Consider the following 70,389-nt stretch of genomic DNA (forward strand, 5'->3'; position numbering starts at 1 on the left):
TCATTGAGTTCGGCTCTGAAGTGACTTCGGTCATCTCGCTTGCCTCTGACTCCGGTTGCTGTGATTGCTATGCTTGATGGTGCCGAACTGATTGCTCGGCACTTTTAAGCGCAATCTGCAGACATTCTTTTGCTCTCTTTTGATCACCTCGGATGACCGCTATCCCACCTTTAGTGGGGATCTTGATGGTGAGGTGATAAGTAGAGCAAACGGCCCGAACTGTGTTGAGCCAGTCTCTCCCCAGGATGATGTTGTACGGGGACCGAGCTTTCACCACAAAGAACTCGATCATCGTATTGGAGCTTGTAGGCGCTTTTCCCACCGTGATCGGAAGGCTGATAATACCTTCAGGGCGGGTGTCCTCCTGGGCGAAACTTTTCAGAGGAAGTGGAGCCGGACTGAGCCGAGCTGGATCCACTTCCATTTTATCGAAACATTCTTTAAAAAGAACGCTGACTGACGCTCCTGTATCCACAAATACTCTGTGGATCAGTTTGTTTGCCACTCCGGCTTGAATGACAATAGCGTCTTGGTGAGGAGAGATGGCTGGGACGGGATCGGCATCTGAAAATGTAATCACTTCGTCTTTCTTCAGCCTTTTATGTGTCGGCTCCTCTTGATTGGAACCTCTGCGTTCTGCTTTTAGGGACGACTTAGTCTTCCCGGCAGGGAGAGCATCAATAGTCTGGATTACTCCATCATATTGCGGCTCGTCGTCGTCTTCGGGATCTTCATGCCTTTTCGGATCCTGAGGATTGCAGTTCGCACCTCTCTGCTTTTTGTTCTTTTTCGGCTGCTTGCTTTGGTATTTTTTAACGTTCCTGTTTTCACAAGAACATCAATACCTGCAGCCAAATTTCGGCACTCCTCGGTATCGTGACCGTGGGCTTGATGGAAGGAGCAATATTGATCCTGAGGTCGCCGCGCGGCTGATTTCGTCATCCGCTTTGGTTTTTCGAACATATCGGAATGTAGTTCGAAAATTTCCGTTCTTGACTTGTTTAATGGTACGAACTGAGCGGGCGGCTTCTCAGGATTGAGACGTGGCCCCAATCTGCCTTGTACCGGTGCCCTTTGAATTCTTTCAAAAGGAGTTCGGCGAGGAAGCACCTGGCTGCTTTGATCGGGCCTCTTTTTCTCTTCTCGGGATGAGCTGTCTAAAGACCGTTTTCGACGGTCTGCCTCATCCGCACGGGAAAACTGGTCCGCAATGTCCCACATTTCTTGAGCTGTTTGCGGACCGCACTCCACGAGCTTTCTGTAGAGAGCTCCGGGCAGGATTCCATTTTGGAATGCCGAAATGACAAGTAGATCATTGAGATTATCTACTTGTAGGCATTCCTTATGGAATCTCGTCAGGAAGTCGCTGATCTTTTCGTCGCGACCTTGACGTATAGAAAGCAGCTGAGCCGAAGTAATTCGGGCTTCCGCTTTCTGAAAGAACCTCCTATGGAAAGCATCCATTAGATCTCGGTAGGATCTAATGCTGCCTTGAGGAAGGCTGTCGAACCACCTTCTGGCGTTCCCGATGAGCAGCTCGGGGAACAGCTTGCACATATGGACCTCATTGAGACCCTGGTTCGCCATATTATATTGATAGCATCCCAAGAAGTCATGAGGATCCACTAGCCCGTCATAAGTCATTGACGGTGTCCGGTAGTTCCGCGGCAAAGGAGTTCGGGTGATATCGTCCGAGAACGGAGTCTTTAATGCTCCGTACATGGCGAACCCGACATCTCTTCGGTACGGAGGAGATGGAGTTCTCCTGTGGTTCCGGTACCGAGGAGGAACAGGAACATGTCGGGGTTGAGGATTCTTTCTCCTGGAAGACACGTCACTACTGCGGTAGTGACTTTCATGTCTGGATGAGGAGGGAGAATCCGCCGTTGTCTTCTCCGGCTGTTGGCTCTTCTGCAGGAAGGTTAAGAACTCCTCCTGCTTCTCGGCCAAGAACAGCTTGACAGCTTCATTTAAATCGGGCTGCTGGGAAGACTCGGTGCGATCTCTCCTGGAGTGGCTTGTTCCTTCTTCGTGAGAACCGGAGGCAGATTTCTCCCGAGGCTGCTTTCCAGGCCTATGGGCTGCTGGATTAGCTTCCTCATGGTTATCACGGACGGAGGCACGGGTGTTATGTGATCTGGTATGCATTTTTTTTTTTTTTTTTTAGTGGTGGAAAAAGGATCAAAAATTCGCTTTATCACAGATTTGGTTCTCTGGTTTCCCACAGACGGCGCCAGTGATGAATCCGCGAATTTCTGATGTTTGTAAATGCTGGTAGAAGATAAAGACTACGACACAAAGAATTTACGTGGTTCGATTTACTGAAGTAAATCTACGTCCACGGGAAGAAGGGAGGGCAAGATTGTATTGCTTGATCTGGGATTACAGCTTACAACACAGACTTGCTATATGATCTTTTATCTCTAGAGTTAGTAAATCCTCGTCTATCAGATCTAAGTTCTATTTATATATTGAACTGAGATCGTGGCTTGCATCACCACCCTAAGTCGTGGAGGTCATGGAGGTCATGAGATCCTGCATGGCCACTAACTAGGCAGTGGCTTACATCATCAGTAATTATGTCGTGGATGTCGTGGAGGTCATGAGAGCCTGCATGGGTCCACCACTAGATAGATCGTGTAGTGGAGGTCGTGGCTCCCAGTTCGGTATTGCCGAGCAGCTTTTGCCGATGCTGAGACCGAACTGCTGAACTATTGCCGAGCAGCTTTGTAGAGCTTGATTGGCACGTCGAGAGTGGATTTGAGGTTGTCTTCGTACTCCGAAGTGCTTTTGCTTTTGACAACTATGTCGTCGACATACACTTCAACCTGTTTTCCGATTAGGTGCCGAAAAAGCTTGTCTACCATCCTTTGATAAGTGGCTCCGGCATTCTTTAAACCGAATGGCATCTTTTTATAAGCAAAAATGCCGAAATCGGTAATGAAAGTTGTTTTCGGAGCGTCACTCTCATCCATCAACACTTGGTGATATCCTTTGTATAAATCAAGAAAACAGAAAATTTCGAAGCCGATCAAAGCTTCTACTTTTTTATCTATATTCGGAAGGGGATAGCAATCTTTAGGACAGTGCTTGTTTAGATCGGTAAAATCTATGCACATCCGCCATCCTCCTCCTTTTTTCTTGATCATCACAGGATTGGCCACCCAAGAAGGATATTTCACCTCGAATAGTACATCCGCTTTTAGTAATTGGCGGACTTCGTCATGGATGACTTGGCTTCTTTCTGCCGCAAAGAGTCTTTGCTTCTGTTTTACTGGCCGGATTGAAGGATCAATATTTAACCGATGAGTGATTACCTCGGGGGGCACTCCGGTCATGTCCAACGAAGACCATGCAAAGACATCTTTGTACTCCTTGAGGAGCTGAATGGTCTTTTCCCGGAGTAGAGGCGTTCCTGTGAAGCCGATCTTGACCGTTCTGGATGGATCATCTTCGTATAACTGAACGGTCATTGAGTTCGGCTCTGAAGTGACTTCGGTCATCTCGCTTGCCTCTGACTCCGGTTGCTGTGATTGCTATGCTTGATGGTGCCGAACTGATTGCTCGGCACTTTTAAGCGCAATCTGCAGACATTCTTTTGCTCTCTTTTGATCACCTCGGATGACCGCTATCCCACCTTTAGTGGGGATCTTGATGGTGAGGTGATAAGTAGAGCAAACGGCCCGAACTGTGTTGAGCCAGTCTCTCCCCAGGATGATGTTGTACGGGGACCGAGCTTTCACCACAAAGAACTCGATCATCGTATTGGAGCTTGTAGGCGCTTTTCCCACCGTGATCGGAAGGCTGATAATACCTTCAGGGCGGGTGTCCTCCTGGGCGAAACTTTTCAGAGGAAGTGGAGCCGGACTGAGCCGAGCTGGATCCACTTCCATTTTATCGAAACATTCTTTAAAAAGAACGCTGACTGACGCTCCTGTATCCACAAATACTCTGTGGATCAGTTTGTTTGCCACTCCGGCTTGAATGACAATAGCGTCTTGGTGAGGAGAGATGGCTGGGACGGGATCGGCATCTGAAAATGTAATCACTTCGTCTTTCTTCAGCCTTTTATGTGTCGGCTCCTCTTGATTGGAACCTCTGCGTTCTGCTTTTAGGGACGACCCAGCCTATAGCTCGGTAAAAGCCGACCAATCAAGCTCTACAAAGCTGCTCGGCAATAGTTCAGCAGTTCGGTCTCAGCATCGGCAAAAGCTGCTCGGCAATACCGAACTGGGAGCCACGACCTCCACTACACGATCTATCTAGTGGTGGACCCATGCAGGCTCTCATGACCTCCACGACATCCACGACATAATTACTGATGATGTAAGCCACTGCCTAGTTAGTGGCCATGCAGGATCTCATGACCTCCATGACCTCCACGACTTAGGGTGGTGATGCAAGCCACGATCTCAGTTCAATATATAAATAGAACTTAGATCTGATAGACGAGGATTTACTAACTCTAGAGATAAAAGATCATATAGCAAGTCTGTGTTGTAAGCTGTAATCCCAGATCAAGCAATACAATCTTGCCCTCCCTTCTTCCCGTGGACGTAGATTTACTTCAGTAAATCGAACCACGTAAATTCTTTGTGTCGTAGTCTTTATCTTCTACCAGCATTTACAAACATCAGAAATTCGCGGATTCATCACTAGGACTTCTCATCCCACTGCCACGTCACTAGGACTTCCCCTGCACAATCCGCCCTTCCCACTAGGACTTCCCGCAATAAAAAAAATCACAAATTCACAAATAAAGCAATTTACGTTTACGGAAATAAAATTTCAACACGAATATAGAGTTTAAAAAAAATTAATATCGGACGTCCGACCTGGACGTCCGCCCGCCCGTCGCCCGGACGTCCGAGGACATCCGACGTCCGAGGACATCCGACGTCCTTACGGGACGTCCGTATCCGAGTTGCTTCGTTACAATGGCGGACGTCCCGGTCGCCCGTCGCGGATGTCCGACCGGACGTCCGCCATTGGAGATGCTCTAACAACCCAAACAATACAACATCAACAAAGCAATTCAATAATAACAATATACAAAATCTAGCAAAGAAATAGTAAATACACACAACAATGATATGTCGGTCTTTTGGCTTGTCTCTTTGTAGCTCGCTGTTTTGTGGCTTGAGATGACATGTCCGCCTATCTCATTTAGGCACATCTTCTCAAATAAGACAATTGAAGAATGATTTGATAACCACAAAAGTCCGGAAAAAGAAAACCTAAACGACAGAATGAAGAATTGAAAAAAGAACCTGTTGGCAAATTATACTAGGATACAATTATTGGAAATTAAACTTATAGGAAGCAAATTATATAACAAACTAGGACACATAAACACTGCTATCATATGCTATTCAATTTTAGCCCTATATTCCGAAGCTTTCCACAATGGATTACAATGAAATAAAAGCAACACTTATACTATTTCATAACATCTATCTATAGAATATTCATATAAAAAAAAACCCTCAAACCCCAACAACAAAGAAAAAGTATCCTCACAACTGAGAATGAGGATCAAATCCTTTATCAATTCCATTTTTCTCATTATCATCATCATCCATGAACCTCTTCCACACCCTATGCTGCTTCCACACCCTCTCCGTCATCTCCTCGATGGGCACGTTCTTCGTCTCGGGCACCAAGAACAGCACGAAGAACGACATCACGAGCACCCAGCCGGAGAAGAAGAAGAAGATCCCGAACTTGAAATGGCAGAGCATCGAGAGGAAGGCTTGCGCTATCACGAACGTGAAGAGGAGGTTGACGCACACGGTCACACTCTGCCCGGCCGACCTAGTCTCCAAGGGGAACGTCTCACTCGGGATGAGCCACCCGAGCGGTCCCCAAGACCACGCGAAGGCGGACACGAACGTGCATATCAAGATCACCACAAAGATCGCGTAGCCACGGCTGAGATCCTCCGAATGATCCTTCACCTTTATCCCTAGCAACACGGCGATCACCACCTGCGATATGAACATCTGCACCCCGGCCTGCAGCAGAAGCACGCGCCGCCCCACTCTGTCCACGGAGTAGATTGAGACAACCGTGGACAGCACGTTGACCGCGCCCGTGATCACGGCCGAGTACAGAGCTGCATCATTCCCAAATCCAACAGTGTCAAACAGGACAGGAGCATAGAACATTATTGCATTGATTCCTGTGAACTGCTGGAAAACCTGCACACATAAATCCAACATATTTCCTTTAACCAATCAAACAAACACAACAAAAAACATAAACAAATCCAACAAAATTCTATAAAAAATATCAAAGAACATAAACAGAATGTTGAGCAAACCTGCAAAGCAACAGCTATGACCAACTGAGGTCTGTTCCTCCTCATGAGAAGGTTCCGGAAAGGGTGCTTAACGAGCTTGGCTACGCGGCTGGCCTCAACGAGCTCCAAGAACTCGGGCTCTACATTATCCGTGCCACGGATCCTCCTGAGCACGGCCTTTCCTTCATCTAAACGACCGCGTTCTATTAAACTGTTGGGAGTGTCGACTACCATCAACGCGCCTACGGTGAGGAGGGCGGCTGGGACGCCCGCCAGCCCGAGTGACACCCTCCAGCCCCATCCTCCTTTGATTCTGTTACATACAATGCCCAAATTTTGAAATTGCAACACTAATTTTATACCTTCTTAGTATTAAAATTTGCATAAGCTCCATTTGGTATCAGTCATCAGAAAATAAAGTTTACAAATTACAATCACAAAAATTTTAACTACATATATGTAAGAAAATATAACCATTTCAATGTCAAGAAAATTTCAAGGGGGCTAGATGGTGTAACAACAGAGTAGTAGTAGCTTTTTAAATCAAATATTCATAATATTGAAACTAGTCAATGATATGAGCAGTTCCCTTGAAAAGGGGGAAATCAGATTTTCAAACTTAGAAAATTGATATCTTCGATCTTAAATTATAGTCTTTTTAGGCCAATAGTTTACTATCCACGTTGTGGGATTGTTTTCCTTGCTATATCAATTTAAATAACTCTATTAATAGAACTATGTGGTGATTATTCGATGGGGAAATTATTAAACAGCCTTATCTTTTCTAGAGACTTTGTATTTTGTAACTTCATGAAAATAAGTGGAACATGAATAAATAGCCTAAAAAACTTTAATTATTATTGAAGAAATAGAACTTACTTGGCAGTTCCATAGTTGACGAGATTAGCAAAAAGAATTCCAATCGTAACATTAAGTTGGAACAAAATGTTGAGTCCTCCACGTATTCTGGTAGGTGCAATTTCTGATAGAAATAGAGGGACAGCCTGAAATATTCATAAAATTTTATTACTATTATTTCCAATAACAAAGTTCCAAAATATTACTCCATAAAATAAATAAAATACTGAAGGAAAATATAATGCACATGACAGAAGATTCAATTGTATCACATGGAAATTGGTGGAATTGTAATTTTGAAGGAAAAAAATCTTTAAGATAAGGTGAAGAATATTCAAGTGGTTGTAAATAATAGACTTGTGGAAAAAAAAAGACTACAAAAATTCCACACAAAAAGAAAGTTGGAAAATAAAAATGATTGATGGGTAAGACATTTGATGAATAAAGTTAGAAAAATGCAACCATGCTAAAAAGGTTTAGATTCTTTTATTTCATCTCACCCTGCGTGACAAAAGTGTCACAATCCCCATCTTCCAACTTAGTCAATGTCCAAATATTTTTAAATAAGAAAATTTAAGTTATTTTTTTCGTGCATTTGCATGCGTACGTAAGTTATACGTAGAATCAAAATTCCAGTTATAGGCCGACACGTATATTTTACTTGCGAAAAAATTGTTGAAAACAACATTTCTAAGATGAAACAAATCAATGATGTATTTTGAAATCAATTATCTCAAAAAGTAAAGAAAGGCGTCCATAACAAAAAAAAATGTGCAAAAATCTTGCAACTTTGATTTAAAATCTTCCTTAAATTAAATGTAACTACTACTAGTACATGTGAAATAATATCACGCGCAAAGGATTGGACCCCATAAATCATTAAAATCTCTATAGTTGTAACTTGTAACTTGTACGCTTCATCAAATCCCTATAATAGTAGTAATATATTTTCCTATTGAATTATAGTAAAATCATAAAAGTTATAGTAGAATATCAAGTTTGTACAGTATTAACTCAACATATTCAAAATTCCCCAAAAATGATTTTTTAAAGACTAAATAACTGAAGTAGAAAATATGACTACTACTACTACTAGATAGCACTTCTAAGTCCAAAACTACTAAACTACCAACAATAACAACTACAATAGTAGAGTATATTTTTTCTCGATGTAATTTATCCTAAGTAAACGTCGCGTCTCGAATATCTCACAACATGAAACAAACGTGTCTTGTACCTGGTTGGCGAAACCAACTCCGCAACCGAGCAAGATCCTGCCAATGATGAGCATGGCAAGATCTTGGGCTGCGGCATTGAGAACAACTCCAACAATAAAGAAAACACCAGCAATCAACATCGTCAATTTTCTCCCAAGCTTTCTTGTTGTGTAAGAAGCAAAGAAGGTGGCAGTTAAACCAGCCAAATAGAGTGATGATGTGAATAATTGCAGCCCTTGATTATCATATTTGCAGTAATTACTGTTTAATTTTGGATCTTTGGTTCTCTTAGCAACTTCAGGGAAGAATTTTTCCAGGAAAGGTGTCATTGATGTCACACCACCTGTTCATTAATTATAAAATTGATACTTTCAATCTTATAAAAATTGAAAAAAAGTAGCTGTAAAGGTTAGGATGGATCGTGAAACAATGCAATTTTTATAACAATAAAATAAATAGTTGTCAATTTAGAATAGTCATGAAACCGAAGATCACGAGTGTTGAAATTTATATTTGCCAAAAGGGCTCTTCAAATTAATTAAATTTTATCAAGATCTTGGACATGATTTCCTTCAATCATAGATATATAATTAATATTTCAATTAGTAGTATTTTCCAACTATTTAATATTTTCTATGGATAATGAAGAGTACTAAAAAAAGAGGTTTTTAAGTATCAAAATTAATGTACACAAATGAAATGTTTTCCCAAAAAAAAGTGTAAGAATGAAATGAAATGATTTAATGAATGAATAAAACTAACCCGAGACACCAACATCGTAGCCGAACATCAGGCCGCCCGTGGCTGCCATTATGCAAGAAATTATGACTATAGGTGTGATCTTCGCCTCGAACTCCGTGCCTCCACCCGAGGCTGCAAATCCGCCTACGGCCATGTTTCTTAGTTGAAGTTTGATCTATCTCTCTCTATATCTATCTTTACATTAACTCTTGAAAAAATCCTCAAATTTGAGGTAGGAAAAGAAGGATAGTAGACAAGAAAGAGGTGTGATTGATGAAAACTATAGGACTTAGTACTAATGTGCAAATGCAACACAATGAATGAAATATATATAGAGGAGTGAGAATGGGCTGTGAGGTAAGATGGGGGCAAACCAATGGTGTCATGACACGTAATTGTGAGGGTTTTAGGTTTATTACTTTTGGATAAGAATATGTATAAAAGGTGTTGTTGAAGACCAACTAATAAATTTTAGGGAACATATCATTTTTATCATAATGTTTTATCCTATTAATTAATATCGACTACTAAATCATTAATTCAGTTACAGTATGCTAAAAAAATATTGCTGAAACATAACCGAGTTGATTAGAAATGAATATCATCGAAAATCAAATTGTATCGTAATATTAGTAAATGGCAATAATGTTATTTATATAAGTGTTTGTGTGTATCTTCACATACATTTAAGAAGCATCCAGATAGAGGTGATATTTATTCATAAATATTCGGTTTATCAAAAAATTCAGTTGTGTGGTTTCTGGCTTTTACTTCATTAATTTGTGTATCGTCATAACGCATGAATTCTCTTAAAAATATTGTATAAATGTATTAGATAAGTGTAGAGTGCGTGAGCAATTCATAAGAGATAAGAACAGATACGCCACTTAGACATATTGTGTGTGAGAGTATCATAACAAATGCATACAAAATTACTAAATAAAGATAAAATGAAATAATTACTCTCCCTTTCTGAAATACTCATATAATTGTAGTACACTGATTAAGAAAAATAATTAAATATGACACTTATTTTTTTAAAAAGGGAGTAAAATGGAATTAATCTATTTATGTTACTAATATCATAGAAAATCGCTAGGAATGTTCTTTTTATGAGTTTTTATATACGAGTAATTTACCAGTAGATATGTATGGAGTATAATATAGGTGTTCAAATATACTCCTACCTAAAGTCGTTACTGTCACGTCAGCAGAGATTAAGAATTCAATAAATAAATCTCGTGGTAGACTAAATTAAAAATTAAATGATTCGATTAGTCAAAGTTTTCACCATTTTAAATTCTAAAATTTGATATATGATACGAAGGCAAACGTTGGTGCGACAAGTGTTAGTAATTTTGAAAGGATATTAGCTGTGGAATCTTCAACATGTGTGGACATGTGACCATATATTCAGTTATTCAAACATGAAGTCACCATATATTTATAACCACAGATATTAATATTGTATATGCACATCAATTTTAATTTTTTTTGGTACTTGTATATACAAACAGTATTCGTTTGTGCACACAATTAAATAAATTTGAAAGCTGTACACTGCCAGAAGAAATACAGTAGTACTACTACATTCTTATCTGTGGATACATGAGCATATAGAAATAGATGTAAATTTTTAATACTTCATTGACTAACAGAAAAAGTGTAAAGTTTTAATACATCAGTTGACAACCGAGAATATCAATAAATGGTTAAATAATTGAGACTTATAAATTATTAACTGCTATAGTTCATTATTAATATCTTATTTTGTCATTTAAAAATATCGATCATTTACATTTATTATAAAATATATATTGCATTTTATTCATTTGATCTATGAATATTTGAGTATATAAAAGATGGTATCATATCTCATATTCTCACTAACTTTTTCCATTTACAATTCTTTTATTTCTTAGAATAGTATCGATTCAAATTGGACACTTAATAGCTGATAGGGGAAATATTCCATTAAAATAATATTTAAGGGAATTAAAGCTTTACATATGCTGAGTGAAAATAAAAGGCGCCAAGGTACGTAGAGAAATAGGGGACATTTTTCAAATTATAGATAAATGTTGGGTGCAAAAATGCAATATTCTTTAAACGTAGTGACATTTTTCAAACTTTAAACAAACAAACACTTGATCATTTTGGAGTTTAGTCTGAATTTGGACAAATATTATTGAAAATGAAACAAAAAGACATCCAACAGTATGTCATATTCAAAATAATAAATAAAAAGTTATTTTCGGCTAAGTGAGGAAACACTTTTTTCATATGCCAATTGAAAATGTAGTAATACTAATTGTCCCCGCAACAAATAGATGTGGAATCGAATGTCTTACTATTCGATAGCTACCTATTCTTTCACTACTACTAATCTACAAAGCTTTGGCGTCGGTCAATGTTACGTTTGAATGAGGGAAGTGCACAAACTACAATCAAATTCAAATTTGACATTTTTTTATGCAAACGGTCAATCCAACATTTTGTAGATGCTTCTAAGAGCATCCCCATCCGTGCTCTCGCCAACGAGCACGGATATAAGCCCGGACCCGCTTTTACTCCCTGCTCTTAGGCAAGAACACAACACCCACATCCGTACTCTTCCGCAAGGACAAGCTCAAGGGTCCAACCACTCTATTATTCAATTTAAATAAAAACATTTTCACAAAATTAAAATGCATTAAAAATATCCAGAATACTATTACAAATTACAAAAAAATTAAAAATTACATAATTAAAATCCTAAAAATTAAAAAGTACATAATTAAAGCCCTAAAAATTAAAAATTACATAATTAAATTCATAAAATTAAAAAAACCCACTACTCGTGGCCGAATTTCGCTCAAATGTGTTTGATTAGGTCTTCTTGTAGCTCAATGTGGGTTCGGAAATCGCGCATTGTGTTCCTTGTTTCGATCCTCTCGCCCACCGTCGTATGCACACCTCGGCGTGGGGGAGACCTCGCATTTGTTCATAGTATTCTTGTTCTTTGCGCTCCGCTTCCGCAATGAGATTGGTGAAATCCATTTGAGAGGGTTTGAGTGAGAGAGGAAGATGTAGATAAGTTGTATGAAAAAATATGAATGAGAGATGAATGGGAGATGATTTGATGTGAAAAATGGATGATAAATGTGTGTATTTATAGATGATTTTGGGAATTAAAAAATAATAATAAAATAAAATAATCCAGAAAAACTGTAAAAAAAACGGTCATATTTTTGGGAATCTGAAAATATTTTTTAAAAATTTTTGGTATTATTTCCGATTTTAAAAATGAATTTCCAACGTAAATATTGTTGGCCAATCAGAACGCGCCACGTCAGCTGCTGGCTGGCACGGACGTGCTCGATGCATCGAGCAGCGCCGCGCTAACGGCAAGAGCGCAGCAGCGAGCAAGCGGTGTCGCGCCGCTGGCACGGACGAGTGTCCACTCACCGCTACGTATGCTCTAAATTGTGAAAAATCAATGGCAAAAGAGTTATTTGAATTAAGGATAAGATGAGTGATTAATTGCTAACTACAACTAATTTAAAACCATATGATTTTAGAAATCTAGTGGTCTAAAATTTGCCACGTATAGTTTTTGTTTTTTATTGATTAAATCGAAAAGGATAAAAAAAACTACCAAATTAGGGTTTTTGATGAAAATATTAATATAGTGTTTTGAAAATATCAACACAATGCTTTGAGAATGTCAACACATTGCTTTAAGAATGACTTTCAACATGTATTATATTGACATATTTTATATACTATGTTGACATTTGTTGTTGTACGGAAAAATTGAAAATTTTTGAATTTTTTTTCAAATTTTGACATCGGAACATATGCAAGTGAGATCTCGTTAGAATCCTTAAAAAATTATCTTTAATTTGATATATGTTGTGCGAAATAATAATTTAAATCGAGAAAGTTATATGCGTTTTAAAGTTATGAGATATTTTAGAAAAGATAGTTACAACTAATTAGTTATAAATTGACCTTAATACCCTTATTGATTTTTTTTAATCGTACTGACATTACGGGCTGATGATCCAGGCCCTTGATTTGAATATCTAATAGTTATTATTTAATTGTAATTAGCAATTATGTATTGAGTTAACAATATAACACTCTCCTTAAGGATAATCACGTGAACTTGGTAGCTACATATCATAAAGTTCGAGGATTCCAAGAGTTTTAACCCATTTAGGATGTTGAAAATAAGAAATTATTTTTGTGTTGGGCAAGTCATTTTTTCGTGTCAATTTAGATATATTGTTGAATCAGTTAAATATGATCATAGACACCCACAATAATATCATGATAGAAATCTATATATAATTTCATCTTATAATTAATTGGATACTGAAAAAATGACTTACTAATTAGCCTTAATTTGAGCTCTCTCTTTACACTAATATAAATTATAATACTCCTATCCCCCGTTCACAAAAAATAGACTAGTTTTATCATTTTGAGTCGTCCATCAAAATTAGACCAATTTCTAAATATGGAGTTTTAAACAATAAAATACTACTCCCTCCGTCCGTGAATAGGAGTCTCGTTCTTCCATTTTAGTCTGTCCCGCGAATAGGAGTCCCGGGTCACTTTTACCATAAATGGTAATAAGGTCTCACATTCCACTAACTCATTTCACTCACATTTCATTTAAAACTTATATATACAAGTGAGACCCTTATTCCACTAACTTTTTTCTACCCACTTTTCTTAAAACCCGTGCCACCAACAAATGAGACTCCTAATGGCGGACGGGGGGAGTACTAATAATGTGACTCTACAATCTACTAACACTATTTCTCTTTTACTTTTTCCTCTGCTCTCTTACTTTATCAATTGCACATTAAAATCTGTGTCATACTGTCATGCATAACTATATTTATTTTTTATGGACCGGTATGTATTTATTTTTATTTCAAGTGCCAATAATATGTGTCCAATTTTTCAACTTGTTTCACTCATTCACATCTTAACATTTTATTCCATCGAAAAATATTAATAATAACTTTTACTAGTATTACATTAATGGCAGGTTGAAAGTCATTCCTAGTAACGGATAAAAATAAACTTAGTACCGTCAAAATAAGGAAGATAAGAAGATCGATATGTCGACTATTTATCTCTATTAATTTAATTTCTTGTATAGTATTGTTTTTCGTATACTCAATTGGAAATCCAATTGTATCGGCTTAATTAAACTACTATTAAGCACAAACCCAAATTGGACAATCATATCATAATAATAAACAATAAAAATAATGGTCCATTTTTTATGCAAAACCGGGTAGTGCTAAACCATGGAAAGTGAGGTGAAAGAGGTGACAATGAGACAATTCGCAATTGGGGTCAGATTCGAGCGACGATTCGCCTATCTATATGATGTCCAAATGCTATTCAAAGACTACCATTGTCTTCATCGTCGAAAGAGCTACGCGTGAGTATCTTGCACGACTCAATCAGAGCTCGGATGAGAAAGTTATGGTCGTTTTATAAAAGTCGTGCAGTCAAGCAAATGAGGCTCCAGAGAGTTCACCCGGGCGGGTGTTTTCATGTATGAAAACACCCGACCGGGCGATGTGTGTCTGGGAAGAATTCAAAAGGCGGAATTTTGAATTATTTTAAGTGTCTTTTCATATTCTAACCCTAGTTTGAGTGACATTTCATCTCCTAACCTCCCACATCTATAAATAGGGTCTTTTGTATCATTTGTAATAGATTAAGAATAGATTGAGTTTAGAAAAAGAGTGTCTCCTTTGTGAGAGTCCCTCCCCATGTTGGGTGAGATGAATGTTTGGAAAAATCCATGGTCGGGCTATGGTTACTTGGTGGTTGGCCTGGGGTTAGCCACTTGGTAAATTCACAACTAGCACCATGTAGCTAGTGGCGGAGCTTGAGTGAGAGTATACCCTAGGGGCGGAGCTCGAAAGAGTATACCTCTAGTGTCGGAGCTTGAACGAAAGTATACCCTAGTGTCGTGTAACTAGCGAGTGAGTCGATATAAATGGTTACTTGGATGAAAGTTGCCAAGGGTTGCCATCATCTTTTTGGTGGAGGTCCTTCGGTCTTCAAGAGGTCATTTGTTCACTCCTCAACTTCTTCCATTTCGATCCCCCTCGTCCATTCTATTTTTGTTCTACCTTTTTGTGGGATGGAACACCTATCCTTTTTAGTGTAAAATTTTATTTAGTTTCAATGTAAGGTGTTTTTATGTTTTTGTTGTAGTATTTTTAGTTTGTTGTAATTTCAATTGTGTTGTTTTTTTACAAGAAGAAGTCTTGGGCTAATTTTGGAGATTCACATCAATTTTCTTAAGCACTTGTTGTATCCGGTGCACGTCACCCTCGTATGCCCCAAACTTCAAGAACATGATTAACTTCCAATGATGATTGATCTTGACTGGTGGAATAGTGATATTTTATTAAATTCTTTTTCTTACACACTTTAAAAGTGACAACTGCCACATTATATCTTAAATTTTGTAATTTAATTTTTTTGCTAGGGTGGTATATGAAGCATATACTATATTACTACATGGAACAGCGAAACACACAGTAAATTTTTTTTAGTAAAATACTCGCATTTAATACCGCCAAAGTGAGATTGTGTAGGATAATATATGTGTTTGTTTTAACTATTTTAAATTATAAAATCAGGGTATGTGGAGTATTAATTGTGGGGTCCAAAACAAGCCAACCGTTTGGAGTATTAATTGTTTGGTCAAATATCTAACTCATCATATTTTTGGCCGGTCCCTTGAATTGAGAAATTTGTATTATAAAATTTAAGATATGATAAATGATTATATTCGTATTTGTGCTCGCATAAATACATTGTACGTACTACTTTAGTCTTTATAAATATAAAAACAATAGCCATTAATATGTACTGGCACATAACTTACATTGATTTTTTTTATTTGTTTAATTTTATATATAGAGTGGAAGAACGTTGTAATTTGAATACTACAAGCCAACACTAATAAAACGTGGACTAATAAAATTCTTGAAAAGAATAAATAAGATAAAGTAAATATATTTAATTGGGAAACATAGATTTGGATAGAATTGGATATAAAGTAAAGTTAATATTAGCACACTAATCACGAATGATCCATCGGCCAATGCTCTCTTTGCCTCGGAAGAAAATTCAAAGATACAGTATTTTACTACAATTTGTAATTATAACCCTTTTTCATTTTAAGCTATGACTATTTATTTGAAAAAATTTATTGACCACTCTGCTCAGCTAATAGTGGTTGTTTTTATTCGTATTGTTTTGTATTTCCACGGTTTTTTTTATTTTTAAAAAACTATATACCTTTATTTTTAAATGACATTAGTGCTTATTTAATAGACTCATATTTTAGAAAATATAGATGCATAATTGAAAGTGCTTTACAAAAAATTTAAAAGATGAGCTTATTAGGGACAAATACCATAATACCCATTTTCCGTACCTCTTGATAAATTTATTTAGTTATTGGGCCTTGCTATTTTTATTAAGGTCGTAATTTAACTGGGCCTTTGGTTTTTCTTCAGCCTAAATCAAAAAGTGAATATTTTGCCGAAATTGTGTTAAGCAAGGTGTCAAATTTAACTAAGTGTGAATAAACACCGATTATATACCCTTATGTTTTAGACCAAAAAAAAAAATTAATATGTTAAGGATCAAATTGGGACTTTAGTCTATATAGTAACTAGGGTTATATAGTATGTTAGAAGCATGAGTCCTTAAAAATCAAAGATGGTGAGGGTGATGGTGATTATGGTAAGTAGTTTGGTTTTAATGAGTGAATCAGCAGTGATTAATGACGCCAGTAATCAGCCAATTAATTGGCCGAATGTAACACTGGACGTGAAGGAGTGCTACAAGGTTTGGGGAGATGATTGCAAATCTAAGCTGTTCGATGCGATATGTAATTAATTTGTGAAAGCAAATTTCTTTTAATCTAATACTCCCTTCGTCCCGTCCTGTGGTATAGTAGAGTCGTTTCATTTTCTGTACTCGTTTTGAATAAATAATAGTGCTAATAAATAGTTAAAGTGTGGAGAGAATAAAATAAAAGAGAATAATGATGAGAATAGTCTTATCTACATTATTCTTTTTTTACTTTACTATATATCCACTTTAACTATTTATTATCGTTTTTCTAAAATGAGTGCATAAAATGAAATGACTTTACTACTGTGGAACGGACGGAGGAGTATATTTTATTCATAACGAACATGTTAGAAAGCGTCTGATATTATTTGATAAATAAATGATTGTATATCAGCTCCATGTATGATAATAAGAAATGTGCATCCAATTGATAAAATGGCAGTAATATATGCTTACCATAAAAACATTGGATGAGTAGATTGGAGTGACAAAGTAGAGACAGAAATAACAAATTTGAAATCGTAGCCATTATACTCAAGGTTTATTAAATAGATAGAGAGAGAGGTAAGTAATCTTGTTTAGAACACAATCTCCTGATTAATCTGTCATACATATGTAGTTGTAGAATTTTGTGATGTTTAATTCGTAGAAATTATTGTTACATCGCGTTGACTTTCAAACAAAAATAATTAGCTATTGAATGCGATCCATAACATAATTTTGGCCTGGGCTTCATTGGATCAAAATGATTTGCAGTCAAAATTTAACGAACATGCAAAAGATGAAAGTTTTTATTTTAATTTTTTTTTGGTAATTATCAAGGGTATTCATCAGCGGGCTCATTAACTAATCTCCGCACTGATTTGTAGGCACTTCAATGGGTGGGACAGGTGGCCCAAAAATTTAAAGTTGTTTCATACCCAAATGCAAGGATTGATCATCTGATTATAGATAATCTCTAGTGTTGTACATTCAATATTTTGATGATTATAGATAATCTATAGTGTTGTAGATTCAGTATTGAGACGACTTAATATTATACTGTATATTTTTCTTAATTTAAATTTTTTTCACTTACCATGTAGTAGTAGAATAATACAGATTCATTGTAATAATGCATACTGAACTCAATTCATTGTTATAACATTATCTTTATTTTACATATTTAATGTTACATGTTAATTTAATTATTTATTTAAAGTTACTATAAAAAAACTGGACTTTAATTTTTTCAAAAATTACAAACTAAAAATATTATTAGTAATAAAATTTCATATATTAGAACCAAACAAAATGTATAAAATAAAACAAATATACGCTAATCGAATGTTAAACAAGAGTGTTGCTTGTGTGAGACTGTATATGTGTGGGTGTGTACCCAAATCAATAATAAAGAATAAGGGGAGTCATCAATTGCTAATTAATTAGCCATCCATGACAGACCAAATCTTAGTTATTAGATTAGGACATTTAGTGGTTGAAATAATGTAACATATATTATATTCTAAATTAAAAAATTATTAAATAAACTTAAAGGTATTGATGTCAATTCTCTCTTATCAAACTCATTTCAAAATTTAAATTTACGTAATTCTTTTGATTTAAATTATTTTTTCGCAAAAAATATATCAAATTAAAGATAATTTTATAAAGATTTCAACGAGATCTCAATTGCATATGTTCCAACGATGTTCGGGTGATGAAATTTGATAAATTATATTTCAATTTTCGTACATAAGCAGATTTTATCAACAAATGCAAAAAAATCTCAATATAGTATATTCAAAATCTCAATATAGTGTAGGTAAAATATCAATAAAACTGTGTTGATATTGTCTTGAACTTATGTTGATATTCTCGTGTCATATTGTTGATATTTGTAATACATTATGTTGATATAAAAAAACACCCATGAAAATTATCATATGATAACATAACGACGATATTACCCTTTTGTTGATATTTTATCTACTATTTATTGAAATTTGTGAGCTTTAATCTCATCCACTTATTTTAAAATTTAAGGGTGTAGATTTAGTCTTAGTTTTGGATTATGATGTTATAAGTACTAGAAGAGGAATTGAAAGACTCGTATCTAAATATCTAATCATATGATGTGTATATTAAATTCGTATATGGTGTAATTTATCCTATGCAAAATTAATAAATAATCGGATCAACAGAAGCATCTTCATATCAATTCCCCATAAATCCTGTGATATTTATTAGGTGATTTAATATTTTTCAAATTATAATGACGTCACATTTAGTAAATGTACGAAAATAAGTTATGTTCTTTTTTCCATTTTTTCAATTTCATAAAATAATGATCTGTAAAAATAAGAATGGGCTGATGTCTACCTATAAAAGGCCCATTATTATGAGAAACCTAGAATAGACTCTCCATTTAATTAATTAATCTACTTATTAAAGTACCGTATTTTTTAAATCCATCCGATGAATAAATAAATTCTCAGAAACTATAATATTTTATTGTTATTTTGTCCACAACCTTATAAGTTTGGGATCTGATGACTAAAATATGCACAATTAATTAATTAATTAATTAATTAATGTGTCTTTATCCCACCTAATTTTTTATAATAATATAGCCAGATTGTCTGGTTCCATTATCAAAGTGGAGTAATAATATTCTAAACTACTACTGCTATTTAAAATAAGTAAGATCAAAATGGCCACAGATTTCAACACAATCTATATGTAAAAAAAGCAGATAGTACACTAATATTTAAATGATACGTATATTTTAATCAATTTATGCATTCCCAGATGGAAGTGGAGATGGGACCTAGATCAGTCTAAGGCTAGTGCCTAATTTTTAATACATTGGATAAATACTGAAATATTTAAACTAAATTATGATTAAAATAGTGACGCTTGGTGTTAAAGTCGCTGTATCGCAGCCACGCTTGTCGCACTTCATGTCCATTTTTATAGTATTACATCTGTATTTTTATATTACTGTTTAATTCAATTTTTTGTGCATTGTTAAAATAGTTCAGCGAGAATATTGTTAATCAATTAAATCAAATAGTATTGCTATAGAGAATGCGAAAATTGTCAACACAAACAAAAAAATAAGAAGGTATTTGGGCCTAATAATACATTCCCTATATGTTTGGCTATTTAATCTATAAGATTGTAACTATATCTATCCACGGCCAAATACTATTGATTAATTATCATTATGTGATATAAATAAATCTTAGCATTTGATTCACTTTTTAACGGTCTCTTATTGGAGGAATTAAGTTTGATCCTAGAGAATCTGATCCATTTAAACCCATACCCATTTATATCATTCATACTCTCATATAAGAAGCTTGGAAGTTCATATATCAAAATATAATGAAATAGTAAGCCTCAATCATTTAATTGTCTTATGAAATAGTATAAATAAAATTAACAAGTCAACATACTAAATAAGATTGATTCTCTTCTATAGAAAACCCAGTTCTAGAAAAGGTATAAATTGATTGGATGGATTATGTATGAATATGATACTCAATTTGGCATTGCTCTCTTTTATCTCTAATGGGTCATACCCATTAACAAAAAAATAGTTAAAGGTCAACCTTTTCATATTTTTTTTCTGAATTTGATTATATTTTATCTAATAAATTCATCCATGATGAAACAATTAATAAAATGTAACTAATTCGAGGATGACCTATTGTGCGTGTTGATGTAAACAAACATCCTATTAAAATATTTATCAAGATGATGAGAGTGATTAAATGGTAGAAATAAAATAATATAAAGTCCAACTCCCACATAAGCTTTGCTTGCCAGCCATGTTTAATACTGCTACATGTAAAAAGGGGGCATCATCCCACTTCCACTAATTAAGAATTAATCATATTATATTACTCCCTCTCATGAATAAAGTAATTTATCATTTTCAAGATACATTCTTTAAATAGCTAAAGCAAAAGATTGCCAAGAACCCCACATATTCTTCGATATACTCAAGACAAATTGCATTAGTCTATTAAGTAAATTAACCATCACTTTTTAAGTAAAGGGTCTGCATTATTCTCATATTCCAAATAATTTTTTGAGTGTTAAATACTAAATATATATAAGTTTCAAATCTTGATTCACTTATACGATTTGTTTACATGTTTCATATATATCTAATATAGAACCATGTTATGTAATGTAGTACTAAATTAGCATACAAGAAAAAATAAATCGTCACCTCCGAAGTTCTAATTTAGAAAAGAAAATTTCCTATGAGTACAATACATTGCTAAATAAAAAAATGAATCAATTTTGATTACCTTTTGTTGAAGTATGAAGGAAAAGTTGAACTTTGATTTTTATTGCAAATGCATGCACCCACACGCGGTTAGAGCATCTCCAATGGTCGGCGTCACCACCGGAGCGCCGATTTTTCGCCCACGCCGGTTTGACGCCGAACCATTGGAACCGGCGTGGGCGAAATCGGCGTCAAAATCGGCGTCGCCATGCCGATTCCCGCGCTGACGCCGGTTCCCACGCCGATCCTCACGGGCGCCATTGTGGCTCCCGGATCGGCGCCAAACCGGCGTCGGATTTAAATATTTTTTTTTTTTTTTCGCAAAACACTATATATACGCGCGTTGAACCTCATTTTCATTCGCACCACTTGTTTTAACGAGTACTCTCTCTCTACCTTACTTTCTGTACAAGATCAATTTAAGAAATGAGTAATGCCGGTGGTAGTGGTGGGGATGCGGATGAGTACGAGCGTATGATGAACGAAGAGCTTGATGCCTATACGAGCCGTGAGGTTGATCGATGGATGCAGAGTTATATGCAGCCGGCGGCACCTCGCCCACGACCAGTTGTCCACCGTCGACAAGTGGTGCATCGTGATCATGACGCTGCACATCAGCGCCTGTTCACAGATTACTTCGCAGAGGAGCCGCGTTTTGACGCCAACCATTTCAGGCGTCGTTTTAGGATGAGGCGGGACTTATTTATGCGTATTGTTAACGAATTGGAGCAGCGATATCTGTATTTCCGCTTCAGGCACGATGCGGTTGGCAGACCCGGCCACACCCCTATTCAAAAGTGCACTGCGGCAATCAGGCAGTTGGCCTACGGCACCGCGGCAGACATGTGGGACGAATACCTCCACATCGGTGAGACGACTGCCATCGAATGTATGAAGTATTTCTGCCAGGGCGTGATCGAAGTATTCGGTGATCAGTATCTCCGAAAGCCTACCCCCGAAGATTGCCGGAATTTGCTGCGGATGCACGGGGATCAGCACGGGTTCCCGGGAATGCTAGGCAGCATAGATTGTATGCATTGGGAATGGAAGAACTGTCCCGCTGCCTGGAAGGGGTTTTACACGACCGGCTACAAGGGAAAAAATCCCACGATGATCCTCGAGGCCGTGGCTGATTACCGGTTGTGGATTTGGCATGCGTATTTTGGGATAGCCGGTTCGAACAACGACCTAAACGTCCTCAACTCGTCGCCCCTTTTCAACGAGCAGTGCCAGGGCGTCGGTCCGGCCATCAGTTTTGTCGCCAACGGAAACCAGCATGATATGGGCTACTACTTGGCGGATGGGATATACCCTAGGTGGCCCGTCTTTGTGAAGACGATCCGGTGCGCATCAGAGCCGAAGAAGGCCTACTTTGCGACGCGGCAGGAGTCGGCGCGAAAGGACGTGGAGCGCGCATTTGGTGTGCTTCAAGCTCGATGGGCTGCAGTTAAGGGACCAACGCGTTTGTGGCATGTCGACTGCATTGCTGATATAATGTATGCCTGTATTATCATGCACAACATGATCGTCGAAGATGAAGGTGTACAACTGACTGATTGGGCCACCGACGATAATGAAGCAGGTCCAAGCCACGGCGTCATCACCGCCAACGTACGAGGTGGGGTACCGCACGATGAAGAAGCCCTCCTCCAAGCACATGCCGACATGCGTCAGACGGAGGCTCATATTCGACTGCAAAATGATTTAGTTGAAGAGTTGTGGGCGCTGAGGACTGCAAGGCGGTAGTTTTTATGCAAATTTATGTAATTTTTTAAATGTAATATTTTTAATTATTGTACTTTTTTTTATATTAATGTAATAAAAAAATTTTAATATTATTATTCGAATTTTCCGTATTTGTCTCGTAATTTAAATTCCGTATGTTGATACAAGTGTAAATTAAATTATATAATTGTTATTAGTGATGTGGATAGGTAGTGTGAAGGCTATTTGATGGCTATTTGATGTCCAGTTGATGTGGCAAGCTGATGTGGCAGGAGAATTGTAGTGCTGATGATGTGGCAGTGTGAAGGCTATTTGACGGCTATTTGACGTCCGTCAGCATTGGAGATGCTCTTATAGGAGGTGCCACGTTGGAGGAGACGACGTCAATGCTGTTGGACACGTGTCGTATCGCGGGTGATTTTGAGATGATAAAAAGTTCACAAGCGACAAAATTAAAAGCAATGGTGGGCCCGACAAATCCGACGTGGCTGAAACAGTATCATAAATAATGGCATACTTATTTTAAAGCGGATTTATTAAAGTGACATGTTCCGTTGTGTATAAAATTACCTAACTAATGTATGCAGTTAACAATAGAAAATAGATATGGGTGCGGGTCCCACACACCTCGACAGAGTTGGCCCCATCTTCTCCATAAATGTAGTCTGCAATAATTTAGGATTTATAGTAGTAGTAGTAGTAGTATGATTGTTCTCTTACAAAATTCTTTAGATAAACTCAATTTATGAGATGGATAATTGAAAGTTAAATGGATTAAGTCGCATTATATAATGCGTGTATTCTCAAAAGATTATCAATTTTAAAGTTATAATGATTAAGAAAATAAAATTTCAATTAATGTACTTCACCGTCTCATTCAAGATATTCACCTTTTCTTTTTAGTTTGTCTATTTCAATATATCCATTTTCTATATTTGAAATAAATTCTTCTCTCCACTCTTCTCTATTCTTATTAAAATATTCAACTATATTTTTCTCTCTACTTATTCTACTCCATCTAACAACTCCTCATAAAATCTAATTGGAAAATATAACTGGCGACTTAGACCTCGCAAATGGTACATTAAAACCCAAAATAAAATAGTCAAATAGCTATTTAGCTCTAATGATACTCCAAACTCAATCTTATTTCGAGTTTTTTTGGATCTACACTGGAACAAATTGAAATAACTTTTTCAAATTTTGTGAGTAGAAAAAATAATGAATGTATAATATCTTTAAGGTTTAACTAAGCGTAAATGCTTGAGATAAAAATATTATTTAATGTAATATTTACACTAAAATTGATTTTCATGAATAATTTGTTATTTAAAAAAAGTTACTAGTCATTTAACATGTGTTTTTTTTTTTAATTTTGTGAAACAATGTTGGTTTAAACATCATGAAATACCCTATTTTATATATGAAAAATATAATTAAAAAATTAAAAATTCATAATTTAATATTTTAATTTCAAATCACATGGCATTTCAAAAATTAGGTTTGATGAATGCAAACTAAAAAGTATAGATGATATGCAACTTTGAAATGCCCCCTCTGAAAAATACCTACTCCACTGATAGGCCATCCCAACGTCCCATTCCACATGCTCAACAATCAAATAATTAGATATTACTTGTGTGGAGTATTTTTTTTTAAATTAGATATACAGTTGTTTAGTTAATACTCCTAGTTCCTTCTAAGTTGATTCTCACTAATAACAAATTTTTTATTCAAATAAATAATTTTCACCTCTTTTATTTTTATTTTATTTTATTTTATTTTATTTTTGATTCTACAATTTTGCCATCTCCATTTTTTTTCATCTACGCTTGTCCAGTATCTTAGTATGATTGATTTGAAAAATGAATATTTATGTATATCAACTAAACTAAAAATGGTCTTTGCACGTGTGAGCTTCAGTGTCTGTCACGTAATGGGGTGGGTAATACTATCATTACCCTCAGCAATTGTGAAGATATTTTTGAGCTAAAGATAAGAGGTGAGAGATTCACAAGAAAAGCGAAAAAAGATGTAGCTAAAAATTCAATACCCTCTTTCTTTTTGTTTATTTTAATTATAAAAAATAGTTTTTAAAAACGAAAGAATAAATAATAATTTCTTGGTAAGAGAACTGACCACTCCACGTAGGATAACACGCACTAAATGCGACATATGTGGGGCCTACTAGGTTTTGGTAAAAAAAAAATATAGCTCAGAATTTTCTGTTTCTTTTAGTTTCTTACTTTTACTTTTTTAGGTAATTTATTAATTCCTAAAAATATGCTCACAAAAATTAATTTTCCGTCTGTTTTGTGGGCCATGTTTGACTACGATTGGAAGTAGATTGAGAATTTATTTTACACAAAATAAATTATTTTCAATAGAGACATATACTTAAACTATTTCCTTTTCTTGATTAAATAATGCTATTCATCATTTTGAACTTTAAAAGATCATCAAATTGGATTTATGTTATCATAATAATGTTATCGAAAGGATTGATTTTGTAATAGTTACACCATATATTAGGAGTTGAATAACCAAGCGGTAAACCACTTAAACCTAATGTTTTATGTTTATGCCTTATGGTTTAAACAACCCTTACGGTTCTATACTCCTATTTGATTTTTTTAAGGAAAAATCGATTGTAGTTTAATTACATTCGTCTTTTTGGATACTAACTTATAGTATCAGACTATCAGTAATATATAACTTAGATATCCACGTTCATTTATACCAAATTTAAACTCAAACTAATTTTAAAATAAATATTAATGATTACTCCAATCATTTACATAAACTCAAACTTAAAATAATATTATTTATCTATTAACTTTTTATACCTAAAAAAATCAAAAAATAATTTGGGTATATTATAGATCAAACCCAAAAATAGATAATTCCCTATTTATTTGTCAAAAACCAAGATTAAAAAAAGCATTAATGACTTTTTAATAAAATCAAGCACGCTAATTTGTGTTTCTAAACAAACCACCAATGCTTTAAAAAACGTACTTACTGTTGGTGTTCCAACTAAAATTAGAGGACGTAAACGGAAGCGTCCTAAAAAATAAAAAATCAAGTTAATTTCTCTTCAATTTAGGAACACTTTCTATTGCGCCCTAAATTGTTGTTATTTTTTTATAACTTTCCAAAAAAGTGATTGCATCTCAATTTTGATGTCTCTAGAAGATAGCACTCCTTCCGTCCATGAAAAATAGACAAAATTATGAACAACACGAGTTTTAATGTATAATTGGCAAAGTAAGAGAGAGATAAGAAAAAAGTAAGAGAGAGGGTGGGAAAAGATTGTGGAGTGAGTGTTAGTGGATTTTGTCATTGTTGGTCCGCATTTAGAATAATGTATATATGGTTAGTATTAGTTGAATACTTTCCTTTTAAAACTTTGTCTATTTTTCGTGGACGGACCAAACTGACAAAACTTGTCTATTTTTCGTGGACAGAGGGAGTATGTTTTTTTGTAGTAGTAACTATTTTCTTATTCTATCTTAAATTGTTAGTATTTTCTTATTTTATCTTAAATTTTGAATAAAAATATTGATATTTATACGCGAATTATTTAACACATAGACAAGATTACGGAGTACTCCCTCCGTCCCATTAAAAATGACTCACTTTCTATTTTGGTTTGTCCCAATTAAGATGACCATTACTTAAAACGGAAACATCTTTATCTCTACTTTATTCTCTCTCTCTTACTTTACTCTATCATCTCAACACACAAAATATAACTGCATAAAAATCCCGTGCCACCTAAGAGTGTCTCCAATAGAAGAGTCGCGGCTCATGGCTCGAGTGTGGCTCGGCCGCGGCTCCCTATTACGAGAGCCACACAGGGCCGCAGGGGGGGAGAGGGGGTCGTCCATGAGAGAGCCGCGGCTCACCCATTTTCGATTTTGTTTTAATAATTTCGAAAATGATTTATAAATAACTCATTCCACACTTTTTTTATATTTATTATAGTCCGATAATTTTTATTCTACTTAAATTAAAATACCCTGAAAAATGAAAAAAAAATGATTAATTGGTGGCTTTGGCATGTCCACTATTGTGTGGACAAGTTTTTTGGTGGCCCGGCCAAGTTTCGTGGCCTAGGCCAAGTTTTGTGGCTTGGCTTAGGGCCACAAGCTTAACTATTGGAGACACCCTAAGAGTGTCTCCAATAGAGGAGCCGCAGCTCGTGGCTGGCGTGTGGCTCGGCCGCGGCTCCCAATTACGAGAGCCACACAGGGCCGCGACGGGGGGGTCGCCCATGAGAGACCCACGACGGCGGCTCGGCTGTGGCGCTTGGGCGAGAGCCACGACTCCCTATTGTGGCGGCCGAGAGTCGCAGCTCACCCATTTTTTATTTTTTTTAATAATTTAAAAAATTATTTATAAATACCTCATTCCAAACATTTTTACCTCACACACATTTTACACCATTCTCTACAATTTTTTTTTTATCAAAATGCAAGGTGGAGATGATAATTCCCCCGGCTATGGAGATTCGGGATACGACAACTTTCCACCTTCCCATCCCTGGAGATCTAGTCCAACCCCCTCTCCATCCCAGATGTGGAGTCCGCCATCCCCGGCGCCGTGGCAACAGACACCCCAAAATTGGGGTCAGTTCCCCTCTCATCAGCAGATGTACGTGGGTCGTCCCCAATTGGGGTTGGGCGACTACCGACCCAACATGGACACGATCAACTTTCCACGTTCTGACATCCCTTCTCAATTCCAATCCTCCCAATTCCATTCCACCCAATTTCATTTGGATGAATCTGATAGATTCACATGGGAAGAATTGATGGGGACACCCGAGACCCCGATGTCCGGACGTGTGGAGACGGGGAAAGGAGGCGGTGGGAGAGACGAAGGCGGCGGTGGGGGAGGCGAGGTGGCGATGGTGCGCGAGGCGCAAGGCGCGACGGAGAGCAGCAAGGCGGTGGCTTGGGCCGTGGCGGCCGCGACGGCGGCGACAGCAGCGGTGGTAGTGGTGGCGTTGGCAGTACCGCCAGTGGCGGTTGACGGGGGACTTAGTACAAAGAGGCGGAGTCCGTTGCTATTGCCAGGGCCTGGGACGCGGTCACGACGGATGCCATAGTTGGCACGGATCAGACCGATGTATGCTTCTAGAAGCGCGTCCTGGCGGTGTACAATGAATTCAAATCGCCAAGCAGCGCCAAGCGTACACACGACCAGGTCCGGAAGAAGTTCGGCAGGATCACTAGAGCCCTCAAGAGGTCTATGGGCATATACGAGAACCAAATGCGCTCTGCTGTGGGAGCGGCTGCAGCGAAGTCGACATAAAAGCGTTGTCGATGCAGTTGTTCAATACTGAAGGCTTCTCCAAGTTCTGCTACTGGGAAGAATACCTCATTTTGCGGGACTCTCCGAAATTCAGAGCCATCTGCGATGAAAAGAGTGCTCCTGGTGCGAAGCGTACAAGACTCGGCGTCTCCGGCAACTACAATAGTAGTAGCGGCACACGTACCTTCGACCTCAACGACGATGTGTTGGAGGATCCCCCCTCGTCACTCTCTCGGCGCCCACGTCCAAAGGGCCAACAGTCCTCAATCCGAGACGCTAGATCCTCCTCCTAGTTCTCTGCTGCGGGCGCGTCTGCATTGCGCCCAGCATTGGCCGCGGCGGCGATGACCAACACCCTGGAGGTGCAGATGATGAAGCAACTTCAGGATACTTTGTCCTTATATGATAAGTCGACCAACCCGCCCACCAAGCAGATGTACTTCGACCTCATACTGAGGCTAAGGTCGAGGTTGGGGTGGCAGGAAGCGGCGGGGGCGACGGCGATGGTGAAGAAGCGGCGGATTCTGATGACGCCACCGAGTAGGTGGCGGTGGTTTTTCGGTGTATTTTTAGTGTTTTCTTAGTGTTTTTTTTTAAAAAATTCGTTGTATAATTTTACCCATTTCTATAATACAACGAAGATTTGGTTTTAATTTTTTTTATTAAACTATGCATTATGTTATATTTATTATAGTCTGATAATTTTTATTCTACTTAAATTAAAATACCTCAAAAAAATGAAAAAAATATTAATTTGTGGCTTGGGCATGTCCACTATTGTGTGGACAAGTTTTTTGGTGACCCGGCCAAGTTTCGTGGCCTAGGCCAAGTTTTGTGGCTTGGCCCAAGGTCACAAGCTTAACTATTGGAGACACCCTAAGGAAATGATCATCTTCCTTGGGACGGAGGATACATTTCTTTTAATGGTCCGAATAGTGGCACCATAAATTTTCACTTTTATCATGATATGAATTTGTATACATTGGTAGTTACGGCAGAACTTGAGAAGATATTTATATAGTGATATATGAAAAAAAACATGAGATAAAGTAATGAAGTTAAGTCTAAGGGTGGCGAAACGGGTTACCCGTGGATATCTGCACTTGATTTCATCCAAATTCGTTGTCCCAATACCTGCCCAGCAACATATCAGGATTATCCGATACCCGTGTCGGGTATCCCGTACCCGACATTGCAGGTACCCGTACCCGACCCGAAATAAATATATTAGAAAATAAATTTATGGGATATAAAATATTTGTTACTACTAATTAACTAAAATAGAAAATTTAAAAACTCTAATAGCCGACAATGTTTCCTAATTAATTTACTTTATTAATTTTGATGGTAAGCTTGAATAGATTTGGAATAAAAGTGATGGGAAACTTTATAGCTAGGTCCGGTGAGTTTTCAACTTAATATTCGTTGGAATATAAAAATATTTCAAAGAGGGAACATCATTTTTTGTCCATGAACTTTGCCAAAGTATCATTTTAGGTCCGTGAACTTTGAAAATATCATTTTAGGTCCGTGAACTTTGAGTTAGTATCATTTGAGATACTTTTTACTATTTCCAAGTTTTTTTGGACGAAAATACCCTCAATACCTTAAAGTGTATATATTTTTAATAAGTTTATCATATACTCATAATTTTTTTATAAATATCTTTACAATATATTTTTGACAAACTTTCTAAATATAATTTGACCTTAAATATTATCACTTAATTTTGTGACATGCAAGTAAAATTGTTTCTTCAATTTTTTATATTATTTTTTTTAAAAATTGAATAAAGAACTTTTCTTTAATAATAAAAAATTGAATAAAGATCTCTTAAAACACTTAGATTCCATAAAGTACTAAAAGATTGTACTCCCTCTGTCCCATAAAAGTTGAGTCACTTCATTTTTTGCACTTGTTTTGAAAAAATCGTAATAAATAGCTAGAATGGATAAATAGTAAAGAAAAATCGAGAATAACGTAGATAAGAGTCTTCTCTACATTATTTTCAAATTTACTTTACTATTTATCCACTTTAACTATTTATTACGATTTTTTCAAAACGAATGCTCAGAATGAAGTGACTCAACTTTTATGGGACAGATGGAGTATATATAGCTAATACTAATAATATTGGGTATTATCGGGACTGACGGGTATACCCGCTACCCGCAAAACTCTAAAACGTACTACCCGATCCCGCCCCATTTTCCGTTATCGCTGGATAGCGGGTATCCAATACATGGCGAGTATCGGGTCGAAATGAGAATTACCCGTTACCTGCTATCCATTTTGCCACCCCTAAAGTTAACTATGTAGATTATATTATAGGTAAGGAGTAAAATGAATCTTTTATGTTAATATATTCATTGAACTACAATAATGAATAATTATTTGAGTATTAATTTACTAAACTACATTATTTATTTATCAATTAAAAATAAGATTAACTATATAATTAAATCAAGCGAAAAATGTCTAGTTAAATAAATAAGTAATTCTTATTGTAATGAATTGCTATAATTAATTTAAGCTAAATTGAGGATGAATAAATGCACGATTAGTTATCAAATTATAATAAATTAAGGAATAAGTAAAATTGAGGATTATTTACATAAATCAACATCTTTGTTTAGAGTTTTTTCCCAACGGAAAGTTGTGGCTGCTTCCCGCGTAATATTTTGCCGGGAACCATAATTGAACTTTAAGTCGAACAACCTACATTTTAAACACAAAAGTTGAAGCGGAACATATCGACAATAAAATCGAAACAAATCTTCATCGCTCTTACTAATATCGACAAACTACATTGAAACCTAGAAACCAATGAACCAAAAATATGCAAAATCGAACCCTAACATTAAAATCGACCCTGCAAACCAATTGCGACGACAACGTCGTTCGGGTTTGCCCAACCAAGCCACTGATCGTTAACAATCTTACCAAATGTGCCCTTATGTTAGATTTGTTAAGAGTGTTTATATTATGTGATGTCTTCTAATCTAGTGACATGAAAAAGAGATATTGACACTTTGTGTGTGTGTGTGTGTGGGGTAAATGGCGATATCATATACTGTTAAATTTTGTCTTGTTTATTGGATAGACATATGAAAGTGGGCAATACCCAAAGCTGAGTGTTACTCTCTAAAATGCACTAAGATGAATGTGGGTGCACCCACCACATGTAGAGCTCCATTCGCATAAAGTTTACTTTTTCATGAACTCATTGCAAACAATTACAAGCAAATTGTTTTGTGGATATTTTATAGGTGTAAATAACAAATATTTAAAAGCATTAAATTAATTGTATCCTTTCAGTGTCAGACATAATCTAAAGCTTTGCATTGTTGCTACATTATTTGTATGCCGATGGCTATTCCAATGCGTAATGTTACACCGTTGTCTACTAACAGTAACTCGATACTGACTGCTCTAATGCGTGGTAGTAGTATGTACTTATACATGAATATGTCAGCATCTTCGAACAAAAATTCGGGTGATACCGCTGAACTAAAATCATATTGCCCCAATGTTAAAAAAAAAATCGAGATCCACATATTTTTACGAGTGAAACAACTTCGAACATCGAGTTTATTGAACATTCTCAAAATTTGTCCCTTACATAGACATTTAGTTGCAACGTAGAATTGATTAATTTGATTTATAACCATATGTGCTGATACGCATTACAACCTCATTACTTTTGTAATCTTAGACATGTTTTTCATTTTGGATGCATAAATCCAACGTATCAAGTCGTCAATTGTTTGTGGAAAAAATCTTAAGGAGGAACCAAAATATGTCAATTGAAGTAAATTTTTAATACTATGAGTGCCTAAGTGATTCCTAAAATCGTCTCCAAGAGTTAATTTCAAGTATTTATATGAAGATTCAAAGGTAATGGATTAGGACAAGTCACTTTATCCGGTATAAAGTCATTAACTTTCAATGAACCATATTTATTATGTAACGTACATATATTTAAAGATTCAATCGAAAAGTTATCAGCATTCAAATATGCATAGACACAATTAACTACAGTCATAAACACAATCAAAATAGTATCTAAAGAATTGATACGCAATTCAATAGTATTTCCTATAAAGAATTTATTGTATAAGCCTACTTTTTTCTTCATACGGTAACATTTATTTATTTTTACCACATTTAAAAAACATCATCCAGACACAATATTTGAGTTGTCGTATGTAAAAGTGCCAACAATTTCTCAAATATGAAAACAATATTATTTTTTTGCATATTGAAGCGGCGGTGGCATGAAAGAGAATAATTTTTTGACTTTAGTGGGACTCATTACACTTTAAAAAGTTTTACCAATTTTTCCACCGCAACGTGACAATTAAGCATAAAGAATTAGTAAAATAAAATAAAAATTATTCCAATTAAACAAACATAAAAAAAGAAAAAGAAAAAGAAAAAGAAAAAAGACAACTCGGCGGGCCCACTCACTTCTCGGAAGTTCCGTGACCGCGACTTCAGTTTTATTTGCTCGGTCTCGATTCACCACCGTCCGATATCCGGCAAAGAAACGGACAGCCCAGATCCGTTCCAGCCCCGCCACTGCCCAACCAAATATGTCTGCATCAATATGCCAGCTAGGACATATTTAATTGCCGAACCCGCCACGTCGGCACACGATCGGACGGTCGAACTATTTCAACATCAATCCGCCAACCAAATCGCAGCCGTTGATACTGGGACCCACGTGTCACTTCTATCAAAAAAGTAAATACTAGCTAGCTGCTAACATACGCCCCGGTCCAACAACCCCAGCTAATTAATTCCACCTAAATATCGAAATCTGAGACATTACTATTATAGTGTATAAAAAAATGAGAAATGCATTATTTTATTATTTGGGCGAAGTTTTGATTTTTTTAAAATTTGTTTTCACCTATTCAGTCTGGGCCGTAATTCTTGGGACCTTCAATTTTGTTCTTTATTTAATGGAAATGAATTTTTTATTAAAATTACTATATTTTATTAATGTTAACCGAAAAATAATAAAATTTGACCAGGCTTTTGCGATATTTTCTCGGTCACACCTAGATTCCTTATGATAGTCATGTTGCTTTAAATAAGGTTAGCAACCGGATATAGCCGGTCACTCCACCCTCCCACTCAATGCATGTATTAGGGCTTTTTATTAGCTTAGACATTTTAGAAAACAGCTACTACCGTCTCGGACTACTTGCACATTTCCTTTTCGGCACGAAGATTAAAGAATGAGTGTATAGCAAAGTCAACAATTGCGGCTGTAGGTGATAATTTTTACTAAAAATGGAAAGAGTGTAAATAACTTGAGACGCCCAGAAAGGAAATAAGTGCAAGTAGTCCGGGACGGAGGGAGTATTTCATTTAAGAAGTAAGATCAGTCACAAAAATTAATCAAATTTTTTTTTTGTTAAATTTATTCTTTAACGGGATTGACTTATAGTACTTCACTAACAGTACTGTACTATAAAGATTATTTACCACGATTAGTAGTAGTCTGTTAAAGTAAGGAGAGTTACCATGCTTGATTTTTTATTTTATATAGTAAAAATACATATTTCTAGAATTTAATTTTATTATGCTAGAGACTTGAGCAAAATGGCTTTCCCATATAAATCAAAATCCGAAAAAACATGGAAGCTTGAATCCAAAGACAGAAACCGACACGTAGCGGTGGTATTCCAGATTTCATAGAGTAAATACCGCCATGCTGGCGACTGAGGAGCGTCGGATGAGACCGATCTCAACGGCTGAGATCGATTGGCGTGACAAAGCAAGCTCATCTGATTTTCCACGAGGGCTTTTGTAGATGTCAAATACTCCATTCTAACAAATAAATAGATGAAGGAGATCGTGACAGCAGGAAGAAAAAAGCTTCATTTATAGGGGTAGCCAGAGAGAGAAAGAGCTGAATTAGAGAATTTGTGGAAGAGGAGGAGGAGCCCATTTGGGGAGAGAAAAAGATATTTGGAGATAAAGATTGTTGTTTTATCCGCTGGATTCATTCTGAATCTTGATTTCCGGCGAGCCTCTTCTTCTTCTCCGGCGAGTTATGCTATAGCGACCTCTGATGAGATATCTGATTGGATTTCTTCATCTGGGTCAAGCTGAAATTCTGATTCTATTCTAGTGATGGACAGGAACAGAGAAGCCAGAAGAGCTAGTATCGTCGGCTCCAATGGCTTCAACCGCCGCCGCCACCGAACCAACAGCCTTAGAGACTCTCCAGGTTTGTTTTTCTCGTTTTTTTATCAACAGATCTGTGTCGGCTCTGCGCTTTCTCCACTGATAATTCTAGTTTTTTTTTGCAGATGAAGATGTGGAGTTGCAGGAGTCAGTGAGGTTAAGAGATAGAGTGAAGAAAGATCGGGATCGAGAGAGGGAGAGGGATAGGGAGAGAGATTTGAGAGAAAGGTCTAGCCGGAGTAAGAGGAGAAGAGGCGGAGACGAGACTTCGGAAGATAGCATCAATGATGAAGAAGACGAAGAAGATGAAGTGAACGCCGGCGGCGTGAGGTTGCTGTCGCAGGCGGTGGGTTCCGTCCCCAACCACCGCCACCACCACCATAGCAGTAGTTTTAGTCAACCGCAACCGAACAATACTGTAAGTAGCAATCACCATCTCCAGCACAGGAAAACCTTTCCTCCGATTTCTTCAACGGCGGCCAAGGTTTCTAAAGCGCCGCTGGAAATGATGAGCGCTCCCGTTCCTAGGAAGGCACGCTCCGGTAAGTGACGGTAAACTCTACCTCATTTCTCCGATTTGATTTTTAGGTCAAACTTCTGATTTCTTCTCATTTTATTGAAGCATCCACGAAGAGGTCTCACGATTGGGTTTCAATCAGCAACAACAGCGGCGGAGAGCCGATTCATGGGAGCTCTCCGGCGAGACAAGCGGCGACGCCTGTGCCGGCGGCTCCGATGTCTCCGTCATCATCCAAGGCTTCCATGAGAAAGAAGCTTGTTAGTGTCTGAAATCGGTCAAATAATTATTCAATCTCCAAAGGTCTATTCGATTCTTAATTCTGAACTTTTGCAATCTGCAGAAGCAGACTGTGAACAATTCCGGGCCGAAGCTGAAGCCGCCGAACGTCGCGGTGGCGGTAGCGGTAGCGGCAGCGGCGGCTGCGTCGAAGCCAAGCTCTTCGAATCCGGAGGAGTTGGAGATTGAAATCGCGGAGGTGTTGTATGGTTTGATGACTCAATCACAAGCCCCTTCTTCATCGAAAAAGGAGGAGTCTAGAGAAATCAAGCGTAATTCATCGCCGGTTTCTAATTCCCCTTCGGCCAATAATCCCAATTTGGGATCCAATTCTGGACCGCTATCAGCTGTCGGTAAGTCTTAAATCACGCTCTATTTAGCCTCTGCTTTCTCTGACTGAGAGTTCTAAACATCACGCTGCTATCCTTTGCAGCTCCAAAGAGAAAGAGGCCGCGGCAGATTCCGGAGAACTCGAGCCACGGCGCTCGTAGTAGCCCTGTTCCGGCGAAGCTCGACGCAGATCAGACGCCGAAGAGCGAGATTCTATCCCCGGAGAAAATCTCAGGATCCGCAGCTGAAAATGTGCACGAAATGGCTACCAATTCGGTCGATCTGCAGAGGCAGGCGGCGGTGGTGCCGGCGGGGTCAGTGTCGGAGATGAAGCCTGTAGTTGAAGAATTAAGGGAGAGCAATTCCGTCGCGAAGGAAGAGATAAAGTCGCCGAAGGAAAAAGAATCTCCTGCGTTGAGAGCGGCGGTTAACCAAAACGGAGATTCACCGGCGGCGGCACCACCTTCATCGTCTGCGGCGACTACTAAAACGTGAGTATAGAAATTTGGGTTTACTTTTTCTTTTGAGGCGGTTGGGGTGATTTTCTCATCATTTGACCTAATTTTGGTTATGATTTTCTCGAGCTTAGCAATTTTACGGAGAATCGGAAGGAAGAGAAGTTCGAAATAGATCTGATGGTGAGCGAAGATCAATTTTTTTCATGTCCGTTTTCTTGTATTTTTGTTGATGACATGGATTTCTTTTTTACCGGATTTTTATTTTATTTTTCAGGCGCCGCCGCCACAAGCAAAATCTTCTCCGGATAAAGAAGCAAGGATTGATCTGAGGGGTTTGCCGGTGGATCAAAAGCCCGTTGTTCCGGCCACCGATGTGCGTAGATAGAGAGTCTTTCTAATCAGATTATTGGATTTTGATTATTAGCAGCCTTTTGATTTTATTATCTGCTGCATTTCTGCAGAATTCGAAGGCGTCGAGAGATCAAGCCAACGAAAATGACAGAATTAGGACAGGGACTGATCAAGAAATAAAGGTGCTAGAAGAAAGGGAATCAAAGGAGAGGAATGTAGATTTGCATCTGAACTTGGAGAAGTCAGAAAGAGATGACGGTGATGGAGTTACTGCAGCAAACAAATCGCAGTCGTTGACTCCGAAAAAGCTGCAGCAGCTCACTGAGAAATCTGGTAGGTTTTATATTTTGTTGATGTTATGGTTTTGGGCCATTGGTGTGGAGATCTGTGGATTGAGATGTTGAGAAGTTTGAACGTTTCTTGAACTTAGGTCACTCAGCGAGCTCTTTGCCGTTGCCAATGTCGATGGGGAATTGGCCTGGTGGGCTTGCTCCGATGAGGTATGACTGCGTACCATTTTGCTTGAAATCTTAGATTTTTTTTTATGTTGGTTCTGTTCTGATGATGGAGTTTCGTTGGTTTCGGTCAGCAGATATATGGCTCCGTTGCAAGGAGTTGTGTCAATGGAGGGAGGAGGGGCCGTTGCGCCTGGACATATTCAGGTAAGGGATTCTTGGTTCTTGTTTTAGTACGGTGAGTAATGATGTCCTGTGGTGGTGGATCTTTGATGATGCGTTTGTTTTCGAAATTCTGCAGCCGTTGTTCTCTCAGCCCCGACCAAAACGCTGTGCTACACATTGCCACATTGCTAGGAATATACATTACCTCCAGCAGTTCATGAAGATGAACCCCTTCTGGCCTGGACCGGCTGGCTCAGCTTCCTTATTCGGGTCAAAGCCTTGCAATCTTAACTTCATACCAGGAATGGAGTTGCACGCGAATGTTGCGGTCAGAGGTGCTCAGGATAAGGCCCAAAACGCCCCCATTTCTGTCGGGAAGGAGAAGGGTTCTCAACCGGCCAGTACGTCAGATTCTGCTCAGGGGAAGCAGCAGATTCTTATCCAGCAAGCATTGCCTCCCGTTGCTCCAAGTAATTTGCTGGTATGTTTCCTTTTTCGTCGCTAACTACATATCTTGTTTTGGTGGAGTGTTTGATGAATGTTTGAATTGTTTTGAGTAGGGGCCTACTTTCATCTTCCCCTTGAGCCAGCAGCAATCAGCAGCACCACGGCCTAGTGGAACCAATTCTCCGGCTGCTGGGGTTTCGTCCAATACCTGTAGCTCTGGTGTTACGAATTCCACTTCAGCAGGTGCAGTGAGCTTCAACTATCCGAATATGCCTTCTAATGAGACACAGTATTTGGCGATCCTACAGAACAACGGGTATCCGTTTCCCATACCGGCTGCTGCTGTGGGAGGTGCCCCGAATTACAGGGCTACCCCGGGCCAGGCGCTGCCTTTGTTCAACGGTTCATTCTACTCATCTCAGATGATTCATCCTTCGCAACTTCAGCACGCGCAACCATCATCCATCCAGTCGCAGTTGCTGCAAGCTCACCAAAATGCTAGCCAATCCAGTGGTGGTTCCTCGACCTCACAGAAGCATTTGCAGGGCCAGCATCCGAGAATGCAAACTGGCGGCAGCGTCTCCAGTTGTTCTGGAACTCCTAGCTTGCAGAACATGCCATCCCAGAAATCGCAGCCATCCCAGCAGCAGTTGCAACAGAGTCATAGCCAATATGCGCACCAATCACGGGCAAGACACCTTGAGGGGGAACCAAGTAGGGAAGACAGCCCATCAATGGCTGACAGCCGGGGTTCTCGAGCCTCTATGAACATATATGGCCAGAATTTCGCAATGCCAATGCACCCGCAGAATTTCGGGTTGATGACTCATCCTGCCACTTTGGCTGGTGTTGGTGGTGGTGCTGCTAGTGCTACGAGCGCGAGTAGTAATCATGCTGAGAAGAAGGGGCAGCACGGATCCAAGCCTGGACCAGAGTCCTTGCCTGCATCACATAGGTTTGCAATGAGTTTTGGTACTGTCAATGGAACCAGTGGTGCCCCGGGCATTGATATGGCATCCATGGCTCAGAATCACGCTCTGTTTCATAGCTCCTCAGAAGCTACGAGACAGAATATGCAGATGATGGCTGCCCAGAAGAAGAATTTCCGAATTTCAGATGATGGTAAATCTGCTGGTGTCGATTCCCATGCCACAGAAGAAGAACGTAAGATCTTGACCGGAAAGGCTATGGGTGTTGGTGGAGGGCAGCAGTCCATTGCATTCACAAGGTCGGACTTGACTGATGGGCATGTTTCGTCGTCTATTCAGGCAAACAACGTGATTGAGAGCTCCACACGGTCTATACATGCCGCTGCTTCTGGTGCACCTCGCAGTTCCCGTTCCAATGCCGTGAATGTTCAGAATGCTCACAGCATTCAAGCTCAACTTCAGCAACAGCAAAATCTGCAGCTTAAGCAACGGCAGCAGCAGCAACAGCAACAACAGCACCAGCAGCAACTGAAGCAACACATGGCAGCAAACTCAGGTAGTCTGCAGCAGCAACTGAAGCAGCACATGGCAGCAAATTCAGGTAGTCTGCCGCAGCACATGACAGCAAATGCAGTTGGTCGACAGCAGCATTTCAATTCATCTTCAACCATGGGTTTGAAGTTTCCGAGTGGACTCTCTGGCTTCCCGACAAATCTTGTCAAGAGCAACAGCAGCAGCCCCTCCCATTCCCCACAATGGAAAGGCTCTGGTAGAAATCCGACACCCCAAACCTCTTCTGCAACCACTGCGACGCTAAAAAACCTTCCCCAGCAGCATTCTCAGACTCAAATATCCTTTGGAGGGAATCAGAAACCATCAACAGGTTCCCAAGGGCAAGCTCATCCAAGCAACAACCAGACTGCGTCTTCCCCTATGATGGTAGGCTCTCCCACAGCCTCTTCAGTCTCCAAAGGAGCCAGTGGGAGCCCAAGAACAGCTTCATCTGCCTCTACGAACAACAAAACAAGCCAAGCGCCATCTTTGTCAGCACAGCCAACGAAGAACGCTCCATCCGGTCCTAACCAGAAGTCTCCATCAATTCTGGGGAACCTTCATGTAGCTTCAGCCTCTTCTGGCAGCATACAGAAATCTTCTTCTGGCAGCATACAGAAATCTCAAATGCAACAGCAATCTCAGCAGCAGATGCCTAAAACAATGCAGCAGCAACTATTCTTCTCAAATCCGTATGCTCAATCCCAGTCTCCGCATTCTTCCAGTAAAAGCTCAACCACACCCGGGGTCAGTGGATATTATATGCCACGAAGACAGACAGACCAACACCAGCAGTCACTAAGTGCTCCAGTGACATCAGCTGGGGGTTTGTCTTTATTGGGTGGTGCAAACACGAATGATCCAGCTACAGCAATTGCAGCAGCCACTGCTAACGCAAAGGGCGGTGGATTGCCTTCACAGGGTATAATCCATGCACCACAGTTTACTGCGCAGGCTGCTGGTAACCTGTTGCCAGCTGGCTTTTCTTACGCACATCCCGTTCCAGCTGCTGTTCAGGTGAAGCCTACCGAGCAGAAACAACCTGCTGGTAAGTATCTAACAAAACTAGAAAATAGACTTTGCAACCCCATTGTAGGTTGAGAAATGTGACTTTGTTATACTACATTTTTTAGAATGAATGGGGGGTGTGAATTTATGATTCAATTTTTACGACTTGACCAGGAAATGACAATTTAAATCCATGGCAGCCTGAGAAAAAGTGAAAGGTGCTGATGATGCTATTAGTCTCAGGAGGGATGGAAAGTTGGGACAGGCCCTTGCTGGAAGAATGAGGAGAGGAGGTGTGAAGAAGGGAGGGGATGGATGGAGTTCCTACTGCCCATATCATTCGTCAGGTAAACAACATGCTGATGAAATGGTGAAGTGTTTTCATGCTTTGGAAAGTCGGTGGGGAAGAATGATCAATTTTTTGGTGATGGACAAGAACAAATTTTTAGATGTTAGAAGACTGAGTAGCTTCTTGTTTTGGTTAGAATAGTGGAGGTTCTTTGATCATATTTGTATCTTCCTCAACTACTCTTCTGCTTGGAAATATATTTCCCCAGAAAAAAAAGAGAGAAAGAAAAGAAATTATTCTGAAAGCCAAAAAGAAAAAGGGAAAGATTTTAGTTTTGGATATATATGTATGTAATGGAGGGCTTGCATATGTATATGTGGTAGCTGTGTAAGATTAGCCCCCACTCCTTTTCTGTTATTTCCTTCAATTAAATTTATTAATCTCTGTTCTACACTTGCTTGGATTCTTGATGGTGATGGTGATGGTGATGGTGATGGTGATGGTGATGCATTAATCTTCTCTGTACAGTTCTTGTTGGAAAATTGTAATGAGATTTGGATTAGGAAGTAGTATTTGCTTTGAATAGATAGATCTTGTTGGAAATTGTAGTGAGTTTTGCATTACTCCCTCCGTCCGCCATTAGAAGTCTCATTTATGGGCGGCACGAGTTTTAAGAAATGTTAAAAAAAGTGGGTAGAAAAAAGTTAGTGGAATAAGAGTCTCACTTGTATATATTAGTTTTAAATAAAATATGAGTGTGAACTGGAAGGTGAGTGGAAGGTGAGACCCTATTATTATTTATGATAAAAGTGAACAGGAACTTCTATTTGCGGATGGACTAAAATGGAAAAATGGGACTCTTATTTGTATTAGTACTTAGTAGTAGGTGGATTGGATGATAATTGTCATATGATTTGATCTATTGTGAATTATTTATTCTTCTATTAAGGAACTGCATTATATTACGCAGAAATTGTACAAGTTTGACAGGTTAAGATTTATTGGGCAAATGTGTTATTTGAAATTCAACTCGGAAGTATTATAAACCAAACTTAGGAGTATAAATTTTGAAGAAACACTTAAAAGGCATAATAAAAAATAAAAAAGATTCAGTGCACAATCCAAAAAGCAGTTTTTTAGCATACATTGAGGAAAGTTGTAATTGCTCTATCTCATTACAAACATATGCATCTAACCTTATCAAGTTGAGAACAATCAATAAGGAAAAAAAAATGTTTAAAAAGGGGCAAAAAGAAAAATTTGTGGGCCATGCATTATTAAATATTCAGACAGCAAAATCAATAGACTATATAGCATTTTGGTCATGAGGAAATTTTGTGGGGTTTATTTTAGATTGCATTGGTGTCAGTATGAGTCCCAAACTCCACATTTTGGTAAATAGTAGTAGTAGTAGTAAATAGTGTGTGAGAGGTTATGACACGTGTCCATTTTTTTATTTTTTAAATTTGTCAATGGTCTGCGGAAATTTATTGATAGGAAAGACAAAAGATGAGGTGGAATGAAAGTTGAAATTAAGTATACACCTTAGTCATATCGGAGTAAGGCATTTCATAATAAATAGTCATTAATTGAATTTTTAGTCTACAGTTTGCAGCACTGGAGCACTCTTAGTTGGAATATTCTTTATTAGTATAATTATTTTTCTTGACGTACATTTACAAATTATTGTTTTTTTTTGGGTAGTGGATATGAGTTGTATTCTGTTTATATAGTACTAAAATAGTATATACACATCCCACTAATAATGTTATTTCTAACTTTTTTAAGGACTATATCAACATACAAATTATTTAAATAGTAGCTAGACCTTCATTTTTCAACATCTTTTAATTCTATACTTAGGTCACTTTTAACGGATTCTAGGTTTAAAATTGAAACGAGATTATATAATAATATAGACAACATATATCTATAACATCTTTTAATTTTTTATTAAAAATTGTAACTAAAACAATCCTTTTTATTTAGGGTGGTCCAAATCACCCCAATCAGGCAATCAGGCAATCATGCTAAAATTATAAATGATGAATCGGCGAATTTTTGATGTTAGTGAATGCAGGAAAAACGCAGATCACGACACAGAGAATTTACGTGGTTCGATTTACTGAGGTAAATCTACGTCCACGGGAAGAAAAGAGGGCAGAGTTGTATTGCTTGACCTGTTTTCTACAGCTTACAATACAGACTTGCTATTTTGTATTTTATCTCTAGAAAGCGAGAGAGTCTATATAACTTAACCCTATCTATCTGATCTAGGTTCTATTTATACATTAAACCTAGATCGTGGCATGCAGCCATTTACTAGGTAGTGGATGTCGTGGAGATCGTGGCGATCTTGCATGGGTCCACTATCCTGCATGAGTTAATGACTGCTTGACACCACTAAATAGATCGTGGGTGGTGGAGGTGGAAATCCTGTATGAGTCCACTATCTCCTAGTTCGGTCGAATACTGAGACCGAACTGCTGAATTATGGCCGAGCAGCTTTTGCCGATCTGAGAGTAGAGCTTGATGCCGACTTGAGAGCAGAGTTTGATTGGTTGGCTTTTACCGAGCTGTAGGCTGGGGCCGAACTCTTTGGTTGTGCCGAACTGAACTCTTTAGTCATGCCGGACTGATACTCTTTAGTCATGCCGAACTGATACTCTTTCTTGGGCTTTAGGCTGATGGGCTTTACTGCTGTTGGGCTTGTTTAGTACGTACTCCATCACTACCCCCCCCGGAAAGCGAAGTGAATCACTTCGGCATTCTGGATAAAGGTACGGGGTAAGTTGATGTTTGTCCTCGATCTTATGAAGTGAACTCTTCTTTGACCGGACTCGTCTTTGATCTGATGAAATAAACATCTTTGACCGGACTCGTCTTGTGTCCTAATTTGGCGAGTTTTATCGCTCGGATCGGACTTTCCGTTGTCCTAATTTGGGGACCGGACTTTCCCTTGTCCTAATTCGGCGAGTTTTATCGCGTGGATCGGACTTTCCCTTGTCCTAATTCAGGCAAGTTTTATCGCGAGAATCGGACTTTTGTTGCAGTTCGTTTCAGACGAAGTGCTTGATTTTTAAGCTAAATTGTGGTCTTGTATCCTCTTTAGAAGCTTGGACTCACAATCGTTGGCTTGTTGCAGCTCGTTTCAGACGGACTGCTTGTTAAGCTGAATTGTGGTCTTGTATCTTCTGTAGAAGCTTTGACTCACAATCGTTGGCTTGTTGCAGCTCGTTTCAGACGGACTGCTTGTTAAGCTGAATTGTGGTCTTGTATCTTCTGTAGAAGCTTTGACTCACAATCGTTAGCTTATATATGTTCTAAGAAGGGGATCAGCCTTCGAAGAACAAGATACCTCAGTAACATTTGTAAGAGACGACACGCACATAGACAGACAAAACGCATATAGACAAATAAAAAGCACATAGAGACAAACAAAGACCAAGCAAACCAAATAAAGCACATTGACCGAACAGGACTCAAGACTGACTGACCGGACTGTCTCTTACAAATGGAACTTTTTGAGGTTGGAAATGTGCCATGATCGGGGTACCTGTTCTCCTGACATGTGAGCCAATTTGTAAGACCCTTTGCCGAGGACTTCTGACACCCGATACGGACCTTCCCATGTGGGTTCGAGCTTGCCCAGCTTTTCTGCTCGGCTTACTTCGTTGTTTCTCAAGACGAGATCTCCCACTTGAAATTGCAGCTTCTTCACCCTTTGGTTGTGATACCGGGCTACTTGCTCCTTGTACTTGGCTGCTTTTATGCATGCCAATTCTCTTCTTTCTTCGGCAAGATCTAGCTCGGCTCTCAGTCCGTCGTCGTTCATTTCTGAGGAGAAATTTAGAGTTCGGGGACTGGGTACGCCGATCTCCACCGGAATTACGGCTTCAGTGCCGTACACCAGACTGTACGGAGTTTCACCGTTGGAGGTTGTGGGTGTAGTTCGGTAGGACCATAGGACTTGAGGGAGATTTTCTACCCATTGTCCTTTGGCTTGTTCTAACCGAGCTTTTAACCCTTTCACCAGGATACGATTTGTTACCTCCGTTTGTCCGTTTGCTTGTGGATGAGAGACCGAAGTGAACCGCTGTTGAATATTCAGCTCTTGGCACCAATTCTTGAACGTCTTGTCGGTGAACTGAGTCCCGTTATCCGAGATGAGGATGTGGGGTATGCCAAATCGGCACACTATGTTCTTCCAGACGAAGTCCAATGCCTTTGAGCTCGTTATCGTAGCTAATGGTTCAGCTTCCACCCACTTCGTAAAGTAGTCCACGGCAACGATTAGGAATTTCATTTGCCGAGGAGCTTGAGGAAGTGGTCCCACTATGTCTATGCCCCATTGCATGAAAGGCCAAGGGCTTTGCATAGTGGATAGATCAGTCTGCGGCATCCTTGGGATATTTGCATGGATTTGGCACTTCGGGCATGTCTTGACGAGCTGCACTGCTTCTTGTACCAAGGTTGGCCAATAATATCCCCATCTTAGAACTTTTTTAGCTAAAGCTCTAGCTCCGATGTGGCTGCCGCACGATCCTTCATGAACTTCTCTGAGGATGTAGTCCGTCTCTTCTGGTCCTACGCACCGCAATAACGGCTGGAGGTAAGACTTTCTAAAGAGGACTCCTTCATGAAGTTCGTACCGAAGTGCTCGGCACATGATCTTCCGAGCTTCTCTCTTATCCTCGGGCAATTGTCCTTGATCCAGATACTGCAAGATCGGCGTCATCCAGTTCGGCGAGCTGGATACTGAATGTACCTCGGCTTCATCAATGCTTCGATGCATTAATTCTTCCGCCTTTGAGCTCGGATCTGAGGCCAACTTACTTAAGGTATCTGCTCGGCTATTTTCCGCTCTGGGAACGCGGATTATCCGAAAATAGGAGAAACTTCGGCTGATGCTTTGCGCTTTGTCCAAATACTTCTTCATTCTCTCGTCACGAGCTTCACTTGTACCCAACATGTGATTTACTATGATTTGCGAATCACAATGGACTTTGAGAGATTTGACGAGCAGACTTTGCGCTAACTGGAGTCCGGCAAGGAGGGCTTCGTACTCGGCTTCATTATTAGTAGTGGGGAATAGGAACCGAAGTGAGTAGGTTACCTCGTGTCCGTCGGGAGCGACGAGTAAAATACCAGCTCCACTTCCCATCTTGTTTGAAGCTCCATCTACGAATCCGCTCCAGCAGTCTGGCGGCTCTACTTCGGATTCCAAGGGCTGTGCTAGTTCGGCATTGGCAGAATTTTTCTGTTCGGCAATGACAGGGATTGCTTGATCGAACTTGGCCTCTGCAAGAAAATCTGCCAAGGCTTGTCCCTTGATGGCTTTCCGAGGTAGGTACTCGATTGAGTGTTCTCCCAGCTCTATGGCCCATTTGGCGATTCTGCCTGATGCTTCTGGCTTGGTCAAAACTTGCCGAAGAGGCAGATCGGTTAAGACGCATACCTTGTGAGCATAGAAGTATGGCCGCAGTCTCCTTGCTGCATTTACTAACGCCAGAGCAATTTTTTCCAGAGGTTGATACCTTGTTTCTGGACCTCTTAATGCTCGGCTTGTAAAGTAGATGGGAAACTGCTTTAGGCCTTCTTCTCGTACAAGCACCGCGCTGATGGTTTGATCTGATGCCGCTAAGTATAAGAATATTACTTCGGCTTCGGTTGGAGCAGAGAGAATAGGAAGCTCGGCTAGATAACTTTTGAGCTCGTCAAAGGCCTTTTTCTGCTCGGCTCCCCACTCGAACTTTGGTGCCTTTTTCAACACCTTGAAGAACGGCAGTTGCTTTTCGGCTGCTTGGGAAAGGAATCGATTCAGTGCGGCTAGACATCCGGTTAGCCTTTGCACGTCATGTATGGACTTCGGCATTGCCATGTTCTGAACGACTTGAACTTTTGAGGGGTTTGCCTTGAGTCCGTCCTTTGAAACCCAACAACCCAGAAACTTTCCCGAATCTACCAAAAAGGTACACTTTTGGGGATTAAGTTTGAGGTTGGCTTTCTTGAGCACGTTGAGAGTGGACTTGAGGTTGTGCTCGTACTCCGAAGTGCTTTTGCTTTTGACGACTATATCGTCAACATACACTTCGACCTCCTTTCCAATCAGGTGCCGAAAAAGCTTGTCTACCATCCTTTGATAAGTGGCTCCGGCATTCTTTAAACCGAATGGCATCTTTTTATAAGCGAAAATGCCGAAATCGGTAATGAAAGCTGTTTTCGGAGCGTCACTCTCATCCATCAATACTTGGTGATATCCTTTGTATAAATCAAGAAAACAGAAAATTTCGAAGCCGATCAAAGCTTCTACTTTTTTATCTATATTCGGAAGGGGATAGCAATCTTTAGGACAGTGCTTGTTTAGATCAGTAAAATCTATGCACATCCGCCATCCTCCTTTTTTCTTGATCATCACAGGATTGGCCACCCAAGAAGGATATTTCACCTCGAATAGTACATCCGCTTTTAGTAATTGGCGGACTTCGTCATGGATGACTTGGCTTCTTTCTGCCGCAAAGAGTCTTTGCTTCTGTTTTACTGGCCGGATTGAAGGATCAATATTTAACCGATGAGTGATTACCTCGGGGGGCACTCCGGTCATGTCCAACGGAGACCATGCAAAGACATCTTTGTACTCCTTGAGGAGCTGAATGGTCTTTTCCCGGAGTAGAGGCGTTCCTGCGAAGCCGATCTTGACCGTTCTGGATGGATCATCTTCGTATAACTGAACGGTCATTGAGTTCGGCTCTGAAGTGACTTCGGTCATCTCGCTTGCCTTCGACTCCGGTTGCTGTGATTGCTATGCTTGATGGTGCCGAACTGATTGCTCGGCACTTTTAAGCGCAATCTGCAGACATTCTTTTGCTCTCTTTTGATCACCTCGGATGACCGCTATCCCACCTTTAGTGGGGATCTTGATGGTGAGGTGATAAGTAGAGCAAACGGCCCGAACTGTGTTGAGCCAGTCTCTCCCCAGGATGATGTTGTACGGGGACCGAGCTTTCACCACAAAGAACTCGATCATCGTATTGGAGCTTGTAGGCGCTTTTCCCACCGTGATCGGAAGGCTGATAATACCTTCTGGGCGGGTGTCCTCCTGGGCGAAACTTTTCAGAGGAAGTGGAGCCGGACTGAGCCGAGCTGGATCCACTTCCATTTTATCGAAACATTCTTTAAAAAGAATGCTGACTGACGCTCCTGTATCCACAAATACTCTGTGGATCAGTTTGTTTGCCATTCCGGCTTGAATGACAATAGCGTCTTGGTGAGGAGAGATGGCTGGGACGGGATCGGCATCTGAAAATGTAATCACTTCGTCTTTCTTCAGCCTTTTATGTGTTGGCTCCTCTTGATTGGAACCTCTGCGTTCTGCTTTTAGGGACGACTTAGTCTTCCCGGCAGGGAGAGCATCAATAGTCTGGATTACTCCATTATATTGCGGCTCGTCGTCGTCTTCGGGATCCTCATGCCTTTTCGGATCCTGAGGATTGCAGTTCGCACCTCTCTGCCTTTTGTTCTTTTTCGGCTGCTTGCTTTGGTATTTTTTTAACGTTCCTGTTTTCACAAGAACATCAATACCTGCAGCCAAATTTCGGCACTCCTCGGTATCGTGACCGTGGGTTTGATGGAAGGAGCAATATTGATCCTGAGGTCGCCGCGCGGCTGATTTCGTCATCCGCTTTGGTCTTTCGAACATATCGGAATGTAGTTCGAAAATTTCCGCTCTTGACTTGTTCAGCGGTACGAACTGAGCGGGCGGCTTCTCGGGATTGAGACGGGGTCCCAATCTGTCTTGCACCGGAGCCCTTTGAATTCTTTCAAATGGAGTCCGGCGAGGATGCCCCTGATCGCTATGATCGGGCTTCCTTCTGTCTCCTCGGGACGATGAGCTGTCTAACGACCGTTTGCGACGGTCTGCCTCATCGGCCCGGGAGTACTGGTCCACAATGTCCCACATTTCCTGAGCTGTCTGCGGACCGCACTCAACGAGCTTCCTGTAGAGAGCTCCGGGCAGAATTCCATTTTGGAATGCCGAGATGACAAGCAGATCGTTGAGATCGTCTACTTGCAGGCATTCCTTGTGGAATCTTGTCATAAAGTCGCTGATTCTTTCATCGCGACCTTGACGAATGGAAAGCAGCTGAGCCGAAGTGATCCGGGCTTCCGCTTTCTGAAAGAACCTCCTGTGGAAAGCATCCATTAGATCTCGGTAGGATCTAATGCTGCCTTGAGGAAGGCTGTCGAACCACCTTCTGGCGTTCCCGATGAGCAGCTCGGGGAACAGCTTGCACATGTGGACCTCGTTGAGACCCTGGTTCGCCATGTTATATTGATAGCGTCCCAAGAAATCATGAGGATCCACGAGTCCGTCATAGGTTATCGACGGAGTTCGGTAGTTCCGCGGCAAAGGAGTTCGGGTGATATCGTCCGAGAACGGAGTCTTCAATGCTCCGTAGATGGCGAACCCGACATCTCTTCGGTACGGAGGAGATGGAGTTCTCCTGTGGTTCCGGTACCGAGGAGGAACAGGAACATGTCGGGGTTGAGGATTCTTTCTCCTGGAAGACACGTCACTACTGCGGTAGTGACTTTCATGCCTAGATGAGGAGGGAGAATCCGTCGTTGTCTTCTCCGGCTGTTGGCTCTTCTGCAGGAAGGTTAAGAACTCCTCCTGCTTCTCGGCCAAGAACAGCTTGACAGCTTCATTTAAATCGGGCTGCTGGGAAGACTCGGTGCGATGACTCCTGGAGTGGCTTGTTCCTTCTTCGTGAGAACCGGAGGTAGATGTCTCCCGAGGCCGTTTTTCAGACCTGCGAGCTGGACTAGCTTCCTCACGGTTATCACGAACGGTATTATGGGTGTTATGTGATCTGGTATGCATTTTTTTGGGGTGGAAAAAGGGTCAAAAATTCGCTTTATCACAAATTTGGTTCTCTGTTTCCCACAGACGGCGCCAGTGATGAATCGGCGAATTTTTGATGTTAGTGAATGCAGGAAAAACGCAGATCACGACACAGAGAATTTACGTGGTTCGATTTACTGAGGTAAATCTACGTCCACGGGAAGAAAAGAGGGCAGAGTTGTATTGCTTGACCTGTTTTCTACAGCTTACAATACAGACTTGCTATTTTGTATTTTACCTCTAGAAAGCGAGAGAGTCTATATAACTTAACCCTATCTATCTGATCTAGGTTCTATTTATACATTGAACCTAGATCGTGGCATGCAGCCATTTACTAGGTAGTGGATGTCGTGGAGATCGTGGCGATCTTGCATGGGTCCACTATCCTGCATGAGTTAATGACTGCTTGACACCACTAAATAGATCGTGGGTGGTGGAGGTGGAAATCCTGTATGAGTCCACTATCTCCTAGTTCGGTCGAATACTGAGACCGAACTGCTGAATTATGGCCGAGCAGCTTTTGCCGATCTGAGAGTAGAGCTTGATGCCGACTTGAGAGCAGAGTTTGATTGGTTGGCTTTTACCGAGCTGTAGGCTGGGGCCGAACTCTTTGGTTGTGCCGAACTGAACTCTTTAGTCATGCCGGACTGATACTCTTTAGTCATGCCGAACTGATACTCTTTCTTGGGCTTTAGGCTGATGGGCTTTACTGCTGTTGGGCTTGTTTAGTACGTACTCCATCAATAAATGATAACCATATGGAAAGCAAGCACTTGAAGGTATTAAATTTTACTTGAAGTTATATAAGTAGAAATAGAAGAAGTTATTCCATTGACAACAAGTTCAAACCAAGTACTAATAAATTATTGAAGTCCAACATTAATTGATATAAGTGGACACTACATTTCATGCATGATTCACAGAACTAGCTCATTAAATAATTATCCTGCAAAAATAAATAAATAAATCTCTTAAAATATGCCACTATTATATTAATGACACGCATTTACTGTATTTCAACCATATGAATGGTTGTGAATAAACAGGTTAAACGAAAACTAAACTCGTTGTTATTTTTAATTTTGCAGAGTTTATTGTTCTTTAATTTCTACTCCATATTTATTTAAAATTTACGTAGTGTAATATCCTTTAAAGTAAAAGGATACCTTTTTTCCCTGAAATTAAGCAGAGCGATTTTGGGAAATGCTGGGACAAAGAGTTCAATTTTCAGGTAATTGATAGACCCCTTGGTAGTGGTATATTTCTAAAAACACCGTGACTATTTTTTTTATTATATCTACTGTGATTACTATAAATCATACTGTATAAAACAAGAGGGTACATTACTTAAAACAAGGTACACAGAATCTATTTCTTAGATCAAGAATATTACGACACCCTAAGGCCACCCGCAACGCGTTACGCGGGTGGCTCGAAGCCCGTTCCTCTGTGATGAGACGCGCGCGGGACGCGTTGCAGCGTCCCATCGCGTCCCCAGCCCGCTGAGATACCCGTCTCTCCGAGACGGCCCGCGAGACGTCTCGCCACGCGCGCGCGACGTGGCGCGCTCCATCGCCATGCGTGACGCTCACTCGCCGCCCTACGAGTGGATTTCGTCACGCTGACGCAATAAATCATTTTTTAAATTCGAATTTAATAAAAAAAATTAGAATTCGAAAAACGGTAATATTACCGTTTTTCGACCGTTTTCCTATTTTATTTATTTATTTTTTATTTTCTTACTCTATAAATACTCATATTTCATCCTCATTTCACACACAAACACACATCTATTCTTCTCAAATCATCTCTCTTTCAACTCCAATTTTCATCTCAAATCAACTCTTTTATTCTTCCCCCAAAGTTAATCGATCTAATGGATCCATATGAGCAAATGCGTCGAATAATGGAAGAATCACTTGAAGAAGATCAACGCCGGGAGGCGGAGGAAGCCGCGCCGCCCCAAAGACACTCCCGGACTTACATCCATCGTAACCGGGAGGAAGCCGCCGCAAGATTAGTCCGCGACTACTTCAGCGATAACCCAGTTTGGGGAGATACCTACTTCTGTCGACGTTTCCGCATGCGGAAACCGCTATTTCTCCACATCGCAAATACATTGGTAGCCCGGGAAGAGTTCTTCCAAGAAAGGTTCAAAGCCGTCGGCCGTCCCAGCCACACGACGCTGTAGAAATGTAATGCAGCAATCCGTCAACTTGCGACTGGACAAACGGCGGATGTGTTCGACGAATACCTCCACATTGGAGAAAGCACTGGGAGAATGTGCTTGATCCAATTCTGCAAAGGCGTCCGGGCAGCCTTCACCGACGAATTTTTCTGGAGGCCAAGCACGACAGATTGTTAGTTTCTGCTCCACCTTCGCGAAGAAGTGCATGGATTCCTCGGGATGCTTGGCAGCGTCGATTGCATGCACTAGCAATGAAAGAATTGCCCTGTGGCGTGGAGGGGGTCATACACTAGCGGCAACAAAGGCACCCACCCCACTGTTATACTCGAGGCCGTTGCCGACTACCGGCTATGGATCTGACATGCGTACTTCGGGGTCCCCGGATCGAACAACGACATAAACGTGCTCCACCAATCCGACCTCTTCGCCGAAGTTTTGGATGGTAAAGCGCCGGCCATCAACTTCATCGCTAACAACCGACGGCATAAAATGGGGTACTATCTTACCGGCGACATCTACCCGAAGTGGCCAACCTTCGTGAAGACGTGCAACAGGCCTGTGAACACAAAACAGGCTCTTTTTGCGCAGAAGCAGGAGGCTGCTCGCAAGGATGTGGAGAGGGCGTTCGGGGTTCTCCAAGCGCGCTTCAACATAATCAAAGCTCCGTCTCATACGTGGTTCATGGAGAGTATGGTCGACATCATGTATACGTGCATAATCTTGCACAACATGATTGTCCAAGACGAAGGACCAAAGGCGAGAAATTGGTTCGACCCTGAAGCCCTCGGAAGCTCTACCGCAAGTAGTCCACCTCGCAGTGGAGTGCATCCGTCTATACAAGAACGATTGTCTATTCGGGCAAGGACACATGACTCTACCGCCCACGCCCAACTCCAAGATGATCTAATGAAGCATATTTGGGCAAAATTTGGCGGAGGAAATTATTAAATTATGTATTTTTAATTTTTTTTAGGATTTTACGAATTTTATGTTGTAATTTTATTTTATTTAATGAAGTGTGTTTTTATTAATTGAATTTGTTGGAAATAAAAATAAAAATAAAAAATGAAATTGAATGAATAGTAATTTAAGAGACGGTTAAGGGACGAATAAGAGATGAAGGGTTGCAGGTTCCGTTCCTTAGTTAAGAGATGGAGTAAAAAAGTACACTGGGGCCCAAGAATAGTAATTTAAGAGACGGTTAAGTGACGGATAAGAGACAGCGTTGCAGATGACCTAATATGAATGATTGGTATTGTTGTATAAAATATTCATAAAATTCAGATCTTAATTAGATTACAACTTGATTTTTTTTATCTCATATTTCAAGTCAATATTTTTATACAACTCTGAGACATTAAAGCATGAATTCCTGCTTTAAAAATTAAATAAAATATAATTTTATCGAACTCACACCACTTGCATCTGTAAATCAAGGCAAAAAGCTATTTTAATTGAATGTAGATCATTTATCCTTAAAAAATATATGTGGGATGCCAGTAATATTAAATTCAAGTGAATAATAAAACAGCAGAAGAAATAGAAGCAAAAATGCTTTCTTACATAACCCAAAAAAGAATAGGTTTAACTCTCCCTCATACTAAAAATCCTGCAATTCCTGTACAATTTCTTCAGAGGGCTTTCAATGGTGATCGTGTATAAATATCCTAACCAATAAACCTAATTACTAGAGTCCTGGAGAACCATGAATTTTTTTTTAAAAAAAATAGAACAAAAAGTCATGGAAAATATGAATAATTAGTTGTTAGAAGGTTCCGACGACTTGTTCTTCAATGCAGCGATTTCCTGATCTTGCTCTTTCATTAGATGCCCCTGTGCAGTTGAATTCACAATCTTTACGAAAAAGTTCATCAGCATTATCCACACCACGGTGTTCCAAATAGACGTCAGCGAGAAATCCCAGTTGGCCGCCTGATTGAAACAAGTGTTAGCAGGAAAGATTCAAGGCAAGTTTGAATAAGAGAGAGAGGTGCAAATACCTTGACACTTGCAGGAGGCTCAGGTTTCGTGGACAAGTACTTGTCTTTCACGGAGTGAAGATTGGCGATAAGCTTAGGCATAATGTTGCTGAAACCAGGTACAAAGCTAGACAGCCAAAGCAGTTCATTTTCCATCCAATGAAGCAGTTGGTTGTTGCATACAGATATAATAAACACTGTCTACATTCATATAGGTATGTAAAGAATGTCAATTTTAAGAGGTACAGCAGGTTTTATTTATTTGTTAGAGACAATTGAAATCTTCTACCAACCTGAATGTGAGTCTTGATGATTGCTTTGCCTATCACCGTTGCCAAGAAAAATTCCCAGAAAGGAATTCCGAACTGTCCACACATTATTCCCACTAGATCAAATAAAGGATTTGGCACCTACAAAATATTCACGTAGATATTAAGTCATAATGGCAGTCTCGCAAAAATGAACATCGATACAAGTCCATCAATTGAGTAAGGGCAAAGCAATATTGAACCAAGAACAGAATATAAGGAAATGTTTATACTCTGATTTCTGAGACGAGAAAAATAATGATTTATATTTATGGATTCCTCAACTTACAAAAGAATAGTACTGGTGTTGGTGAAAACAGCAAGTTGCGGAAAGGAGTTTAAGCAACTAACCGAAGCAAGAATGAGGATTGTAAAAAAGTTCAGATATTGAGCATGTGACAGAAACCAGCGCTTTATTTGATTCAGACGAGTTGATAAAAATCCCTCATCTTCTCCCGAGGAAGCATCCAATTCTTCCATGGCACCCACTGTGTTACCTGACAAGCGAGCTGCACAGAATATGCATATTAGGTTAAACTAAATCAACAATTAATCCAAAAGCACAAAAGCTCTCTATCATCCTAAAAAAGCTCCATGTGATATAAAAAGCAGTTTGCATCATAAGAAGAAATGAAAACAAGTAACCAATGTTCATACCTGCCCTTGAAATGAAGTATGGGGGAAGTTCACCAAGTGCAGTCCCGAAGCCCCATAGAATGGCCTCCAACTGGACCTGGGGCAATATGCTACTCAGTGGGATACGTACACCGTCTGATGGTGGAAACAATGGGGGCCCAAAGTCGGCACAGTTCTTTCCAAGCCATGAAGGGCCTTTTTTTAATTGTATTGTGTCATATGAAGCACTTTTGATGTCTACTCGGCCACATTTTATTGCTTTAATTGTGAAGAATGCAATATGAGGTCCCAAATAGAGAACAAAAGTGTGTAATCCAGATCCTATACAAGTAACACAACGAAGCAAGTTCAGAAATTAATAGATACGATCATAGAAAAGATCATCTGGAGGTAGGTGACAATAAGTGCTGTTGTGTACTGGGATTCCCGTTCTCGAACAACCATATTATTTAGTAAGCAAGGTTTGTTTTAGTTGACAAGTTTGTTCACCTCAAGAACATTCTTTAGTTTTGAATCATAATATGGGTTTGTCCGAGATGTTATTCCATCATTTCTAACAAGTACCAACAACATAAGAATAACCATAGATACGTGAACTTTTCAAGTATTAGCTTACCAAGTCCAATGGAAGATGCGACTCCAAGAGCCACCCACCACAGTACAAATTGCACATAACGCTGAACTTCCTCGACATGCTGCATCACAGATTGAAGGTAGATGGTGTTAAACGAAACACTCAAGGTGTGTCAGTCAGTAATCAGAGGCATCTAAAAGTTTTTGGCGTAAAATAAAGCAACTGAATTTGAATAAGAGAACGATAACATAACGAAAAAGATAGCCAAATGTGGCATTTGGATTACCTTCCCATGAGGACCCTCAACAGTCACGAGTAGTGTGCCGATGGCAGCAACAATAACACTCAACAGGATTAACCAACCGGCATGTGTTAGCATATATGCTACGGATTTTCTTATATACTGCCTTACAGCAAGAACAAAGAGCTTTAATGTCTTGAAAGGCTGTGAGGTCAGAGTCAAGTTTTCTAAATCTTGTTGGTGCTTTTCACGAAGTCCTGAAAATAAGAATTTATCCCATTAAAGGAACATGTGACTGGAAGGAACTGGGAACATCTCACCAAATCACGCCACATTCCAAAATATTGAATTAAATATAATTCCAAGACAAATTAGCTGCTTCACAGTAGCTTTTCAAACTATAAGACTTACATCTTATATTAGCACACACTTTGAAGGAAATAAATTCCTGGTAATTAACTAACTATGCAAATGAGTATGCAAAAAATCCTACAAACCATCAACGATCAAATTCTCAATAACCTTGATCATGGCGTAGAAATATAACTTGCTACAACCAAAGACATTACAATAAAAAAGTTATCTCATGTTTGAGGAGTATCACTTCTGATGCTCAAAGAAAAGTTTTCAACTTCTATTTCAAATCTGAAGGAGGAGCACTAATGTTCATTACCAATATACCACAGCCTGAGAAAAGCCAAATGTTCTCTGCTTCACTTAACCATATTAGAGAATACGAAGTTGCATAGTGAGTTTTTCAAAAAACGTGAATACAAGTGTTCTCATATGACATAACCATATTTACTCTTTCCAATGAGGGATTAGGCAACACAGCAGCCACTGTAGAAGGAACAGTCAAATTTTTATTTTTCCTACAAGGATTGATAAAGGTGTTATTGCATTATGCAAACTAGTATAACTGATTAGTCCTCGACAGATTCACAAGGTACCAAACTTATAATTGCAAAAGGGTGTGATTCCATCAGGAACCTAGCATATATAAAAACAAATGCACAGTCACATATAAGGCCATCTAGCATCCAGACATCCAAATCGAGATAGAATTGCCCCAATCAAAAGCTCAATTTCCACATCACAATGCCGGTATGATTATTGCCACAACCATATGTGATTAGACCACTATCATATTCTTCCAACTAAAATCCATATGGATGAACCAAAAGAATTGATAAACCACTAGACCTAATTGAATAACATCCTGAAATAATTTGCAACATATTGCACCAACTTAACTGCAGCTGACAATGATACCATGTGGCATCAAAAAAAATACAATGTGATGAATTCCAACTCCCTAAACAAATTAATCATTAATCCTGGTTTAAGCATTCACAAATCCAGTAACAAGGCGCTAAAATAAATTAAAATCCGCATATAAAGAATGGAATCTCAGATTTAAATCAAGTAAAAATTTAAAAAGTACCAATCTTTAAATTCTTATCCACCATTAACAAACACGCGTCTTAAGAAATACAATCCCTAAATCAAAATTATACGCCAAAATTTATTTAGAGACGATCAACTCACCTGAGATCGACATCGCTCTATCACCAGAAATACTGTCGGAATTCAAAATCTTGTTGGAGCCCATTTGCCTATATTCTTTCACATTCCATTCGTCACAAACGCGCCAATCCCAAAAAATTTACGAAATACGAAAAAAAAAGAAGCTGGGTTTATTGAGAGATCTGAACGTTGAATGTTTGCTGGAAATATTAAAATATTAAAATATCCAAATAGATAGCTTTGCTTGAATATAGTAGTATATTGAAAGATTGATAAAAGAAATTGATACAGAAGAAATATTCTCTTATTTATAAATGCATAATGATGTGAGGCTACAAGTAATAACTAAATAAACTTTATAATAAATCCCAATAACCGAAATAACTAATCAATGCATATCCTAATTTCAAATCTTATATTGCTATACGCATATCGATCACTAAAAAACACCGACAAAATCCTATTATTATTATTATTATTGTTGTTGTTATAATTATATATGGAATATTATTTTTTATAGTTATATTTATGAAATCACGGACAATCACATTAAATATAAATTTATCTTCACGTAAGTGTTCAGTATCCATACCCTCTATCATAAGTCTCTAATGAACTAGTAGGCTGCTGCGTACTTGAGCTCGACGCCATGGCAAGTGCCGGTCAGCCCTATTCGGTATGATCTATCGGGCATTGTGATTTTATCGAACTGGATCAGCCTGAAAGTCGACCGGAGTCAAATTTTACGACCCCATTTTCAGCCCAATATGGGTGATTGGGCCGAGCCCGCCTAGTGAAATAAATTGAATTAAGTTTGATCGTCGAAAAAATGAAAATATTGCATAGTAAACAAGGACAATTATTTTAAAGCCCAACGAAACCCTAAAGTTGGGCAAATTGGGCCGGCTAGTCTAGCCTACTACTATAAGGCTGTGTTTGGTAGTAGCCAGGAGCATGGCTAAGCCATTTTATCTATGCTCTTCTCTTCGTTTGGTACAAAATTAGGAAACCCATAACGGACTCAGATAGAGCTCCGTTCCGTCCAAAAACCACTGTTCCACCCCAATTTTTAACATCTCGATTTGCTGCGAATAAATTTGACATGAGGGAATAGTGCAATATGTATAATTAACTAACTACAGGTCATCTAACCTGTCAGAATACCAAACACAACCTAAGTTTATAATAATGCTCCCCAAATCCATGATTAGGAAACTCGATTATTCAGTATAATAAACTATACTGAATATTATATATCAATTAGACTAACTATAACTCTCAAATCATAACCGTGTTCATCCATACAAAACAACTACTACTAGTATATGGAATAGTAGTTAAATAGGTCAATATCTAAACACTCCAATAGGCAATAACAATAAACCAGCTCATTGTCTCCAAATGAGATTATTTCCATATTTTATTTTTTCTATGATCCATAAAATGTCAGGAACATGATTGTGAAATGTGAACCTTTGTTGCAGGCTTTTCATATTGATGTAGATACTTAACGATCACATTGCTCGAATAGTATAATTTGAGAATCTTCAAATGTTTGTAATGCCAAGTAGTGCTAAAACCAATCAATTATAGTTTACTAATACTTACTTTTGTAAAAAAAACAAGATAACATATTATACGAAGATAGGAATGCAAGTTGGCGTGATGTATTAGTTTGTCATAATTATATATTGTAGATCTCACAACCATGGAAAATTGAATAGCAAAAGATGCCAACATTCTCTCTCAACTTGAGCAGTTGATTATGACATCTATACGTTAATAATAATTCAATTTACGTAGGCCCTCAATTATTAGTGATCAGTAGTAGTAGGTTCACACCATGATTAATGTGTTTTGATTTATATATATAGATTATGAATATTTTAATTTGAGCACTGATTTATATTGTTTGACTAAACTTTCTTAAAGAAGAGCTTGCACATAGAAGAAGAGAAGGTATTTCAAAAAGAATGATATGGACAAATCTAAAAGGAATATGCTATGATCCTTTTTGTAGTATTTTTTTTAGCCAATCATAAAAGTATACTTTGTATCAAAAAAATCTTGAGTTTATTCGTAGCTTTGCGTATCAAGAAAGATATGTATAACCATTTTTCACGACATATAGTTATTATACTATTAATTACATATCGATATCACACTCTATTATTTTATTATTTATATACAAGAGGAGTATTATTTTTATGACATGATAAACTTACAACTGATATCTCAATAAAGCACTATTCAAAAAATAAGTTCATGTAGTAAGAAAGATCTAATCTAACAAATTTGACTTACAAAGTGTTGGTTAGCTTTAACTTAAGTACTTATTTGGTCATCAAAAATTAATCTGTCCACATTTCCACCTAACTTCACTTTTGTGAATGTTCATAATAATTAATCCTAAAAATAATTTGTAACAACTAAAATCCTCCAATGATATGAAACAGGCTGGAAATTATCCCTGGATACAGGACAAAAATAATTGAAATTATTATATTCCCAACTTACAATGATCATGTTTATTTAATTGTTTCCCCACGTGACAACAGCTTGTTCTATTAATTAAATGCCAAAAATGAAAAAATAGTCAATGATCATCTCATCTACCTTCCAAGAAAAAACACAGCATCGCTGTTGCTACAGCTGCATTCATAAATTTCTAGTTTTCTACTATAATAAAACCACCCAATTCTTGAACTAATTCATTGCATCTTTCATTTCCAAAAACACGATTTTCATCTTAACAATGGGGATTTTCCCACCATGCGACTCTTCAGAGGTGATGGAGAAGCTACTCGGATCCGTGTGTGGGAAAACCAGAGACGATCCCATTCCCACTCCATCGAAAATCAAAGGCAAAGTCGTGTTAATGAAGAAAAACGTTATGGACAGTACCGATTTATGGGCATCGTTCGTCGATCGGGTCCACGAGGTCTTCGGTCGAGGCATCTCTTTGCAGCTCATTAGCTCCGAGCATTTCGACCCCGGTTAGTGAATTTACGAGATTTTTTTTAAAGAGGATCAATAATAGTTTCTCATTTGTAATTTTTTTTTAATTGTAGATGATCAGAAGAGAGGGAGGCTAGGAAAGGAGGCCTACTTGGAGGATTGGGTGACCAAGTTCACTTCACTTAAAGCTGAAGATGAGGTCTCCTACGATGTCGAATTCGACGACTGCCTCGGGATTCCCGGGGCTTTCGTTATCCGGAATCGGCATCATAGTCAAATCTATCTCAAGTCCCTCGAGTTAGAAGATGTCCCCGGACACTCCGGTCCTCTCCATTTCGTGTGCGACTCGTGGGTTTATCCCGCGCATCGCTATGATTCGGACCGCATCTTTTTTTCAAATAAGGTACCAAGTACATTTTTCTCGATTTAAGATCTTCTAATCTCAATTTTCATAGTAGAATATGAAAATCTACAATATTGAAGCACCTACATATGAAGTAATTAAACCACTATTTGGAATCTTGTTGTCTCCTTTTGTTTCCAAGCTAAAGCAAATTTGTAATACTACTACTATACTAATAACAATTTATACAATTGATGTCAGATACTACTAATAATAAAAGATGCGTCTATTCATTATACTCATTAACATACAATAACGTAGTCCATACACATAAGATAGGGGAATTTAGGGGATGTTGACTATATATCTTAGGGGAATTTAGGGGATGTTGCCCATCTTAATGACTATGTTTATTAACTATTCATATATATCAAATTAATTAGTATAAATGTAAGATTTATCTATTTTTGTTTGATCAGGCATACCTACCATCGGAAACGCCACCACCACTAATCGTTTATAGAGAGCAAGAGCTAAAAAATCTCCGAGGAAAAGGCTCCGGCGAGCTCAAGGAGTGGGACAGAGTGTACGACTACGCATTCTACAACGACCTTGGAAGCCCCGAAAAAGGCGAGGATCATGCCCGCCCCGTGCTAGGCGGATCAGCCTACCCGTACCCTCGTAGGGCACGGACAGGCCGCGCACCAAACAAAAAAGGTACTATTACAATACACTTAACGCACATTAGTCAAAATTTTCACTACTTTACTAATACGATACCCAACCTTGATGATTGAAGATCCCAAAACGGAGAGCAGATTGTTTCTGCTAAACCTAAACATCTACGTCCCACGAGATGAAAAATTCGCCCAAGTCAAGTTCTCCGATTTCATTGGCTATGCCATAAAATCGGTAGGGCAAGTCCTGGTCCCCGAGATCAAGGCCGTGTTCGACAAAACGTTCAACGAGTTCGACACGTTCAACGACATCTTGAGCGTCTACGAGACGAGGACTCAATTGCCTGACGAAAAATCCTTAGCAAAAATCAAAGACTGCGTTCCGTGGGAGCTGCTTAGAGAGCTCATTCGCTCCGATGGTGAGAGGTTCCTCAATTTCCCAGTTCCTGAAGTTATACAAGGTACATATATTTTAGACTATAGTATAATTTGGTATGTCACATTTTCAATTTGATTTGATTGATTCGAATTAAATTTAACATGAGTTCCTATGCAGCGGATAAGACCGCATGGAGAACGGATGAAGAGTTCGGCCGTGAAATGCTGGCCGGCGTCAACCCGGTTGTCATTCGACTTCTCGAGGAGTTTCCACCAAGAAGCAAACTAGACACTGAAGTATATGGCAATCAAGATAGTACCATCACAACAGAGGAGATTGAGAAAAACATGAATGGCCTCACTGTTAATGAGGTAAAATTAAGATATCTCATTTATCACTTAAGAGGATAGTAAAAGTTTCAGCATACTAATAATCCGCTCTGATACCATAATAGAGTTTACATCTTAAAATCAATTGACTATAAATAAGAATAGTTCATTATACTTATAGTGATTTCAGTTATTACTTTATTTGTAAAGGCAATAGAGAAGAAGAAGTTGTTCATACTAGATCACCACGACTCGCTGATGCCATACCTGAGACGGATCAACACGACGTCGACGAAGACTTATGCCACCCGAACCCTCCTTCTGCTCGAGGTAAACGGCACGTTGAAGCCACTCGCCATTGAGCTCAGCTTGCCGCACGAATCTGGAGATTCGCATGGAGCAGTGAGCAGAGTGTTCACTCCGTGCCACGAAGGCGTAGGCGGCATGATTTGGCAGCTAGCAAAAGCATACGCCGCCGTCAACGATTCCGGCTTCCACCAGCTTATCAGCCACTGGCTGAACACCCACGCCGTGATCGAGCCATTCTCGATCGCGACGAACAGACAGCTGAGCACTCTCCATCCGGTCTACAAGCTCCTCAAGCCACACTTCCGCGACACCATCCACATAAACGCCTTGGCCCGCCACACTCTCATCAACGCCGGTGGAGTACTCGAGACCACCGTCTTCCCCGGTCGATACGCCATGGAAATGTCCTCCTTGGTATACTCTAACTGGAATTTCACTGATCAGGCCCTCCCGAAGGACCTTCTCAAAAGGTATGTTAGTAACTCTAATATCCCACATCACTTGTTTAATGAAAGTTTAATGAAAGTGCAATTAAGTTTATAAACCAAATGAGTTCTCTCGTCAATATAATAGTATTGGTATTATATTATCTCCATAGAAACAACCGTTAAGTTTTAAACTAAATGAGTTCTCTCTTCTGATATAATATTTTATTATCTCTAAAAACAGAGGAGTGGCGGTTCCTGACCCGAGTCGGCCGCACGGCCTCCGCCTACTGATAGAGGACTATCCATTCGCGGTGGACGGGTTAGAAATCTGGTCGGCGATCAATCTCTGGGTGACAGAGTATTGCTCGTTGTACTATCCGACCGACGAAAAGGTAACCGGAGACGTGGAGCTTCAGTCGTGGTGGAAGGAGATTCGCGAGGTCGGGCACGGGGACCTGAGCGATAAGCCGTGGTGGCCGGAAATGGCGACACGAGACGACCTCGTCGAGTGTTGCACCATTGTCATATGGGTGGCGTCGGCCCTCCACGCGGCGGTCAACTTCGGGCAGTATGCTTACGCCGGTTATCTCCCGAACCGGCCCACTGTGAGCCGGCGGTTCATGCCTGAACCGGGTTCGCCTGAGTACGCGGAGCTGGAGAATGAGGAGAATCACGAGGTTGTGTTTCTGAAAACCATAACGGCTCAGTTCCAGACGCTGCTCGGGGTGTCACTGATCGAGATGCTGTCGAGGCATTCGACGGACGAGATCTATCTTGGGCAGAGGGAGACGCCGTATTGGACCGGCGACCGAGAACCGGTTCGGGCGTTTGAGCGGTTCAGCGCTTCGCTGGTTGAGATTGAGGATAGGATAAAGAATAGGAACCTCGACCCGGAGTTGAGGAACCGAACCGGGCCGGTTCAGATGCCGTACATGCTGCTCTATCCCAACACTTCGGATGAGACCAAAAAGGGTGGACTTAATGTCAAGGGAATTCCAAATAGTGTGTCTATCTAAATACATGCAATCTAGTTATTTATGTCACATAATTTTTTTGTAATGAGTCGATTTTGAATATTATTTGAGTTGAGGATTCAAATAGTCATCTCCACTATTCTGTTGTGTGTTTAAATATAATGCACTTTTGTTAATTGAGTTGAATCAAATTTATTTGTATCAAACAACTAATCTTTTTTTGGGGTAGAATTTTTTTTAGATACTTGCTGACTTAGTTTATTTTATTATTTCTCCTAAGTAAATCTACTTTCACTTCATTTTTAATCTTCTGCTCAAATCAAACGTCTTAGTTATAGCAGGACGGTAGGAGTTAAGAGCATCCTCATCCGTGCTCGTTGGCGAGCATCCCCATCCGTGCTCGTGCCAACGAGCACGGATGTGGGTCCAGACCCACTTTTATTACTTTTTTTTACTTCATGCTCTTAGGCAAGAGCACAACATCCACATCCGTGCTCTTCCGCAAGCACAAGCTCAAGAGTCTCACCATTCTATTATTCAATTTAAATAAAAACATTTCAACAAAATTAAAATAAATTAAAAGTGAGGAGAAAACGGATATAATTTTTTGGGAAGTAGAAAAATATTTTTTTTATATTTTTAATTAGATTTTTTAATTAAAATCTGATTTTTTTTTAAAAAAAATTACTTTCACGGATTTGCCGTTGGCCAATCAGGAGCCGCCACATCAGCTGCTCGTTGGCACGGATGTGCTCTTATCTAAGAGAAGCGCCACGCCAGTGACGAGTAGCGTTCCGCCGCGCCGCTGACATGGACGGACGGACGCCGTCCTTCCAACTCTGCGAATGTTCTAAATGAGAAAGACCATTGTCAGCATCGAAAACAATTGACAAAGAAGGAAAATTAAACTCAAGTTACTCAAGCGTAAGGGTAATTAGGTCCATACAACCGCACAAAGAATAAGTGGAGATCGATTATCCATAAAAAAAAGAGTAAAAAAACAAAAGGAAATCCAAATAAAATACAGATGGCAGCACTTTGAAAGAGGGTAAGGCTTGATATCAAATGGCACAATCTAATTGGCTCAGCCATATCACCTTATCCCCAATATCCAAACATTTTCTCATCAAATAATATTGAAAATCAAACCTCCTCCTTCCATTTCCCACCACCCCAAAAAAAGAGAGAACATACACCAAGTCATGGCCATGGCAACCCAAGCCTCCCTCTTCTCCGCCGCCGCCGCCCCAAAATCCTCCGTGGCAGCCCCATGGAAGCAATCCCTCGCCAGCTTCCCCACCCTAAAGCCCGCCAAAACCCAAACCATCCGCCCCATCCGCGCCATGGCCGAGGAGGCCACAGCCGCGACTGAGGCCGCCCCGGCGGGATTCACCCCGCCGGAGCTGGATCCGAACACCCCATCCCCGATCTTCGGGGGCAGCACGGGCGGGCTCCTCCGGAAGGCGCAGGTGGAGGAGTTCTACGTGATCACGTGGGAGTCCCCCAAGGAGCAGGTGTTCGAGATGCCGACGGGCGGCGCGGCTATCATGAGGCAGGGGCCGAACCTGCTGAAGCTGGCTAGGAAGGAGCAGTGCCTCGCCCTCGGCACCCGACTCCGGTCCAAGTACAAGATCAACTACCAATTCTACCGGGTTTTCCCCAACGGAGAGGTGCAGTATCTGCACCCCAAGGATGGGGTCTACCCGGAGAAGGTCAACCCCGGAAGGACCGGAGTCGGCCTGAACTTCCGGTCCATCGGGAAGAACGTCAGCCCCATCGAGGTCAAGTTCACCGGCAAGCAGGTTTACGATCTGTGAGCGCTCTGTAATTTGTTTGTAACCGTGTATTTATTATGTGCTTTTTTTGCTTCATCAAAGATACTCCTACTTTGTTAAATGTGCTTTACTAATTCATCTCTTTCGTTGTACTATCATTCATATATCTCCTACAAATTCTTTTCTGACCAAAAATGCGGATAACAAATTGATGACATTGTGCGTTCAAAATGTAAACACAACTAAATAAAAATCACTTTCTTCTCGTGTTAGCATTTGATCGAATCCATTATTCTCGAATATCCACGTACAATTATTGATCAACATACATAAAGATTAAAGATTACAGACTTGATTGTACATAGCAGTTGATTAGTTGTAGATGTACAAGTGAGTCAAGCAACAACGGTAGTGGCTGCATAAACGGAATCCATTTCATTTCTGGCGTGATTAATCCTCTTATCATCATCACCTACCCATATTTCTGGGATCATCTGCACCATGTTTGTCACCGTTTCTATAGCATAATCTGCTTCTTCGCTCTTTGTTACTCTTCCAACCTTTTTTCACAAAATTAAATTAATTAGGTTTATCAATAAGTTCAGTCACACCAACTGTTATGACTTAAGTTTAGTAATTAGCTGTGGCTTTGGATTAGATTAATAGTATTCCTTACATACAGAGAAGAGAGTTAGTCCGCCGATTTTTTTTATCACATTTAGCCTATAGTTTTCATAGAGGAGTTCATGTTCTTGAGATGCAACCTTTAGGTATTTCATATTCTCGTTAGTTTGTTTTGTTAACGGCCTTTATCACCAACACTTACCAAAACTGTCTGAAGCCCGACAGCCTTCCCGGCGGCTATATTCTTCACATTGTCGTCGAAAAACAACTGCAGCAAAACAAAACAGAGCCTCAAAAAAAATCAACGGAAATTCGATCCAATAATCAAGAGAAATTAAAATTCACTGCGATCGGTGTTCATACCGTGCGGCGGGGATCGACGTCTGCAGCGTCGACAGCGATCCTCATCGCCTCCATCGACGGCTTCAAGACCACGGGATGTTCCATCGACGCGGGTTTCCACAAGCCAGGGTTCATCGTTTCGAAACATATGATTGTCTCAAAGCAGTCTCTGATTCCGAGGCGATCGAGCGCTTTCATCGCGTGAATTCTATCCGAATTCGTGAAAATCTGCCAAAACGTGATTGCCTCGGTAAAACTTATACTCTAATTACGGACATTTTTGTGGTTGACAGATGATTTAATCTTACGATTTTGCGCTGTCTGATCGATTGCAGAATGTTGCGCAGCTCTGCGTCCGGTTTGATCAGATCGTAGGGCAATCTTCCGTGCACGAATCTGTCGTGACGAAAGAAAAAAATAATCAGAAATTTTAGACAATTTTTAAAATTTTAATCAAGAAGAAGAGCAGGTTGATATTACCTGTGATAATCATCGGGATTGATATCATATCCCAAATCCTGCAAAAAACCCAAAAATGATTCGATGATTAGTACTCCACTTTGCTAAATTGAAGATAATTCGTTAAGTTTAGGTAGAATAGATAATGAATTAATTACCCGGAGGCCAGCTAATGAGCTGCCATAAGTTCTGAAAAGCTCTCTGTTCATATCCTGAGCTTCGGATTCAGAAATTCCAAATTTGTCAGCAAGAAATTCTGCAATAAAATCAACCATTTTTAACTAAGCTGGAAATGAGTTTATTGAATAAATAATGATGGTAGTTAACCTTCAACGTTTCGTTTAAGAGCTTTGCCAATTCCAGTCTTGGAAGAATACAAGGTATCATCCAAATCTGCTCATATCAAAACAAAAGATAATTTAAAATTCATACATTTTCATAAATTCATATTATCTCATCTAGCCATTAGTATATACACTCATCAGAATTGCAGCGGGAGAGAGATGAGAATAAGTATACCAAAAATGAGGGTTTGAAAAGAGGAAGAAATACCGGAAGAATTCATATCAGAAATGGAAAATTAGGGTTTAGAGGAGAGGAATTTCGATTTCGATGGAGAAGCAGAGGAGTCAGAGAAATGAGATGAAGAACGGTATTTATAGGGAGTGGATAAAGATGAAATGCAAGTTTGAATTAACCGCTGAGTCAGCTGGGTCCCATCATCCAATAATATTGAAATATTTTACTCCTAAAATACTCATATCACTGTCACAACTCTCATCTCCATAGTTTTTTTAATTTAATTTAGGGAGGGGAAATAATTGGAGTATTTCGCAAATTAAATATCTTTGAAATGGTTTCATATTTACTTAATTTTCGTAAATATCATTAAAATTTTGGTTTATAATTTACTAATATCTTTGAAATTGGTTTAGATTTTTTAGTACTTTATTCATTAATACTACTCCATCTATGAAAAGGGTTTAGATATTTTTTCTAGTTCTATAATGTTGGCAAATGAAATAAAATTATAAAAATAGCAATATCTTACATTAGTGTAAAAGATAGGAACATAAAATTATAATTATAACAATGTCTCATATATATGGGAGTGATCAATTGCTAACTCATCATTTAATTACTAACTACAACTAATTTAAGACCATAGGATTTTAAAAAATTTGTGGTCTACAATTTGCCACGTTTAATTTTCGTTTTTATTAATTAACTAAAAAAAAGATTAAAAAAACTACCAAATTAGGGTTTTGGATGAAAATGTCAATATAGTGTTTCGAAAATATCAATACAATGCTTTGAGAATGTCAACACAATACTTTGAAAATGTTAATCCATTGTTTATATTGACATTCTACATGTATTATATTAACCTATTATATATATCATGTTGACATTTGTTGCTGTACAAAAAAAATAAAAATTTTCAAAAAAAATGTCAAATTTTGACATCGGAACATATGCAAGTGAGATCTCGTTAGAATTCTTATGAAATTATCTTTAGTTTGATATATGTTGTGCGAAAAAATAATTTAAATCGAGAAAGTTATATGCGTTTTAAAGTTATGAGATATTTTTAAAAAGTTAATTACAACTAATTTATTGTAAATTGCCTTTAATACCATTATTAGCATTTTTTTTATCGTATTGACATTTCGGGGCTAATGATCTAGACCCTTAATTTAAATGAATAATTATTATTATTTAATTATAGTTAGCAATTAAGTATTGAGTTATCATCTCATAAGTGTAAAAGTGTAAAGAAAACTTTTAAACTACGTACTAGTGCTAAGTGTGCTTGCTGTGTATATGTCACTCCTATCGACAATTCATTTTAGAATAGAAACTTTTGAATTTACTATCAACTTAGGCTTGAACTTTACCCTGATTTGACCCAATCAAGTTCCGATTTTTTGTTTGTACTAAAAATTAGTAATTTTAATGTATTAAATTTTTTTTGTCTCATTTTAAATAATACTCCATGAATTGAGATTTTAGGTAGAAATGTTGATTATATTAAAGTTCATAGAGAAATGTAGTAGCGAATTAAAACAAACGTGGACATCTTTATTAAGACGGAAAGAATAATTTTGATTAAAAACAACTAATTTGCATCAATAAATTTTAATCATTTTATTTTATCTGTTACTACTTTTTATTTGTTACAGAATAATGGTAAGCGCACTCGTGAATTATGGGGAGTACTAGATGAAATGATCACTGATTAAATGTCGTGAATAATGTGGAATGAAAAGAAACAATATTAATGATTCTACTTTAATCTTGTGCGCTCATACGTCTCTTATATCAGAACTAGAACTGTGCACGTTTTTGCTCACGTTTATATCATTTTTTTAATTTTAATTCTTTAGTATATTGAATTGGGCACTTTATTGTTTCCCAACCTTCAATAATCGTATTTAAACGAGTTAAGGTATAGAAATTTGAAGACCAAACCCAGTTTCCACTCTTGTTTTAATTTTAGTTTCAATGCATTATGCATTCCTCGTGTTTAAGAATTAGCCTGATAAGGGTTACATATATAAACTGAATTTTGCAGCATTCTGAAACATTTCTTATTGCATCAATGCATTAAGGCTACTGTAATCTATAGCAAAATAGCCTATCAAAATTTTCACATTTAATTTCTTAACTATTTTATGTACATGTCAAATCTTACAAATTTTATGAAATTTTACAAGCAAGATTTGATAGATATAAATGATTATTGAATAATTTAATAATTATAATAATAATAACGTTTGTAAATTGTAATAGAGGGTTCGACCAAATATATATAATTAATAAAGCAAACAACAAATTCTTATAATTATGTCATGAAAATATATCGAGTAAAGTAGTGGAATATTCCATATATATTTATATACTCTAAATAATGCATGAAACAGGACAGTTGTCATAGGAGTTAGGATATCCTTTTTAATTCAATAACGTGAAGAGCATGTAATAAAGCAAGCTTTTAATTAGTTTATTTTGCACTGCTGTTTATCTATCTATCTATCTAATGCGCTGCATAATTAGTAATCAAATTGCTATCCAGTCATCTTATAACTTGGCATGTATTAATATTATTCACTAATAAATAGAATAAAACATCAATAGCAATAGAATAAAAATATGTATAAGCATATATATCCGACCATTTCCAACATTCTGAAAATGGCTAAAGTAAAGAAAATTGTACATGCACAATATATATAGTACTATAAAGTAGCAAAACAACACTTATATAAGTTGGCCATGACATGCATTCCACTTCCATTAATACTTATAGAGGAAGGAAACCAAGAAGGGAAACAAGGCATTAGGCCAAACATAATTTCTGTCATAATCAAAGCAACATATCAAAAGTAGACACCATCAACCAAATTTCTTTAAAATTTTCTTTTCTTTCCTCTCTTTTTCTCTCTCAGAGCTCAATGTTGCTTGCAAGCATTGCTTCCATGGCCATATATGAACCTCGCACTCCCTTCGGTGTAGATATGAGTCTCGTTGTCCAACCTACGATCGATAATCAATAATAAATAATTAAATAAAAACACATATCATAAATGTGCACGTGATCAAGAATCCAACGACTCACGATTTTCTAACAGCTTTGCTCAAGGTAGAGGAGGAAGTGAATGTCTGGCCATCAAGATATCTATTCTCCCCTTCAATCATCTGCTTGATCCTTTGGTCTAGCTCATCAGCATTCAGTGTGAAAGGGTTATCCGATGCCTATAATCATATATATTTATTTCAAAATTATTGTTGAATTATTCATCACATATAAGTTGAAATAATTTGAATATTGATTAAAGTGTGGATTTTACCATGACCCATCCCCAAGTATCAGCATAAGATGGAATGTGAGCTGAGTAAGGTACAACATCTGCACATTAGATAATAACAGAGTCATTATTAATAAATCAAACACATATACTATATTAATTATGTATTACTAATTTGTTTGCTAAATTGCTATATATCTCATCACTTACACTTGAAGACCTGTCTCAGGGTGTTGAAGATGCAAGAAAAAACCTCTGTATGGCTGAAAATCCCAGCTGGTCCTGCCTGAATTATTGAAAATAGTTTT

General features: G+C 38.8%; 7 protein-coding genes across 12 annotated transcripts in view; 3 read left to right on the top strand and 4 right to left on the bottom strand.

Moving 5' to 3' along the window:
* Window positions 1-5,366: 5,366 nt before the first annotated feature.
* Window positions 5,367-9,400, bottom strand: LOC121808566 (sugar transport protein 13-like). Its single transcript, XM_042209123.1, has 5 exons — window positions 9,139-9,400; window positions 8,397-8,719; window positions 7,181-7,305; window positions 6,323-6,614; window positions 5,367-6,200 (listed from the first exon to the last, which is right to left on the bottom strand). Exons 1-5 carry the CDS (start codon window positions 9,269-9,271, stop codon window positions 5,517-5,519), a joined length of 1,557 nt encoding a protein of 518 aa, XP_042065057.1. The 5' UTR covers window positions 9,272-9,400; the 3' UTR covers window positions 5,367-5,516.
* Window positions 9,401-34,194: 24,794 nt separating this feature from the next.
* On the top strand, window positions 34,195-40,770 carry LOC121808576 (protein TIME FOR COFFEE-like). Of its 4 annotated transcripts, none has more exons than XM_042209151.1 (13): window positions 34,195-34,580; window positions 34,650-35,079; window positions 35,160-35,314; window positions 35,398-35,686; window positions 35,767-36,154; window positions 36,253-36,301; window positions 36,396-36,494; window positions 36,583-36,805; window positions 36,903-36,972; window positions 37,062-37,134; window positions 37,229-37,573; window positions 37,653-40,068; window positions 40,203-40,770. In XM_042209151.1, the coding sequence occupies exons 1-13, from the start codon at window positions 34,530-34,532 to the stop codon at window positions 40,241-40,243; spliced, it is 4,629 nt and encodes a 1,542-aa protein (XP_042065085.1). In that variant the 5' UTR covers window positions 34,195-34,529; the 3' UTR covers window positions 40,244-40,770. The 4 variants fall into 4 exon arrangements, with proteins under 4 accessions (XP_042065085.1, XP_042065068.1, XP_042065093.1 ...); XM_042209134.1 differs by having other exon boundaries at window positions 34,663-35,079; XM_042209159.1 differs by having other exon boundaries at window positions 34,663-35,079; window positions 40,229-40,770.
* Window positions 40,771-52,952: 12,182 nt separating this feature from the next.
* Window positions 52,953-57,045, bottom strand: LOC121794040 (vacuole membrane protein KMS1-like). 2 transcript variants are annotated; one of them, XM_042192052.1, is made up of 8 exons: window positions 56,697-57,045; window positions 55,194-55,405; window positions 54,950-55,028; window positions 54,355-54,654; window positions 54,049-54,206; window positions 53,683-53,799; window positions 53,411-53,590; window positions 52,953-53,342 (listed from the first exon to the last, which is right to left on the bottom strand). In XM_042192052.1, exons 1-8 carry the CDS (start codon window positions 56,758-56,760, stop codon window positions 53,169-53,171), a joined length of 1,284 nt encoding a protein of 427 aa, XP_042047986.1. In that variant the 5' UTR covers window positions 56,761-57,045; the 3' UTR covers window positions 52,953-53,168. The 2 variants fall into 2 exon arrangements, with proteins under 2 accessions (XP_042047986.1, XP_042047992.1); XM_042192058.1 differs by lacking the exon at window positions 56,697-57,045 and adding an exon at window positions 55,822-55,955.
* Window positions 57,046-59,274: 2,229 nt separating this feature from the next.
* LOC121808600 (linoleate 9S-lipoxygenase 5-like) lies at window positions 59,275-63,211 on the top strand. Its single transcript, XM_042209171.1, has 7 exons — window positions 59,275-59,671; window positions 59,747-60,036; window positions 60,456-60,693; window positions 60,776-61,114; window positions 61,210-61,403; window positions 61,572-62,140; window positions 62,340-63,211. Exons 1-7 carry the CDS (start codon window positions 59,431-59,433, stop codon window positions 63,112-63,114), a joined length of 2,646 nt encoding a protein of 881 aa, XP_042065105.1. The 5' UTR covers window positions 59,275-59,430; the 3' UTR covers window positions 63,115-63,211.
* A 1,004-nt stretch (window positions 63,212-64,215) lies between these two features.
* On the top strand, window positions 64,216-65,005 carry LOC121808621 (photosystem I reaction center subunit II, chloroplastic-like). Its single transcript, XM_042209202.1, has one exon. It carries the CDS (start codon window positions 64,275-64,277, stop codon window positions 64,887-64,889), a length of 615 nt encoding a protein of 204 aa, XP_042065136.1. The 5' UTR covers window positions 64,216-64,274; the 3' UTR covers window positions 64,890-65,005.
* An 85-nt stretch (window positions 65,006-65,090) lies between these two features.
* Window positions 65,091-66,901, bottom strand: LOC121808610. Of its 2 annotated transcripts, none has more exons than XM_042209189.1 (8): window positions 66,825-66,901; window positions 66,600-66,665; window positions 66,431-66,528; window positions 66,294-66,331; window positions 66,122-66,209; window positions 65,835-66,041; window positions 65,674-65,739; window positions 65,091-65,407 (listed from the first exon to the last, which is right to left on the bottom strand). In XM_042209189.1, exons 1-8 carry the CDS (start codon window positions 66,835-66,837, stop codon window positions 65,243-65,245), a joined length of 741 nt encoding a protein of 246 aa, XP_042065123.1. In that variant the 5' UTR covers window positions 66,838-66,901; the 3' UTR covers window positions 65,091-65,242. The 2 variants fall into 2 exon arrangements, with proteins under 2 accessions (XP_042065123.1, XP_042065115.1); XM_042209181.1 differs by having other exon boundaries at window positions 66,792-66,885.
* Window positions 66,902-69,396: 2,495 nt separating this feature from the next.
* The window catches only part of LOC121794059 (thermospermine synthase ACAULIS5-like), a 3,787-nt gene continuing 2,794 nt past the window's right edge, over window positions 69,397-70,389 (bottom strand). Inside the window, exons 7-10 of the mRNA XM_042192063.1 lie at window positions 70,292-70,367; window positions 70,124-70,182; window positions 69,892-70,028; window positions 69,397-69,809 (exon numbers count right to left, since the gene is read on the bottom strand). Of these exons, the coding sequence (XP_042047997.1) occupies window positions 69,725-69,809; window positions 69,892-70,028; window positions 70,124-70,182; window positions 70,292-70,367 (357 nt within the window). The 3' untranslated portion in view covers window positions 69,397-69,724. The remainder of the gene's footprint in view (window positions 69,810-69,891; window positions 70,029-70,123; window positions 70,183-70,291; window positions 70,368-70,389) is intronic.

This window comes from Salvia splendens, chromosome 1 (genome assembly GCF_004379255.2).
Source record: "Salvia splendens isolate huo1 chromosome 1, SspV2, whole genome shotgun sequence".
In the NCBI taxonomy this organism is placed as follows: domain Eukaryota; kingdom Viridiplantae; phylum Streptophyta; class Magnoliopsida; order Lamiales; family Lamiaceae; genus Salvia; species Salvia splendens.

What these genes read in the sequence shown, in the direction of transcription:
- LOC121808566 (XM_042209123.1), bottom strand. Translation starts at nt 9,271, where the DNA reads ATGGCCGTAGGCGGATTTGCAGCCTCGGGTGGAGGCACGGAGTTCGAG. An exon ending in GTCAACTATGGAACTGCCAA is followed by an intron (nt 6,615 to 7,180) that starts GTAAGTTCTATT and finishes TGTATGTAACAG; the next exon opens with AATCAAAGGAGGATGGGGCT. An exon ending in TCATAGCTGTTGCTTTGCAG is followed by an intron (nt 6,201 to 6,322) that starts GTTTGCTCAACA and finishes TTATGTGTGCAG; the next exon opens with GTTTTCCAGCAGTTCACAGG.
- LOC121808600 (XM_042209171.1), top strand. Translation starts at nt 59,431, where the DNA reads ATGGGGATTTTCCCACCATGCGACTCTTCAGAGGTGATGGAGAAGCTA. An exon ending in ATGGCCTCACTGTTAATGAG is followed by an intron (nt 61,404 to 61,571) that starts GTAAAATTAAGA and finishes TTATTTGTAAAG; the next exon opens with GCAATAGAGAAGAAGAAGTT. An exon ending in CCGAAGGACCTTCTCAAAAG is followed by an intron (nt 62,141 to 62,339) that starts GTATGTTAGTAA and finishes CTCTAAAAACAG; the next exon opens with AGGAGTGGCGGTTCCTGACC.
- LOC121808610 (XM_042209181.1), bottom strand. Translation starts at nt 66,837, where the DNA reads ATGAATTCTTCCGGTATTTCTTCCTCTTTTCAAACCCTCATTTTTG. An exon ending in GCTCATTAGCTGGCCTCCGG is followed by an intron (nt 66,332 to 66,430) that starts GTAATTAATTCA and finishes GGTTTTTTGCAG; the next exon opens with GATTTGGGATATGATATCAA. An exon ending in ACGTCGATCCCCGCCGCACG is followed by an intron (nt 65,740 to 65,834) that starts GTATGAACACCG and finishes GTTTTGCTGCAG; the next exon opens with TTGTTTTTCGACGACAATGT.
- LOC121808621 (XM_042209202.1), top strand. Translation starts at nt 64,275, where the DNA reads ATGGCCATGGCAACCCAAGCCTCCCTCTTCTCCGCCGCCGCCGCCCCA.
- LOC121794040 (XM_042192052.1), bottom strand. Translation starts at nt 56,760, where the DNA reads ATGGGCTCCAACAAGATTTTGAATTCCGACAGTATTTCTGGTGATAGA. An exon ending in TAGAGCGATGTCGATCTCAG is followed by an intron (nt 55,406 to 56,696) that starts GTGAGTTGATCG and finishes TCTTATTTTCAG; the next exon opens with GACTTCGTGAAAAGCACCAA. An exon ending in CGCATCTTCCATTGGACTTG is followed by an intron (nt 54,655 to 54,949) that starts GTAAGCTAATAC and finishes TTACTTGTATAG; the next exon opens with GATCTGGATTACACACTTTT.
- LOC121808576 (XM_042209134.1), top strand. Translation starts at nt 34,484, where the DNA reads ATGGACAGGAACAGAGAAGCCAGAAGAGCTAGTATCGTCGGCTCCAAT. An exon ending in CTTCCATGAGAAAGAAGCTT is followed by an intron (nt 35,315 to 35,397) that starts GTTAGTGTCTGA and finishes TGCAATCTGCAG; the next exon opens with AAGCAGACTGTGAACAATTC. An exon ending in TCTGCGGCGACTACTAAAAC is followed by an intron (nt 36,155 to 36,252) that starts GTGAGTATAGAA and finishes TCTCGAGCTTAG; the next exon opens with CAATTTTACGGAGAATCGGA.